At 36.0% G+C, this 71244-nt stretch overlaps 4 protein-coding genes and 1 long non-coding RNA gene across 6 annotated transcripts; 3 read left to right on the top strand and 2 right to left on the bottom strand.

Annotated features, from left to right (window-relative positions):
• The first annotated feature begins 14311 nt into the window (after nt 1–14311).
• Nucleotides 14312–26664, top strand: LOC138896947 (uncharacterized). 2 transcript variants are annotated; one of them, XR_011410579.1, is made up of 3 exons: nt 14312–14381; nt 23280–25780; nt 26344–26664. It is a non-coding gene; the product is annotated as an uncharacterized lncRNA (long non-coding RNA). The 2 variants fall into 2 exon arrangements; XR_011410578.1 differs by lacking the exon at nt 14312–14381 and adding an exon at nt 15983–21968.
• Nucleotides 26665–32071: 5407 nt separating this feature from the next.
• Nucleotides 32072–34072, top strand: LOC104099705 (reticulon-like protein B22). The gene is made up of 3 exons (XM_009606779.4): nt 32072–32207; nt 32292–32390; nt 32973–34072. Exon 3 carries the CDS (start codon nt 33220–33222, stop codon nt 33751–33753), a length of 534 nt encoding a protein of 177 aa, XP_009605074.1. The 5' UTR covers nt 32072–32207; nt 32292–32390; nt 32973–33219; the 3' UTR covers nt 33754–34072.
• Nucleotides 34073–47529: 13457 nt separating this feature from the next.
• Nucleotides 47530–47925, bottom strand: LOC138898021 (DNA polymerase II subunit B4-like). Its single transcript, XM_070184051.1, has one exon. It carries the CDS (start codon nt 47923–47925, stop codon nt 47530–47532), a length of 396 nt encoding a protein of 131 aa, XP_070040152.1.
• A 117-nt stretch (nt 47926–48042) lies between these two features.
• LOC104099709 (flocculation protein FLO11-like) lies at nt 48043–48492 on the bottom strand. Its single transcript, XM_009606783.1, has one exon. The coding sequence runs from the start codon at nt 48490–48492 to the stop codon at nt 48043–48045; it is 450 nt and encodes a 149-aa protein (XP_009605078.1).
• A 5638-nt stretch (nt 48493–54130) lies between these two features.
• Nucleotides 54131–56935, top strand: LOC104099707 (BOI-related E3 ubiquitin-protein ligase 1-like). The gene is made up of 4 exons (XM_009606781.4): nt 54131–55029; nt 55125–55240; nt 55406–55761; nt 56253–56935. The coding sequence occupies exons 1-4, from the start codon at nt 54983–54985 to the stop codon at nt 56763–56765; spliced, it is 1032 nt and encodes a 343-aa protein (XP_009605076.1). The 5' UTR covers nt 54131–54982; the 3' UTR covers nt 56766–56935.
• Nucleotides 56936–71244: the final 14309 nt, after the last annotated feature.

Here is a 71244-nt window from a genome sequence, read left to right as displayed (position 1 = left end):
TATACTATCTTTAACTAGCGAGCATTAATTTTGTGTTGTGTTTTGCGCTCGGGCTTGGCCTAAAGCAAACAATATTACAGACAGTTAAGAGTATCATTGGGTCATTTTAGCCTAACAACTGGCATCGAAGTCAAGGTTCAGCAGGACGAGCATGGTGATGGAAGGATGATGGCGCGAGGCTCGATTTCTTTACCGTTACGAGCTTGGAGACGCGCACACAAGAAGAAGTTAGTTGCGGGCTGCGGTTTCCATAAATACTCTAGATGTGGGTGGAACATAGTGAATCGTTGAGATTGACCCGTGAATCATGATAGTGGGCCACGTGAAACTTAGTTCGAGTGGGAGATTATTAGAAGTGCGAACAAAGTGATCTTACATTGGTAGATGTAAAGATTGGGAAGTTTACATATAAGGTATACAAATTTCTTAATAATGTGAGACATTTTGGGAAAACCGCGTGAAATCATGCCCAAAGCAAACAATAGCACACCATATTAAGGTCAAAATAGCATGTGCTAGTCATTTTTGGACTGGTAATTGAAAAATAGTTAGCGTTTGCAAAGACATTGAAAAATAACCCATATTTTGCTGAAACACCAAAAGTTCCAGCATAATATGCGGGATTATGAAACTTATGCGTATAAACTTCTAGCATATTATGTTGGAACTCCAGGATACTGAAAGTTCCAGCATAATATGCAGAATCATGAAGCTCCTACATATAAAACTTCCAGCATATTATGATGGAACTCTAGAACAATAAAAAATTCTAACATATTATGCTGGAAGCTCATATGTAAAAAATTCGAACTCCAGCAGCTGAAATATTTTCGTATTTTTAAAAGTATTTTTTTCAGATTTTATTTTTACATGAAAAGTGGCTAAATTTCGATTAATTTTGAAATTGTGGCTCCTTTTCAATTATCGGTTGTAAATCTAACTATTTTTGGATTTCACCCCATATTAAGCTATCGTTTGACTATAGATTCTCAATTTTGTTTTAAAAAGTCTTATTTGGGTGAAGTTTGGTTTGAAGATGAAAATCTGTTTAGACATAATTTTTCAAAATATTTTCATTTTTAAAAAAATAAAATAAAATGTGACTTATACCTATAAGTTTGAAAAACTATCAAAAATGCCCAACAATTCTGACGAAAAATTCATACAAAACAAGCGAAACAAATCTGAAGAAAATTTATATTTAAAACCAAACGGTAATATTTTGGGTCAAAAACAGCTTTTGAGCTGATTTTGGGATTTAAAAATTTACCAAAATATAAATAAAATCTATAAACAAACAGGTATTTGTCAAAAAAAATTGAAATTTTTTTGACAAAATTTATGACCAAACGGTGGCTAAGAGTATTATTTGGCGGTTTTAGCTCAACATCTTGATTGATTGATGAAGAGAAACATTCAAGTGTTTGAAACTTAGCAAAAAAGAAGAGGTAATAGAGCGATTTGGAAGTGCTGTCTCCATGATAACATAGTTAGTCACCAAAACCACCGTCCTAGCTAGCTAACAAGATATATGATATATCCATCACCATTCATCTTTTTTCTTTTTGCATAATTTGGTTGTCATTATTCATAAAATAGTAAGAAAGGAAAAAAACAAACTAAGAAAGAGATTGAAAAATGGTAGCTTCCCTCTAACAGAAATCAAATTAATGTAATATAAGAACAAGAAATTCAATGTTGCTTGCATCTGATTCCAGAAAAGTCATAAGAGAGTACTACAATTCCTTTATATATAGCACCGAATCATTTACCTTTTCTTCATGCCAAGATGCAATTGTTTGCTATGTCATATACGAGGGGACCCCTTTGCTTTCACAAAGCTCCATGTTAGGGTGGGGGTGAGGGTGGGGGGAGGTTAAACAAAAACTTGTAGTAAATGAAAGGTGGTTTCTAGTAAACCGACACTTTCATCTTTATCATCTTCTTACATCTATTACTGAACTTTATTAATTATTTGTCATGTAGTTCTAATATTATCTAAGTATAATCATATGATTTGTATAAACGAATTAAAGGAGGAAGAACTTTTAAGAAAGTAATTATAGTCACACAGAGTTAAGAGAGTGGGATAATTAATTAGTACTGGATAAAATGTACGTGTGGGGCAAGTAAATGATGGATTCTTGTTTAACTTGCATGCACGTAATTAAGTATTGATCACTGAATTATGAACGCTCTCAGTTCTATATGTTTTTAATTACGTTCTTTTCATCCTTTGGTTCTTATAATGCCGTTTAGTTTATGGAATTTGAATTAAATCCGGTAGATGTCTAGTGATTGATTTGAGTCCATATTATTGGACTCAGGGCAACATTGCTGAGAGGAGGCAAAATTAATTCATATACATAGTATAGAGATAAAATTGAATTATACATATAGTATAAGGTTAAATTTGTCCTACTTTGATTAAATTAGGATACAAAAATACTAATTAAAAATAAAATAAAAAACGCAAAATGAGGTCCATATTATTCCAAAAGAGCAATCTGTCTTCTTGATTAAAAGCCAAATTCATGAAAGAGCAAATGGGAGTATGGTTCCTTAACTAACATAAAAGGAAACAAACTCACACACAAAATGGCAGTGAACTGCATGCATTTATCTGTAACTTTCAGAAAATTAACTTTCGGTGGTTAATTTATTTAAACTTTGACACTTTCCCATGTCTTTTTGTTATGTCAATAGTCAATACATTATTTAGCCACTGTCATCTCACTGTATATCATGTCAAGGGCCCATAGCCAACACTGACTCATTACTACAATATTTTCAATTCTGGCTAGCCAGTAGCCATAAACAAAAGTACTTTTGAGTCTAGCTCGGTGCAAATAATGATGAAAAGAAGAAAATAGTTGTATGAGTTTGTTAAGGCACAGCAATGTTTTGCTGCCACCATTTATTGAGAAAATTGATAGGATATCAAACAAAGAAAAGGACAATATTGAGTGGGTTGCAAAAAGTAAGAGAAAAGAAGAGCTTCACAGACATGAATTTTTTTAACCCTTCGGGTAAATTTTGTGATGTAGATATAAAAAACTTTCGGTAAATATTTTTTCCTTTTAAGCTTTATGCAGAGATTCCTACAAAGGATTAATATGTAAAGTGTTCAAGTACGTATGCATTTACCATAATACATACTGCATACTGGAATGTGGGAATTCGAGACCTTATAAATACCATTAATAGCTTAGTTTGATTTTTGTTAATTATTGATTTATTTTCATAATTTTGCTTTCAATTAAAAGAGTACATTGCAGAGATCTTCTAGCTTGTACCTAATTGAAGATGTTTGCAAGGCATGATGCGATAGTAATTAATTGCTAGGTGTGACAATAATTTTGTCCTCCAATTTTAGAGGATTATCGATGACTTAAAATTGCATCCATAATTATTATTTCCTCTGTCCTAATTTATGTGTTACTTTTCGTTTTTCAAGCTTCAAACTTAATTTAATAGTGTTGAACATTGAACCTTTTAGATTTTCGATATAAAATTTATATTTTTGAAAACTACGTAAAAGTACTATAAATCACAATAATTAATAATTTAAAATATTTAAAAGGCATATGAAAAAAATTACGATAAAAAATAATTTATTTGACTTTCGAAATCCGAACACCGTCACATAATTTGTGACAGAAGGAACAGTAATTATTTGATAAATTGATTAGTATATGGAGGACACTGTTTTGCATTATATATATTGTGCACATGACTGCAGCTTAAAATCTGATAAGCATTTTAAAACAAAACAGAATTTGCTGTCCATGATATGTAATACTTGACTCAGAAAATAATTGATTAGGTACCTGCACTATTCCCTACCTTAAACTCTAAAAACTGTGCTTCAGACATCATGTGAACCAAAAACAATTTAGTTCATTACATTTCCTGTCTGTTAATGCTTTTCGTTATTTTGTTGTATTAAAGTGGTCAAATTAAGACCCTTTGCAGTGAAGCATGTGGCTTTAGTGCAGATCCCCTACTAATGAATGAATTGGAAAAATGAGCAAAAGGAAGTTACTCTTTTTATTTCCTTTTGTTTTATGTCCAAATTAAAGTGATGGGAATAATTAGGTAACCAAAGCACTTTTAGAGCCAATCAATATTACTAAGTATTTAAGACAGAATGAGAAGTTAAACACAGTAGGGAGTAGGGACCAAGCATCATGTGTAACTAGCTTAAACACTATTTCATGTCCCCGCAGCCCGCAGGAACTGATTACTACTCCCAGTTCTTTGCATATAGCACGGTTTATAATGCTTCTCAAATGTTAATGCGCATCTGAACTAGTCGGGCCAGTAGATTCAAGATAGAGCACCGCCCTGTCAAGGCGGAAGCTGTGGGTTCGAGCCCCGTCAGTCCCAACGGATCCAATAAATATATCAATATCCATGATCAAACCAACAAAAAAAAAAAGCACTAAAAATGTATATTCCTATGGGGCCTTTGATTATTTTTCTTACAATTATGCAGGTTTCTATTAAAAGTGCTCAAACATACATTGGGCAGCGAGAGTAGCGGTGTCTTTGGGCCAACAAATGTTGGATTCAGGTCCATGTTCTCATCTTTCTCTGAATCTAACTCATACTTCAATACATTAGCCCAAAATGAATGGACGAAAAAGAAGAGAAGAAAGAAAAGAAAAGAAAAGAAAATGAGAAACGTATATTTTTATCCCTTCTAAAAAAAAGCCGAAAAATATAATATTTATATCCTTAAAAATCATCAAGATTTGTTTAGTCGCCAGCTAGTTAATTTGCGGGATTGTTATACAAATATATGGTGATATTCAATGTTTACTTTTTCTAACCAGGTATACATAGATTATGCATTGATTATATATATATATACCGGCTATTTTTAATTTAAGAGATTAAATGAGTGGCCTTTTGGGGAGTCCATTACTCATATGGTCACTCAACTTTCCAAAATTATCTACCAAAATCATCTTTCTTTCGTTTGTAACAACAAAGTCACTTAACTATGTTTATAGTACTCAGAATGTCACTCAACCAGATTTATCAAACATTTGATAGCCAAATACCTATTTTACTCTCTAAATTATCAACTTTTAGCTTTTGCTTCTTTTCTTTTTTTTTTTTGCTTTTTTAATATTATAATTTTCTCTTTTTAATCAATATTTAGACTTAACCTATAGAACAAAATATTTTATTTAAAAAAAATAAAAAAAATATTTTTCTAGCATGTATAATGTCAAATAATAATATAATTGGGCATAATATTCAAGAATATGTAATATATATTACAAAATACCTTTACTTTAAATAATTATTCTCTATAGTACGTGCATGGAATATATATTTTAAAACTTTTATTTTCTTTCATTCTCTATTGTGTAAATAAATTTTTGAGTCTTTTTGTTAATATCAAAATTATTATTATGAATAAATTATTCTATTTAACTTTCTACTATGCTCAATATTTTATTATTCTAACATTATATATGCTTAAATACTATTTTTAAATTTTTTAATTTATAAACAAAATTTATTTATTCTAAGGTAAGTCCATAATATAAATTAAAAATAGAAAACAATTATTATAATAAAAAGCTAAGAAAAGAAGAAGATAAAAATTGATAATTTAGTGGGTAAAATAGGTATTTGGCGATCACAAATTTGAGAAATCTAATTGAGTGACCTTTTGAGTGATATTGACATAGTTAAGTGACTTTGTTGTTACAAACGAAAGAAAGATGACTTTGGTAGATAATTTCGAATAGTTGAGTGATCATCTGAGTAATGGACTCCCTTTATCTTAATTCTTCTTAATTATATTGCTTCATTTGTATGTAGAGTGATAGTGCCTTGTCTTCCTTTTCAAATAATAATTAATTATATTTTTAAATCTACTAGTTCGTAGTTTGCTTTACTCTTCTTGTGTTACATCATATTCACCCACCACCTTTGTTTGTGGAGGTCCATCTTTCTATGTAATTTTCCCTCCTTGAAACATGGCCATCATTTTCTCAGTTTCAATGGTATCATGTCAAAATAGAAAAAGAAAAACAAAACAAATCAAAAGTGCATAAACTGATCAAAACCCTATTTAACGGGCAACAACTTTTAATATTGATCACATGCTCTCCATCTGGAGCCTTTCTTGACTATGAATTTTGTATAATTAGCTTAACTAATAATTGGTTAAATAAAGACACACGTGGAAGGAACCATGAATTAGTTTTGTGGTGGCGAAAAGGCCTACATTTGCAAATAATAATTTTAATTGTAAATCTATGGTTTGTTAATAGTAGTCTAGCTATAATCCCTCTGAACAGAGAACTATTACAATAATTTTGTTTTAAAAAAGGGAGAAAATGATGTGACAAATAATTTAATAATAGAAATTATCTGGTTATATTCTTTCCTTTTAGAAAAGTTGGGGCAAGTGTATTCTGCAAAGAAGAATAATGTCTGGATATATAATTATGGAGTTTGTACAATTTTGGATGAGTGAATTGATACCTCATTAGAAAGCTGATGAGTGAATTGATAACTTTCTTTTTCTTCCTTCACATTCATTTTTGTTTGAACGTGGATTTCTCAATTTCTTCAATTTGTGTAAATCTTACTTTGGCCTTATTAATGATCATTGCTTTCATTCCAAAGGTAAAAGTGAAAAGGATATTAGTTGAAAATGCTTTGTTAATACTTGACACAACAAGGCCAAATTAATCAATATTATATTTTTTTTAGTATATAATCAATATTATACTTTCTTGAGTCGAGGATGTATTGGAAACAACCACTTTATCCTCACAAGATAGGGTTAAGGTCTGCATACAAGCAAAGCCGAACCTAATTTGTTTGGGATTGGGATATAATTATTGTTGTTCATTGAAAAGAATGCATGCTAGCTAAGCAGTAGTTGCTAAAAGAATATCAATCTATATTCACCATGTTGATTATTGTTGATTTTGTTTTTCAAATTAAATTGGCTATATTATAAAAGCTCTATGATATGTAGAAGACTCCAAGATAATTGACATGAACAGTGGTTCCACCCATTATATTAGCTTTTTGGTAGAGTTGGCTTAGGTAAAACCGTCCAATCCAATCTAAATCATAGACTTCTAAGTTCCTTTTTAAAAAAATTATGAATTATTAAGCATTTGTTTAGAATATAATTATTCTTATCACCTACTTATCACACGCTAAATAACAAAGTTTAGCCGACTCTTTAGTTAAAAAATAAATAAAAGTAAACTAACGATTTTTCAGTATTTTCTTTGTGGGAAAATAGCATCTCAATTGGCACTAAAAAAATGTTCTTGATCTTGGACTAGCTTCATCATTTGAAGTATGAAAATGACCATTCTAGAAAAAAAAAGAAAAAAAAGGAACGCATTAGCAGGGGTTAGTTAGGACTTAGGCCAACCCCCTTTAAGCATTGATAATAACAATTCAAATAAAACACAATTAGACAAAGGCATATTTATAAGTTTCAATTCAAAATTAAATGGTCCCTACTATATAATCAATATTAGGATTTTGAAGCATTCAGCAGCGGCAACTCGTGGTTTTCCACACTAATAATCAGCAAAAGTAATGGAGTAGTACTTTATTATTCTAACAGAATAGATTAATGCTTGATTAACACGTTGTTCTAATCAATTTGCTGGATTAGGCCAAGTGAAGCCGGTAAGTTGTTCATAAAGGGTGAGTAGTAGTAGTGATGTGCATTTGGATTGGATATCCGAAATCCGAACCGATCCGCTAAATTTCGAATTTCGGATATTTGGATCGGATTCGGATTTTGTTTATTAAAATTTCGGATATTCCGATCGAATTCGGATTGGTATAATTTTAACCCGATCCGATCTGAAATCCGAAATTATTAGCAAAATTTGATCACGCCCAACTATGCCTTATAAAAAGGACTAAGCGGTCATTGCAAATATAATCCGGTTTACAAGTCCGGAGTCGAATCCCACAGAGAACTAAGGCTTAGCTACAGTTGTTCAATATTGCTAAGAAACACAAATCATATTTAACTTGCTGACAATTTAGACACCTAGCTACATGCTCAACAATGTCCTTTTTCATTCGTCGCCACCAATAATGTTGCCTCAGGTCACGATATATCTTCGTAACACCTGGATGAATAGAATACCGAGAACTGTGTGCCTCCTCTAGGATCTTTTTCCTTAGTCTATCCACATTATGAACACATAGACGACCCTGGAGTCGCAGAACACCATTCACACTAACAGTAACTTCCTTGGCACCACCTCGTAGTACCGTTTCACGAAGAACCATCAAGTGTGGGTCATCATACTGGCGAGCCTTGATCTGCTCAAATAGTGAAGATTGGGCCACAACACATGCAAGAAATTGGTTGGGATCTGAAATATCCAGCCTCACAAGTCTGTTAGCCAAGGACTGAATATCTGAGGCTAATGGCCTTTCCTCTGCTAAAATGAAAGCCAAACTACCCATACACTCCGCCTTTCTGCTCAAGGCATCTGCAACCACATTTGCTTTGCCGGATGATACAAGATAGTAATATCATAATCTTTTAGTAACAGCCATCTGCGATGCCTCAAATTTACGTCCCTCTGCTTGAACAAATGCTGCAAACTGCGATGATCAGTGTAAACTTCACAAAACACCCCATAAAGATAATGCCTCCAAATCTTAAGAGTGTGAACAATCGCAGCTAACTCCAAATCATTTACCGGATAATTCCTTTCGTGGGGCTTCAACTGATATGAAGAATATGCAATAACTTGCCCTTCCTGCATCAATACACAACCTATTTTCTAGTTATAAAAAATTTAATTTTTATTTCTACTAATTAACTAACAAATATTATAAAGCAATAAAATGATCAACTAACAAGGATGAAATTGGAGACAAGCCTAAGGAGGTCTAGAGTTATGATTTCCCCAATTGTCGGAATCCTTCCCGCTACGTCTTTTGTAATTTCGCCTAAATATTCTTTACCGATCGTGAGTACTTCGGGTATCGTAATTCTCTCTCAAGCAACTACCACAATTTACTAAACGTATTCTCTCGAACTACGCTAGCTGGCACTAATCCACCGCTCACTACGATCGCACCAAGGTTTCGTTATCTCTAATCACACCTTTAAACCATCTGTATTGATCTCTCACATATGTTATGAGTAATATTGTTCAGCAACTATCTAAATGTGTACTCTCTCTCTCTCGAGTAATATACACACTAAATAGGCACAGTTAATTGATGGCCATTCAATCAACAACAATAAATACGTAAACGTAATAAGAATTCATCCTACAAAAGGTTCCATCAAAACCCTAGATAACGAATTTGTTATTTATAATAGTATGCAAAACTACAATACTAGAATTCATAACCAATAATGAAAATAGGAAGAAGGAAATGAAAAACTCGTAGAAGAATTCTCCGCCTTGCTCCTAGTGTGCTCTTGCCTCCTTTGGTCGATAATCCTCTCTAAGAACGTCCCCCCTCTTCCTCAAAAGTGAGTTTAAAGACTATTTATATGAGATAGGGTTAGTATGGGGTGAAATAATGCAAGCCCACATTGAAATAGCCTTTTTAGGATAGCTCGTTCACTCTCTCGTGCGCATGCGAGAGCAAACGAGCGAAGTTCTTCTCTTTTTCTTTTCTTTCTAGGTATCTCGTGCACTTCCATGCCTTTTTTCCATAATCCGCTATTTTTTCTCAAGCTTTTCCTCATCTAGCTCGTTCACTCTCTCGTGTGCATGCGAGAGTGAACGAGCAAAGTTCTTCTTTTGTCTTTTGGTCCCGAATCAACTTCTTTTGCTCATTTTTCGTCCAACGTGCTCCTACACATAAGAATGTACGTAATGAGCATAATTCACTACAAAAACTCATGTAACCTACCATAATCACACAAGTTATGAGATGAAAGTACACCGAAAAATATGCATTTTTGGCCGTTTATCAACACCCCACACTTAAAACTCTTGCTCGTCCTCAAGCAACTTTCAAAATTAAGCACGATGGCAAGAGACACATTTTCAAAATATACTCAAGCATCATACCAGTGACAATGGCTTATGCCAACACTTCGAACTCAATATAAGAACTACTGACATCTTTCTTCAAATGTAGACCCATGCCAAGACTATTTAAAATATTTGTACGATTTCTTCTAATATCCTAACCTCAAGAGGTGACTCCAATATATTCCTTACTATGACTCACTGCTTGTGTCAACTCAAAATGCTTGGACTTTACCAATCCTTTGTAAATCATATGCTCTCACCACAATTAAAGAGAGAAATGAGTCCACACACTCAAATATGCATTCAAGTATAATTTAAGAACTTACACATCGAAAGAATTCACTCACTCTCACAAAGAAATTCATGTGCATCCTCATGTCGTACCATAGGCTTGCCCGTAGTGTATGTATCTACTAATTTAAGCTTGCGAAGTCTATGATCAATTAGGTCTTTCCAGGTTGTAATGTTGGCTAAGGGGTGGGTAGGATATATTTGGATATAGTGACTAACTCTCCTAAGCACTTGAATACACTACATTTACTTTCAAATACATACTCTTCATGACCAATTTAAGCAATGCCACGAAATTATATAAAATTTTGCCCTTCTTCTTTAAGCACAACTATGCATTCACTAGCTCGGATAAGAGCAATAGGAGGTGTATTTTCTATTTTTTTATTTTTCTTTTTGTATTTTCTTTGATCTTTTTTTCATTTTTTTCTTCCAACACTCTCCAAACTTGGGTTGCTCGGCCAATGATCTTTCAAAACATGCATGCACCTTTTGGCCTTTCTATGGTTCTACTCAAAAGCTACCCCAACTCTGACCTTATTCTTCTAGCGACTTAAGTACTTTCGGAGATAAAGGTTCAAAAAGATCTAATTAGAACAAAAAGGGAACAAGCTATAAAGTGGGTGCCAAAGAAAAGGTTTATAGGCTCAAATAGGCTATCTAAGGATAATTTTATTTATGGTGGGATACTAGCTCAATGGACAATCAAAGAAACACCTACATCATCTTCTAGACTCACAAAGCTTACTTATTTCGCTTCGACTAACACACGGGGCAAGTTCTAGACTAACACAGGATAGCACAGAATGTAATCAAGCCTCACATCACACAATGCACATGATTCACTCCGGACGGTTCAGACCCGACACTCAAGTTAAACAACTAAGCATAGTCATCATATTAACTCAACACATGGGAAGTAATCACAAGAGTCAACAAATGAACTTAAGCGTCAAAGGAAAGTCACATATATTCTCAAGGCATATGGGCACATAGAACATGAAGAAGATAATTAATTCAAATATTACAACTCTAAGTTCCGGCATAAAACATGTCAAAAAGTATTGATACTCAAATTCTTCCATTCCATTATCGGTTCTAAAAAGAAAAGGAAAATCTTTTTGTATTTTTTTTTTAGATTTTACTCCCTCAAGAAAACTGTCAACGAAGTCCATCGTCGGAAAAAGTTCAAAACTTTTATGAAATTCTACCTAAAAACAAATTACTATGCGGTTCAAAGAGTCATCCCTTGGAAAAGAACCGTGGCCATAAGAAAAACAAAGAGGGATTATTTCTACCTAATTTTATTTTTTTTCAACACGCATACAATAATACAACTAAAATAGCACAGGAACACCCAAACAATCTCTTCACCCCCACACTTAAAATTATGCAGTGTCCCCAATGCACACCTATAAATACAAGAGGGTAAAAGAAACTCCCTCGTAGGACAAAGGTCGAAGCATTAGCAGCTCATGGGGTACTCACACTTCTCCCAGACTTGATTCTATGTACGGCCACCCCACACTTAACTCTAACCATCTCACTTGCTTTTGCTTTCTTCCAATAGCCTTGCTTCCCATGCTCCTAGAGAAATAAAAATGACACTACAAGAATAATACAATAATTAAAAATAAAAATAATAACAAAAGAAAGCAGTAAAGCTGGGTTGCCTCCCAGCAAGCGCTTGATTTAACGTCACGGCAGGACGCGAATCACTTTTTGCCTCCACCTCGAGCTTATGAATTGAATCTCAAGTTTTGCTTCAAGCTTACGATTATGCTCCTGGGGTGGTGGAACGAATCTAGTTGGCCCAAGGAAATAATGTAGTATTCTGCATGTTTTGGCCTTTAGATGAGGCGTGTAATCATGACTTTCCGGCAAGAAGAATTCTAGAGTGTAGGCACCTTCTTCCTCATTCCTTGACTCCTCAATTGGCTCGGATGACTCTATTTCTATATCATCATCCAAACACAATGTGGAAAAATACTTAGAGTGTGGGCCAATGCGCTCAACTACATGAACTTTGGGATGGTTAACATCCTTAAAACCAATGACACTAGAGTCAACTAAATATGTATCCTCAATGTCTTTGGTTGACTCTAGTATCTCTTCTACAATATCAACATCCTCAAATTCTAGTTTGATAGATTGTTGGTGTTCTACTCTGACCTCTTCCATTAGCACCTCAATTTCTGCATCTAATGTATGCTCTTTTTGGATACTATCCACAATATCAGCTTGTTGGGCATTAAATTCTTCAACTAATTGACTCACTTGTGCCTCCAGATTATAAATAGTTGCATCTTGCCTTTGGATAGTATCACATAGCCTTTGTATTTGCAGTTGTTGCTCATTAATTTGTTCCATGAAATACTTTAACATATCTTTGATCTCCTTCAGGTCAGCTTCCCTAGGTTCTTTGGCCCTGTTAACCTCACAAGAAAAAGTAGAACCACCATAATAAGGGGTTGGGAGGATAATACATACAAGCACAATCAGAAAATGGTCATCTTGACCACCACACATTCCACACATAAGATTGAGTTAGTGCACATAACTTGTAACGACCCGGCCGGTCGTTTTGAGAGAAATAGCCCTGATCCCCTGTTTATTGTTTCCCCCATACCTTTTTTTGCTTATGTGACTTGCCGGGAGGTCTTGTTTTTGGTTTCGGAGTGTCTTGAGACACTTAGTCCCTAAAAACAGAAGCTTAAGTCTTAGGATTTTGACTGTAGTAGTAACTATGTGAATACGACTCCGGAATGGAGTTCCGTCGGTTCTGTTAGCTCTGTTGGGTGATTTTGAACTTAGGAGCGTGTCCGGACTGTGAATTTGAGTTATGTAGCTGATTTAGGCTTGAATTGGCGAAAGTCGAATTTTTAGAGATTTTGACTGGTAGTGGACTTTTTGATATCGGGGTCGGATTCCGATTTCGGAAGTTGGAGTAGGTCCTTAATGTCGAATATGACTTGTGTGAAAAATTTGAGGTCAATCGGACGTGGTTTGATAGGTTTAGGCATCAGTTGTGGAAGTTCGAAACTTTAAAGTTCACTAAGTTTGAATTGGAGGGTGATTCATGTTTTTAGCATTGTTTGATGTGATTTGAGGGCTCGACTAAGTCCGTATGGTGATTGAGGACTAGTGGGTATGTTTGGTTGAGGTCCCAGGGGCCTAGGGTTGATTTCGGATGGTTAACGGAACAAATTTAGTTTTGGAAGAATAGTTGAAGCTACTGCACCTGGTGTAATCGTACCTGCACAACATTGACCGCATGTGCGAGCCCGCAGAAGTGAGCCAATGGACGCAGGTGCGGTCTGGAAGGAAGAGGCAAGAGGTCGCAGGTGCGGAGGTATAACCACATCTGTGCATCCGCAGATGCGGAAGATGGAGCGTAGAAGCGAAAGGGGCCAGGGCGTGAGGGACCGCAGAAGCGGGAGAATTCCGCAAGAGCGGGCGCGCAGGTGCGGCCCATTGCTCGCTGATGCGGACCCAGTCCCTTTAAGTCATTTCTGCACCTGCGATGGAAATTCCGCATGTGCGAGATTTCTGGACAGAATACTTCAATGCAAGAGTTCGCGATTTTTGCTCATTTTTAACATTTTGAGCTCGGGTTTGGCGATTTCTTGAGAGCATTTTTGAGGGATTTCTTGAGGTAAGTCCTTTGTGCTTATTTTTAATCAATAATCTTACTTCCCCATTTATTTTTTCACCTAGTTAGTGTGTATTTAAGGTGAAATTTGGGAGTTAAGACTAGGGATTTAGAGAGTTTGATTTATGGATTTGAAAGATCATTTGGTGTCGGATTTTAGTAAATTTGATATGGTTAGACTCATGAGTGAATGAGTGTTCATATTTTGTGACTTTTACCCGATTCCGAGACATGGGCCCGGGTCGACCTTTTAGGGCAAATTTCAAAATTTTTGTTAAAGTATTGATTTCATTAATTAGATGAGCCTATTATAGTTGTATTTATGATATGCAATTGTGTTTGGCTAGATGTGGGCCATTCAGAGTCGGATAATCGAGGAAAGGGCATTCTTACGGATTGATTGAGCTGGGTTCGAGGTAAGTGGCTTGCCTAACCTTGTGTGAGGAAAATCCCCTTAGGATTTGGTAGTGTTGTGATATGTAAGCGTCGTGTACGTGAGGTGACGAGTACATACACGGGCTATTTATTGTAAAATTCGATTTATTTTACTGAGTAGTAATCTGTTTTTCCTTTAATTTGAGTTATACCGTTTAAATGAGTGTTAATCTGTTTTCATTCTTAATTGAGCTATTCCAACATGTGTAGCTATCCTGTTTAGTCTAATATCGTATGTCTACGTGCTTTAATTGCTTATTTGAACTCCGTGAAGCATGCCTAGTTGATTTCCTATTTTTCCTTGTTCTTTATCAATATAACTATAGAAATCTTGATGTTAACTATGGTATTTATCGGTTTGAGCTGTGTGTTTACTTTGAGTCTACGAGGCGGTTCCTCGGGAGTACTCCCTGCATAATTACTTTGAGACTACGAGGTAGTTCCTCAGGAGTTCTCCCTGCACATTTACTTTTGAGACTACGAGACGGTTCCTCGGGAGTTCTCCCTGTACATTTACTTTTGAGACTACGAGGCGGTTCCTCGGGAGTTCTCCCTGCACATTTACTTTTGAGACTATGAGGCGGTTCCTCGAGAGTTCTCCCTACATATTTACTTTTGGGACTATGAGACGGTATCTCGGGAGATCTCCTGTCGAGTATTTACTTTTGGGACTACGAGGCTGTATCTCGGGAGCGCCCCTTTTGTTATCACATTGTTTGTGTGTTGTTATTTCTCTGTGAATTCCTTCTGTTAAACTCTCTATTTTACTTTATTTTATTTTATCATCTGTCTTGTTATTATATCCCGGTAGGGCCCGCACCTGACCTCGTCGCTACTCTACCGAGGTTAGGCTTGGCACTTACTAGGTACCGTTGTAGTGTACTCATGCTACTCTTCTGCACATATTTTGTGTGCAGATCGAGGTACTTCTTATTAGTTTCGCTATTAGCTAAGAGTGCTTGCTGTTGTACGGAGACTTCAAGGTACATCTGTCGCGTCCGCAGACCTGGAGTCCCCCTCTATTATCTCCTATGTGATTTACCTTCCGTACTTCTTTTGTTAGACTCTAGTGTATAGAGATACTAGTCTACTTCTGTAGCTTGTGACTTATGATGTTCCGGGTTTTGGGAAGACTGTGTATTATAGAGTATTGGTTATTGTACATGCCGCGCGGCAGTGTTATTAGTTATTCAGTTATCCACTGTTGTTAGTTGCCAAGTTTTATTTTCGTTTTTGTTATATTTCCGCAATTTGTTAGGCTTAACTAGGCATAGAGACTAGGTGTCGTCACGACGTTATACGGAGGGAGTTTGGGTCGTTACAAGTTAGTATCAGAGCTCTAGGTTCATAGGTGTCGTGAGTCACAAGCCGGCTTATTAGACTCTCGCGGCTCGGTACAGAGACGTCTGTACTTATCTTCCGGAGGCTATGGAACTGTTAGGAAAAATTATACTTCTTCGATTCCTTGTCGTGCGAAATTGTTGACTTCAAAATTCTAAATTTATGTATTCTATTCTCTCACAGATTATGAGGACACGTATATGCGGATCTGATGACCAGGCACCCGCGCCCTTTACTAGAGCTGCGAGAGGCCGGGGCCGGGGTAGAGGCCGAGGACAACCACGCGGTGCAGCCAGAGCACCCGCGCGCGTGGAGACAGAGGAGCCCCCAGTAGCTCCAGTTGGAGGCAGACACCTGAGATACCTGTTGCTGCACCAGCTCTCCAGGAGACTCTAGCCCTGTTTCTGAGCATGTTCAGCACCTTAACCCAGGCTAGATTGATTCCACTTGCTCCCGCCACATCTCAGGCCGGGGGAGGAGCACAGACTCCCGTCGCCGATACTCTAGAGTAGCGGGTTCAGGCCGACCAAGTTCCAAAGATTATACCGATGCAGCCGGTAGCTCCAGTTCAGCATGAGACTAGGACAGCCGCTTATGAGGCGGAGCAACTCAGACTTGAGAGGTACAAGAAGTACCACCCACCTACCTTCAGCGGATTGGCTACGGATGATGCTTAGGGTTTTCTGGAGGAGTGTCATCGTATTCTCCATACTATGGGTGTAGCGGAGACGAGTGGGGTTTCTTTTACCACCTTCCAGCTTAGAGGAGCAGCATATCAATGGTGGCGTGCTTGTGAGTTGAGTAGCCCAGATGAGGCAACTTTACTTATATGGACACAGTTTTGGCACATGTTTTTGAGAGAGTATGTCCCTCAGAGCCTCAGGGACTCATGGCGCGCGGAGTTTGAGCAGCTACGCCAGGGTGTTATGACTGTGTCAGAGTATATAGTCCGCTTCGGTGATTTGGCACGACATGCACCGGCCTTGGTTGCCACAATTCGAGAGAGGGTTCGACGGTTTATTGAGGGACTCCACCCTAGTATCCGGATTAGTATGGACAGGGAGTTGGAGATGGATATTTCTTATCAGCAGGTTGTTAGTATTGCCAGGAGATTGGAGGGCATGCTTGCCCGGGATAGAGAGGAGAGGGAGGCCAAGAGGTCTTGAGAGTCTGGCACTTACAGCGGTACTCATGCCCCGGCTGTAGTTCGACATGGTAGGGGTTATGTGAGTCGCCCCATTCATTCAGCTCTTCCAGCTGCCAGTGGTATTCCGGTCTCTTCTAGGCCCCAGGAGCCTTATTATGCAACGTCAGTATCTAGTGTGCCTCCTGCTCGGGATGCTCTTAGCGGCCAGTCCACCAGACTTGTCCCGAGCTAGTCACAAGAGTCACGCTCTCCGAGAGGTTGTTTTGAGTATGGCGACACTCGCTATATGGTGAGGGATTGCCCCAGATTTAGGAGGGGTGCACCTCCACAGACTTCTCAGCCACCACGTGCTCCACCGTGTCCTCAGGCTATGATTCCAGCACCAACTACCGCCCCACCTACTCAGCCAGCTCGAGGTGGAGGTCAGGGAGATCGAGGTCGCCCTAGAGGGGGAGGCCAGGCCAGATATTATGCTCTTCCGGCTCGTACAGAGGCAGTTGCTTCCGACTTGTCATTACAGTTATTGTTCCGGTCTGTCATAGAGATGCGTCGGTATTATTTGACCCAGGATCTACATATTTCTATGTGTCCTCTTATTTTGCCCCATATTTGGGCGTATCTCAGGATTCTATGAGTTCCTCTGTTTATGTGTCTACTCCTGTGGGAGATTCTTACTGTGGACCGCGTGTATCGGTCATTTTTTATTGCTCTTAGTGGTTTTGAGACCAAAGCCGATTTATTATTACTCAGCATGGTAGAATTTGATGTTATCTTGGGCATGGATTGGTTGTCACCTCATTATGTTATTCTTGATTGTCACGCTAAGACCGTGACGCTGGCTATGCCAGGTTTACCACGATTTGAGTGGAGAGGTACCTTAGAGTATACTCCCAGCAGAGTTATTTCATTTCTTAAAGCTCAACGAATGGTTGAGAAGGGGTATAACATGTATCTAGCTTATGTGAGAGATGACAGTATTGATACCCCTATAGTTGAGTCAGTCCCAGTAGTGAGGGACTTTCAAGATATATTTCCAGCTAATCTTCTAGGCATGCCGCTCGACAGAGATATTAATTTTGGCATTGATTTGTTGTCGGGCACTTAGCCCATCTTTATTCCTCCATATCGTATGAATCCTCCTGAATTGAAGGAGTTGAAGGAGCAATTATAAGAGTTGCTTGATAAGGGCTTCATTCGGCCCAATGTGTCACCTTGGGGTGCTCCTGTCTTATTTGTGAAGAAGAAGGATGGTTCTATGCGGATGTGTATTGATTATCACCAGTTGAACAAAGTCACAGTGAAGAACATGTATCCATTACCTCGTATTGATAAGTTATTTGATTAGTTACAGGGTGCCAGAGTATTTTTCCAGATTGACTTACGCTCAGGCTATCATCAGTTAAAGATTCGGGAGCCAGATATCCCGAAGACTGCTTTCAGGACTCGATATGGTCACTACGAGTTTCTTGTAATGTCATTTGGGCTGACTAATGCCCTAGCAGCTTTTATGCACTTGATGCACAATATGTTCCTACCTTATCTTGACTCACTCGTTATTGTGTTTATTGACGACATTATGGTGTACTCCCGGACTCAGGAGGATCATGAGCAGCACCCGAGGACTGCGCTTCAGACCTTGAGAGAAAAGAAGCTATATGCAAAATTTTCAAAGTGTGAGTTTTGGCTAGACTCAGTGGAATTCTTGGGTCATGTAGTATCAAGTGATAAGATCCAGGTGGATTCGAAGAAGGTGGAAGCAGTGCAGAGTTGGCCTAGACCGTCATCAGCTATGGAGATCCGGAGTTTTCTTAGTTTGGCGGGGTATTACCACCGTTTTGTATAGGGATTCTCATCCATTGCAGCACCTATAACCAGGCTGACCCAGAAGGGTGCTCCGTTCAGGTGGACGGAGGAATGTGAGAAGAGGTTTCAGAAGCTCAAGACAGCTTTGACTACAGCCCTAGTATTGGTATTGCCTACAGGTTTGGGGTCTTATACTATATATTGTGATGCGTCGCAGATTGGTCTCGGCACGGTGTTGATGCAGGACGGTAGGGTGAATGCCTACGCGTCCATACAGCTGAAGGTGCATGAGAAGAACTATCATGTCCACGACCTTGAGTTAGCAACTATTGTTCATGCCTTGAAGATTTGGCGGCACTATTTGTATGGTGTTCCCTGTGAGATTTACACCGACCATCGGAGTTTGCAGCATCTGTTCAAGCAGAAGGATCTTAATTTGCGTCAGTGGAGATGGTTGGAGTTGCTTAAGGATTATGATATCACCATTTTGTACCATCCCAGGAAGGCCAATGTGGTGGCCGATGCTTTGATCCGCCGGGCGGAGAGTTTGGGGAGTTTAGCATATCTACCAGCAGCAGAGAGGCCATTGGCATTGGATGTTTAGGCCTTAGCCAGCTAGTTTGTTAGATTGGATATATCTGAGCCGAGTCGAGTAATGTCTTGTGTGGTATCTCTGTCTTCTCTTTATGATTGTATCAGGGAACGTCAGTATGATGACCCCCATCTGCTTGACCTTAAGAACAAGGTCCAGCACGGTGATGCTAAGGAGGTCACTATTGGATATGATGGTGCATTGAGGATGCATGGCAGGCTATGTGTGCCCAATGTAGATGGTTTGCGTGAGTTGATTCTCTAGGAGGCTCACAGTTCGCAGTACTCTATTCATCTGGGTGCCGCAAAGATGTATTAGGACTTGAGACAGCATTACTGGTGGAGGAAAATGAAGAAAGACATAGTGGAATATATAGCTTGGTGTCTGAATTGCCAGCAGGTAAAGAATGAGCATCAACGGCCATGTGGAATGCTTCAGAAGTTAGAGATTCCGGAGTGAAAATGGGAGCGGATCACTATGGATTTCGTTGTTAGATTCCCACAGACTCAGCGGAGGTTTGATGCAGTCTAGGTGATTGTGGATAGGTTGACCAAGTCAGATCATTTCATTCCTGTGATGACTACCTATTCTTCCGAGCAGTTGGCTAGAATTTATATCTGCGAGATTGTCAAGCTTCATGGCGTACCAGTATCTATCATCTTTGACCGAGGTACGCAGTTTACATCACAGTTCTGGAGGGCTATACAGCAGGAGTTGGGTATCGGGTTGAGTTGAGCACAGCGTTTCACCCTCAGACGGACGGGCAATCCGAGCGCACTATTTAGAAACTGAAGGATATGCTCCGCGCTTGTGTGATAGATTTTGGGGGTGCTTGGGATCAGTTCTTGACACTTGTGGAGTTTTCCTACAACAACAGTTATCAGTCGAGCATTCAGATGGAACCGTATGAGGCTCTGTATGGTAGGCAGTGTCGGTCACTAGTGGGTTGGTTCGAGCCGGGCGAGGCTAGATTATTGGGTACAGACTTAGTTCAGGATGCCCTGGATAAGGTGAAGGTGATTCAGGAACGACTTCGCACAGCCCAGTCCAGACAGAAGAGTTATGCAGATCGAAAGGTTCGCGATGTTGCATTCATGGTTGGAGAGCGAGTCTTGCTCCGGGTTTCTCCTATAAAGGGCATTATGAGGTTCGGAAAGAAGGACAAGCTGAGCCTAAGGTTCATTGGTCCCTATGAGGTATTGCGACAAATTGGGGAGGTTGCTTATGAGGTTTCCTTACCTCCTAGTCTAGCAGGAGTTTATCCAGTATTCCATGTTTTTATGCTCCGGAATTATCACGGTGACCCGACTCATGTGTTGGATTTTAGCTCAGTCCAGTTGGACAAGGATCTATCTTATGTTGAGGAGCCAGTGGCTATTTTGGGCAGGCAAGTTCGAAAGCTGAGTTCAAAGAATATTGCTTCCGTGAAGGTGCAGTGGAGGGGTCAGCCGGTCGAGGAGGCGACTTGGGAGACCGAGCGGGATATGCACAGCCGTTATCCTCATCTTTTCACCACTTCAGGTATGTCTTTATACTCGTTCGAGGACAAACGATTGTTTTAAAAGGGAAAGGATGTAACGACCCGGCCGGTTGTTTTGAGAGTAATAGCCCCGATCCCCTGTTTACTATTTTTCCCGTACCTTTTTCTGCTTATGTGACTTGCCGGGAGGTCTTGTTTTTAGTTTCGGAGTGTCTTGGGAAACTTAGTCCCTAAAAACGGAAGCTTAAGTCTTAAGATTTTGACCGTAGTCAGAACTGCATGAAGATGACTCCGGAATGGAGTTCCATCAGTTTCGTTAGCTCCGTTGGGTGATTTTGGACTTAGGAGCGTGTCCGGACTTTGAATTTGAGGTATGTAGATGATTTAGGCTTGAATTGGCGAAAGTCAAATTTTTGGAGATTTTGACCGGTAGTGGACTTTTTGATATCGGGGTCGGATTCTAATTTCAGAAGTTGGAGTAGGTTTGTAATGTCGAATATGACTTATGTGCAAAATTTGAGGTCAATCGGACGTGGTTTGATAGGTTTAGGCATCGGTTGTGGAAGTTCGAAACTCTGAAGTTCATTAAGTTTGAATTGGAGGGTGATTCGTATTTTTAGCGTTGTTTGATGTGATTTGAGGGCTCGACTAAGTCCGTATGGTGATTTAGGACTAGTGGGTATATTTTGTTGAGGTCCCGGGAGCCTCAGGTTGATTTCGGATGGTTAACAGATCAATTTTAATTTTGGAAAAATAGCTGAAGCTACTGCACCTGGTGTAATCGCACCTGCGCAACATTGACCGCAGGTGCGAGCCCGCAGAAGCGAGCCAATGGACGCAGGTGCGGTCTGGAAGGAAGAGGCAAGAGGTCGCAGGTGCGGAGGTATAACCGCATCTGCACATCCGCAGATGCGGAAGATGGAGCGCAGAAGCGGAAGAGGCCAGGGCGTGAGGGATCGCAGAAGCGGGAGAATTCCGCAGGAGCGGGTGCACAGGTGCGGCCCATTGCTCGCAGATGCGGACCCAGTACCTTTATGTAATTTCCACACCTGCAATGAAAATTCCGCAGGTGCGACTATGGGCCGCAGGTGCGAGATTTCTGGACAGAACATTTAAATGCAAGGGTTTGCGATATTTGCTCATTTTTAACATTTTGAGCTCGGGTTTGGCGATTTCTTGAGAGCCTTTTTGAGGGATTTCTTGAGGTAAGTCCCTTGTGCTTATTTTTTATCAATAATCTTGCTTCCCCATTTATTTTTTCACCTAGTTAGTGTGTATTTAAGGTGTAATTTGGGAGTTGAGACTAGGGATTTGGAGAGTTTGATTTGAGGATTTGAAGGACCATTTGGTGTCAGATTTTAGTAAATTTGATATGGTTAGACTCGTGAGTGAATGAGTATTCATATTTTGTTACTTTTACCAGATTCTGAGACGTGGGCCCGGGTCGACTTTTTAGGGTAAATTTCAGAATTTTTGTTAAAATATTGATTTCATTAATTAGATTAACCTATTATAGTTGTATTTATGATATGCAATTGTGTTTGGCTACATTTGGGCTATTCGGAGTCGGATAATCGAGGAAAGGGCATTCTTACGGATTGATTGAGTTGGATTCGAGGTAAGTGGCTTACCTAACCTTGTGGGTGGGTGGGGGGGGGGGAATCCCCTAGGATTTGGTATTGTTGTGATATGTGAGCGTCGTGTACGTGAGGTGACGAGTATGTACACGGGCTATTTGTTGTAAAACCTGATTTATTTTACTGAGTAGTAATCTGTTTTTCCTTTAATTTGAGTTATACCGTTTATATGAGTATTAGTCTGTTTTCATTTTTAATTGAGCTATTCCAACATGTGTAGCTATCCTGTTTAGTCTAATATCGCATGTCTACGTGCTTTAATTGCTTATTTGAACTCCGTGAAGTATGCCTAGTTGATTTCCTATTTTTCCTTGTTCTTTATCAGTATAACTGTAGAAATCTTGATGTTAACTATGGTATTTATCGGTTTGAGCTATATGTTTACTTTGAGACTACGAGGCGGTTCCTCGGGAGTTCTCCCTACATATTTATTTTGAGACTACAAGGCGGTTCCTCGAGAGTTCTCCCTGCATATTTACTTTTGAGACTACGAGGTGGTTCCTCGGGAGTTCTCCTTGTACATTTACTTTTGAGACTATGAGGCGGTTCCTCGAGAGTTCTCCCTGCATATTTACTTTTGGGACTACGAGATGGTATCTCGAGAGATCCCATGTCGAGTATTTACTTTTGGGACTATGAGACTGTATCTCGGGAGCGCCCCTGTTGTTATCACATTGTTTGTGTGTTGTTGTTTCTCTGTGAATTCCTTCTGTTAAACTCTCTGTTTTACTTCATTTTATTTTGTCATCTGTCTTGTTATTATATCCCAGTAGGGCCCGCACCTGACCTCGTCGCTACTCTGCCGAGGTTAGGCTTGGCACTTACTGGGTACCGTTGTGGTGTACTCATGCTACTCTTCTGCACATGTTTTGTGTACAGATCCAGGTACTTCTTATCAGCCCCGCTATTAGCTGAGAGTGCTTGTTGTTGTACGGAGATTTCAAGGTATATCTGTCGCGTCCGCGGACCTCGGAGTCCCCCTCTATTATCTTCTATGTCATTTACCTTCCGTACTTCTTTTGTTAGACTCTAGTGTATAGAGATACTAGTCTCCTTCTGTAGCTTGTGACTTATGATGTTCCGGGTTTTGGGAAGATTGTGTATTATAGAGTATTGGTTATTGTACATGCCGAGCGGCAGTGTTATTAGTTATTCAGTTATCCACTGCTGTTAGTTGCCAAGTTTTATTTTTGTTTTTGTTATATTTCCGCAATTTGTTAGACTTACCTAGTCGTAGAGACTAGGTGTCGTCACGACGTTATACGGAGGGAGTTTGGGTCGTGACATAACTCGCTCTCGGGAATATTTTGACAATCTTGCAATGGGGGTTTTCTCCATAATATGCATAAGGAGGATCAAGAGAAGAATTGCCAACATCAAAACTCTCATAATTCCACGATGCCATGTCTCTCAAATCAATAAGTAAAATAAAAATAAAAAAATAAAATACAAAAAAATAAAAATAAAAGTTCAAACTTGAAACCTAGCAATATGTACATATACAGCTACACCGTTAGTTCTCCAGCAACGGCGCCAAAATTTGATCACGCCTAACTATGCCTTATAAAAAGGACTAAGCGGTCGTTGCAAATATAATCTGGTTTACAAGTCCGTAGTCGAATTCCACAGAGAACTAAGGTTTAGCTACAGTGGTTCAATATTGCTAAGAAACACAAGTCCAAACAATTTTTCAGTTATAAAGATTTGAATTTTATTTCTACTAATTAACTAACAAATATTATAAAACAGTAAAATTATCAACTAACAAGGATAAAATTGGAGACAAGCCTAAGGAGGTCTAGAGTTATGATTTCCCCAATTGTCAGAATCCTTCCCGCTACGTCTTTTGTAATTTTGCCTAACTATTCTCTATCGATCGTGAGTACTTCGGGTATCGTAATTCTCTTTCGAGCAACTATCACAATTTACTAGACATATTCTCTCGAACTACGCTGGCTGACACTAATTCATCGCTCACTACGATCGCACCAAGGTTTCGTTATCTCTAATCCCACCTTTAAACCCTCTGTATTGATCTCTCATATACGTTAGGAGTGATGTTGTTTAACAACTACCTAAATGCGTACTCTCTCTCGAGCAATATACACACTAAATAGGCACAGTTAATTGATGGTCATTCAATCAACAACAATAAACGCGTAGTTGAACAAGTAGAGAAATCCAACGGCTCAATTATATAAAAATGTAATAAGAATTCATCCTAAAAAGGTTCCATCAAAAACCTAGATAACGAATTAGTTATTTATAATAGTATGCAAAACTACAATACTAGAATTCATAACCAATAATGAAAATAGGAAGAACGAAGTGAAAAACTCGTAGAAGAATTATCCGCCTTGCTCCTAGTGTGTTCATGCCTTCTTTGGTCCATAATCCTCTCTAAGAACGCCCCCTCTAACGCCCCCTCCTTCTCCTCAAAAGTGAGTTTAAAGACTATTTATATGGGATAGGGTTAGCATGGGGCGAAATAATACAAGCCCACTTTGAAATAGCCTTTTTAGGATAGCTAGTTCATTCTCTCGTGCACACGCGAGAGTGAACGAGCAAATTTCTTCTCTTTTTCTTTTCCTTCTAGGTATCTCGTGCACTTCCATGCCTTTTTGCTATAATCCGCTGTTTTTTCTCAAGCTTTTCCTTAGCTAGCTCGTTTACTCTCTCGTGTGCATGCGAGAGTGAACGGGCAAAGTCCTTCTTTTGTCTTTTGGTCTCGAATCAATTTCTTTTGCTCATTTTTCATCCAACTTGCTCCTACACATAAGAATGCACGTAATGAGCATAATTCACTACAAAAACTCATGTAACCTACCGTAACCACATAAGTTATGAGATGCAAGTATACCAAAAAATATGCATTTTTGGCCGTTTATCAGCAAGTATAAATACTAACTTTAATTTTAGGGTTAGGTTAGGTATTATTTCATTTTCTCTTCTCTTCTCTTCTCTTCTCTGTGTTCCGACTCCGAGACTGCTTCTCATTTTTAGAGACTGTTGCTCACATCCTCTGTCTCTTCTCTGTGCTTCGACTTCCAACTATCGACGGCGACCGAACGACGGTAAGACTGACTCGTTCTCTCTCTCTCTATCTCTCTCTTTCTCCCCCTTTCTTAGAGCTTAAAGAAAGTATTTGTTCTCCTTTATTTCATGGAAGAAATTGATGAAATAAATTAGGGACTGCTACTAAGACTTATTTGGGTGCATGTATCGGTTTTGGGGCGTTTGGCTTTAGGGACTGCTAAGACTTTAGTTTTTGATTTGTTGTCTAAATTTATTTTGGGGCTTTCACTCTTAACTTTCTTTAACAGAAAGAGAGCCTTGCATTGTCGACATATAGCGATGGAGATTATTGTTTGCTATTGCCGGTATATTTCTTTCTGTGCTTTTATCAATATTCTGTTAACAATTGGTTGTTCTGCTTATGTGCTGTTAACATGATATACTGTTAACATGATACACATTTACTTATGCTCCCAGTTATGGTCAGTAGATAGCTAAATGCGACCAACATGTTCCTTAGCTATACAATTTGTCTTGAAATATTAAATTTCACTCATGTTATCCTAATGGGAACTGGGTATGATTACAACAGCAGAAAATGCAATGTACATTGTCTTCCTTTCTCTTCTAGATGACTAAATTTCATGTTAGGCTAGAATAAACTCAAAATAGTTTATTTTTGTGTGGTTAATGGGTATGTCTACAAAATAGTTGGAGAGTACCTTTGCTCGTAAACTGAAAAGCTAAACTGGTGATAACCTATATACTGCTCCCTCCATCATCCAGCTGCAGAAATAAACAAAAGTCAGTCAACTTTGAAAGAATAAGTTAGCCTTTCTGTTTATGTGCTGTTATGCTTTTATATTGATTGTCTTTGAAAATTTGTGTGTGATTTGTTTACTAATCCTCTCGGTTTTGACAAGTGCAGTGTTGCTGAACTTGAAAGCGAGTCAGGATTGAGTGGGATGACCATAGAAGTTGGTACTCGAAACTTTTTTGTATAATCTATTAATGAATTCTTGTTGAGGATTTCAGTTTATTAGACATCTATTTGGGATTTCAATTAATTTTATTTTTCTATGAAGATTGTATTTTGTTTATGTAATGGATTCAACCACAAGAATTGGGATTTGCAGCTTTCCTTTTCTTCTGTAGATTAGGGCTGATGTTCTTGCTGTATTGCCTCTCATCAGATTTAGTTTTGGTCGGAGATGAACTATGTTTCCTGCACAATTTACTGCTATTACCGTTTTTGGCCTTTTTCTTTGTCCATTTTTTGCTAGATTAGCAATTGATGCCCTCGTATTAACTTTTCGGCACCAAATTTGATTTGGTCAAAGATAAGCCATCCACGTTAGAGTTGGGGGATTTACAAGGAAAATCTATTTGCCATCCACCAAATCTGTTTGCCTAACTAATACCACGAATGAAAAACGCAAAAAAAGGATAAAAGAAAAAGTCCTTAATAATGCGTACAATCCGATCCGATATTTAAAATATTAACCCATCCGAACTTTAAAATCCGATCCGATATTAATTCGGATCAAATTCAGATTGCATTTTGTAGAATCAAAAATCCGAAATTTCAATCTGAAATGTGCTAAATCCGATCCGATCCGATCCTATCCATGCACCGCCCTAGTGACTAGGCAAGTGTCATTTACGGATTCACCTAAGCTCAGTAGCTTTAGCCCCGACCTTATATATGTATTAAGAAGTCCACCTAAAATCTATCCATATTTGTCATTTTTTTTTTTTTACTGTGAACACTCATTATTATTGTTTATTAATTTTAGGTCATTATAAGAAACCATAAAGCTTCCATGGGTAGTCACAACCAGAGGCGGACCTACATTATAGAATGAGGGGTCACCGGCACCCCTAAAATTAGGTAAAAATTTTATATATATATATATATATATATATATATATATATATATATATATATATATATATATATATATATATTTTTTTTTCTAAAAAAATAATAATATATCAGTAGCGACTCCCTATATACAAAATAAATTTTGGTTTAAAGCAAATATACATCCGCTATATATATATATATATATATTATTTTTTTTTTCTAAAAAAATAATAATATATCAGTAGCGACTCCCTATATACAAAATAAATTTTGGTTTAAAGCAAATATACATCCGCTACCTTTAAATCATGGGTCTGTAATTGGGCACGGCATATAATGCAAGCTGAGCAGGCACGACAGAATAATATCATGCTATAAATGGAAGAATCCTCGCACTGAAGACGTGACCTGCCGAAGGCATCATTTGACCAAAACCAAACGAAAGATAGAGAAAAATATAATTCAAAGGATGACAAATGAAAGCAGATCGACATGTGATGGGAAGTTGGGGCATGGATTGAATTGAATTACCCTTTAGATCAGCCAATAAAGTCAAGTAACCATTTAATTTATACCGAGCAGAATTGAAGAAAAAGATTGTGAAAGATTTCTAATAAAGTTAAGCATACCTCTCTCTCTATATATATGTATATTGTGTCATACGCTTTTAAGCATTTGATGGAGTAATTGTTTACTTTAAAATTAGGTGATTAGAAGCAAATGGAAATGGGTATATGTGCCAAAGGAAGCATAAATAATAGTAATGGCACCCAAAGGAGGAGTTATGAGATCAAGAATTAGGCTCAAAGGAGGCAACATGGCAAAGCAACTTGGAAGCAAAGAAAAGAAAAAAACACTGACAATAATTTTGAATTTGTATTGTTAGAAGAGTAGTGTGGTGGGTACGTAGTAGTACTAACTGCTAAGAGATAACTTTGGTAGCCCATTCTTTAATAATGTAATTGGTTGAGGTGCATGAGATCTATATGAATTGTGAGAAGAAGGTCATATTATAAAGATATTTATATAAATAGACTGTTTATTTTTCTTAATTAATCGGTATATATGAATAATATGCTGATTATATACTTAAGATGGACGACTATTTAGGTTAAATTTTTAAATCAGTTGTTTAGTTTGTATGAATTTTTGAATACGGAGTTGAAACTAAACAACCGCCACCCATATCTTTCTAATCTCATCAGTCATCCCTCATATATTTGCTGTCTTCCCGGTCAGGGCGAATGTAGTGTTGAACCAACATATTCAATTCAACTCATAACTTTCGATATAGAGTAAAAATTTATATGTAAAATTTTATTAAAATTACAAAAATAGTAGATATGAAGCATAACTTTAAAAATATATTTAATAAGTTCAATACTAAAAATCATGAAAGTTGAACGATTTAAATCTTGGATCCGCCTCTATTTCCGGCCCCCAAAAAGAAAAAAGAACAAAATAAGTCTTAGTGTATATTATATTATTTCGTTCACTTTATAGGGGGAGAAGAAGTAGAAGTCTCGTTTGATGATATTCTCTGAACAAGTTGAAGTCTAGTATAGAGGTCTTTAAATTAAACCGAAAATGAATCAAACATAGGGAGTACAAGAGAGCTAAGAAGAAAGTTAAGAAAACTTTTAGTAATAAAGTTTGAAGAAAGTCAAGAAGACTATTAGTAATAAAGTTTGAGGAGAAATCCTAGATGACTTATATCAAAAGCTAGGAATATGAGAAGGAAAGGAAAAAAAATTAAACTAGTACAACTAAGAAAGAAGGAAAATAAGATCATTAAATAAGGTGAAGTGCATTAAAGATAATTCTAGACAAGAGTTGGATAATAAGATCAAGAAGAGATAAAGAGAGGCTATATATTTTGATCACTCGTTCAACTCGAATCATGATAAATAACATTAATTCTAGATCTCCAAACATATATTATTGTTGTTGTTGTTGTTGTTGCAAGGTAAATGATTCAATTGAAAATATGGGATTAGAAAAGTTTATAGTTTAGATAGTATTCCTATAAAATCGTGGAAGTGTCTTAAATAGGTTGGAGTAAGATGACTTGCCAAGTTATTCAGTGTTATAACTAGAAATATTAGGACACCCAACAAGTGAAGAAAAAGTACATTAATTTCACTTTATATGAACAAAAGTGACATTCAAAGTTATGTGAACTGTGGTGACATTAAACTTGTGAGTCATATGCTAAAACTCTGACAAAGAGTAACAGAGCATAGACTTAAACGCACTCAATATTGACGAAATATCAACTGATTCATCACGCTGCAATCCTGTAAAATCCAAATTGTCAAGTGAAACCATTCTTAGAGTGTGGATCAAAACACATTATGATTTGATAATTTCTTCTTTTAAATCTCTTCGTGTTAAAATTAACATATATATATATATATATATATATATATATGTGTGTATTATATACAAAAATATATATATATATTTTATATAATTTTTAACTAGCGAATGCAATTATTTTTGGTCAACCGATCAATATGGTATTTTGCCCTTGCTACACGATCAAAAAGTGGCTAGTTTGTTTTCATCTTTAACCTTTTTCCAAGTCGTGGATTGAAGATCATCAAACAAAGTTTTACAATAGGTAGTGTAAATTGGCCTAATTGATAAGGACAGAGGCATAACGATATATAGAGGTTCCAAACAAGCCAACGGGTCTTCTAAAGAGAAGCAACATGACCACCATAAAATTAAAGAACAGCTCAGTAGCAAAAGAATCAAAGGAAAGAATACGAAAAAAAGTGAAAAGTGGTAACTCATTGATGGAAGATATGCTCTTTCATCGATTCCGATTTTTTTACAGCTTACACTAAAAACAACACTAATGTCTGGACACAGAGAGAGAAGTTGGTTTTCCTATAGTGTGTTCAAGTACCATTATTTCTCTTGTTCTGTCCTCCGTTAAAAAGAAAAATAAGTAAAGAATTAACAAAAATGTGAAGAATAACCCAAATAACCATCCACAAAATAATCAACGAATATATAATATGTGTATGATCACTAATGTATAATCTATGTACATCGGTGCAGAAGTAGAGTCAGGATTTGAAGTTTAAAAGTTCCGAAATTCTAGTCATTTTAAGCTACTGAGTTCCAAATTAATAATTTGTATATAATCAATGGATTTCTGTAAACAAATACATAATTTGGACCAAAACTAATGGATTCGCAAGGCTAGCTCTACCTCTGCGCCGTCCCGACGACCGGCTATTTATGTAAAAATCATTTAAATTTCAAGCTAGTTTGATTGAGAGATGATTTGAGTCTGGAAAATGAAAACTGCAAGAAGTCATCCTTTTTATAGAAAAACAAAACTTTTTTTTAATTAAAAAGGAAAAAGAAAAAGTAAAAGCTCCTTGTTGTTTCCAACACTATAGTAGTAAGGAAGTCAGTAGACAGTGATAGCATTATTTTGTACGTGAAGTTTATGGATTCTGGCGTGAACGTTATTAATACTTCTCGTTTCCCATAGGAGGAAACGATAGATAATATTAAAATCACACACATAAAGAGAAAAAATGAAAATAAAATTTTCAGAAATTGCAGAAATATCTTCTGATTCCAAACAGGAAAAACAAGAAAAAGCATTACTTTCAAGGAAGATAAAAAATAAGGGAAGCAGAGAAAAGAGAATCCTTCAGTCACTCTCATGCAGACCTAAAACAGTAGTAATCCAGCCTGGGAAACTTACAACTTTTTTATAGTTTTCTATAGTGTAGTAATAATGGCAATATATCTAGAAAAGCATATCCCTTCCTTTTTCTTTTGTTCTTTTTATTGGTTTTAAAATTATTGAGGTGTCGTTTGGATATAGATTTGATTGAAAGTTGAAAAAAAAAATTAAAGATGAGACGAAAAATAGTTTTTGAAAGTTAACATTGTATTTAGATATACATTTAACTTGAAAAGATATTGAAATTTTGTGAGTAAAAAATTTCAAAAACTAGTCTAAACAACATTTTGAAACTTGATTCATCTTCAAAAGCTATCGAAAAAAATTTTGCCACTTTTTTTTATAACCAAACAATGTTTTCAAAATATTTTTGGAAAAAAGTAAAAAAAAAACTTATAGCCAAACGGAAGCTTAGCGACTTCAAATTTAATTAAAGTTTACAAGAGCCACTCCATGAAGATTAATATTTCTTTTCTATTACTAAACTTTATGACTTTCATCTTGATTTTTGAAGTCTTAGAAATATTGTGGTCCTTTATCCTCCTGAACCTTAAGTTATTTCCATCATATTATATATTTTTCCAAACAGAGTCTAGAATTAGATATGAAAGAGCTGTTTGACAGTGCAATAAAATGAAGTTAATTCACCGTGCTAACTTGCGTGGTAAAAGAAAAATCTTTAACCTTAAGATTTCAGCAAGTATATATTGAAGGTTTTAACGAGATATAAACGTTGATTTAATTCGCTAATTAATATAATTGAGGAATAAATGAAGCGAATAATATATCCAGAGAATTAGATTTTTTTTAAGGTGCAAATTGAAAAAAAGAATTCGAAGAAGTTTGTCATGATGGTTTCTTTTTAAACGAATCAGGTGCTTCTCAATTCTCATAAACCACTTTCATCAAAGATTATACTGCCATGTGTTTTAATAATAACATAGACCAAAACTAATGAATTTAGTAAATAATTAGGACTAAAATCGTTTAGGTATATATTTAAAGGATCATAAGAGACCAATCCAGAACATAAGGGACTTCTTTTGTCAAATTCTAAAGAAAAGCACAAATTCCCTTTTCAGATTCCCAAAACCACTTCGGAAATCCCTAACCCCGACCAGCATTTCGACTGCCGCTGCGATTGCTATATTCCGGCGAACGAACTTCTCAATTCCTTTCTTCAACTACGGCGGAGACTGCTGTTCCGCCACTTGTAAGTATACTTCCTTGGAATTATTCCTTATTTTGATTTGAAAATTAACTTTTCAGTTTTTGTTTAATATTTTACGTTATCCAGTTTGGGATTCTTCTTGATATATTCCACTCTGTTCGGGGTTAGAATTCTGAATTCTCCTAAATTATCACATAGTATTGGATCAACAAACTTCAGAAACAGGTATGCAAAATTACACAGCTTTTGTAATCTGACGGTTCTTGAATTTGTAAGGATTCAAAACTATAAGATACTAATTTGATAGAGTTCGAATTTTTAGTGCATTTTGTGAACCCCATTTACCATAAAGTGAGAAAGAAAGGAGTTTTATGTTGTAAAATTTTAGCACAATAAAAATTGTCACAACCCTAGTAGCAAAAAATTAAGCAATTCAATAATGGTAATTATTATAAGTTCTTGAATTAGAGGTAAGTATAGTTATTGAAAATGCATCATTATGTGCTGTTTGGTCCTTTTGGAGTGGCTGAAAATCGAACATTTTGACTAGATATATAGGGGCACGATGACATTTTCGGTATTACTATTTAGTACTTCATTTTGGTTTGATGTTTTCGTTCATCTTTAACTGTGGCGAACACAAGAAATTCCAAGGAAAATACATTTCTTTCCCACAAGATTTAGTGATAGAAGCATGTGGTAAAGGTCCAAATGCAATTGGAAGTTTCTAAATCTAGTGTAGCATAGAATTTTGAATACACTTGTGACTACAGCCCGCTGATTTAAAATTTTGAATACATCTTACAGCTGACGGATTTTGAAGCATCAGGAAAGAATTGTCCAGGATTGACCATTCTAACAATCGTCCATATTGTCTATATGGGTGGTCAACTCTTATAAACGCATGAGGAAGCCCTCAAGCAAGAATTTTTTGAGCGTAGCAATTCCTTTCGGTTCGCTTTAGGGAAACTTGTTGGTCACGGATTAGTTTGTTCTGCGCCCCAACGGCCACAACTCAAAGGCGCAGGTTGATCTCTCTAGTTGATGTGTATCAATGGAATTGAATGCTAATGAGACTACAGCAAGGACAATAAACCCCAGGAAGACGGATGTTGGGGGTAAACCCTTCATACTCATCATCTGTGGCAGCCTCGTTTACTACCACTGCGCCTATCGGAATTCCAGTCTTGTCTCTCTTGTCTCAGACGTCTTTATTGTACTCCTTTGTTCCCTCGCCATTCTCGGCCTCCTCTTTCGCCAGATGAACATCTCAGTTCCTGTGGATCCGCTTGAGTGGCAGATCTCTCAGGATGTTGCCAACAGCGTCTTTGCCTGCCTTGCCAACACTATCGGTGCTGCTGAGTCTGTTCTCCGGGTTGCTGCTACAGGCCATGACAAACGCTTGTTCTTTAAGGTTGTGGTTACTCTTTATGTGTTATCAGCTCTGGGAAGGATAGCGTCGGGTGTTACTATTGCATATGCTGGACTCTGCTTTCTTTGCCTTTATATGCTTGCTGAGAACTTACAACTGATTAGCTTGAGACATCCTAGGAGAAGGGATTGCACGAACACAGTTCAGGACGACTAAATTTGATTTTATCTATCAAAAAGAACGAAGGAGGTGATGCTTTGTTTGCAATTCCTTGCGTTCAATTTTGCCAGGTCTGTCGCGTGTTTTGGCTAAATTAATGTGAATATTCTCTTTCGACACGACTGCCTTACGATTTCCTTACTTGTCCCTATAATATATTCCCACTTCAATGATATGACTATTTCCCCAGTTAAAAAGGATACATGATATAAGTTGTTAGCTCGTTGTTAATAATGCTAGCCAGTTTGCAAACACTTGTGATGTGTGTTGAAAGCTAAGTACTTTATTATAATATCTACAAGATTGGGATTTGCAATTTTTGTGGACATTTTGGATTTCAATGGCCAAAAAGGCAAACCACAAGAATGAAACTATAGTATGTTATGAGGACTTTTGCATATTTGATGCTTTGCAAAGAGGACAGAGGAATCATTTCACATTAGATTTGAGTTTAATAGGTGTAGATCACTCGAAGAGGAGCCTTGGCGTAACTGGTAAAGTTGTTGCCCTGTGACCAGAAGGTCACGGGTTCGAGCCGTGGAAACAGCCTCTTGCAAAAATGCAGGGTAAGGCTGCGTACAATAGACCCTTGTGGTCCGACCCTTTTCTGGACCCCCGGACCCTGTGCATAGCGGGAGCGTAATGCATCAAGTTGCCCTTTTAGGTATAGATCGCTCATTTCCAGATGTGCTCTTCATGTTCGAATCTTGATTCCAATAACATTGGTCCATACTTTTGGATTTGTAAGAGATGCGTTTCCAATCCTAGCCAATTTGGCTAGAAGAATTCTATTGGAATTGTTTGTTTGAATGACACCTATTATCATCAACAATGTCAAATCTATGTAGTTGAATCAATCTTTTTGTTTAGAGTCAAATATTTCTCTCTGAGAAGTACCAATCACTAATAAACTTTGGTGCGCAACGGCAAAATTTTACATCTAGTGAGAATAGAATAAATAACCACAAAATGATGAAGAAGAAGAATGGAGAGGGGAAAAAGAAGCCAAACACGTGATTTTCAAAAGCTGGCAGTTACCCTAATAAGTTAACAAACTGACCCATTCTTTATCATGAAAACATGACAAGATACGAAAGGGTCCATATATATATATATAGTGTCATTGCATTAAGTATATATCGTGCATTTGTCAAAAAGAAGAGAGGAGCCTTCCAAAGCAAATTCAAAATATGATATAGTAGTATTTATTCTCTTTGGCACCATTGGAAAATTAAAGACGAAGAGCTTCTCTATCTCTCCTAGGCTAAGCTTTGTTCTCATCCAAGTCAACATAGTGCCAATACACACAGAAATATTCACTCATTAATTCCATAGAAATTAATGGCCAGCCTATCTACTTGATTCTCCCCACTCTTCTTGCTTTGCATAGCTTGATGGTCCCCATGATTGAACAAAGAATTTCAAGAAAAAGATTATATGTAAACATGTACGTATTGTGACATTCCATGTGAATCTCATCTCGACAAAATGCGAAAGAAATGTTAGGTATATAATTAAGGAAGTAAACCTTAGATCTTGGTGACTCGTTTTACAGTCGTGCGAGTCTAGGCACAAAATGAAAAATATCACTAGTGGACCGAACTATTACACATAATATCAGAGTCATTTCACCAGAGAGCTGAGCTGTTGTAACTGTAAACATAATAGAAACTATATGTTATTTAATTTTGATGTGTATGTAAAACTGAAATAATCAAATTCTTAATAGATCATCATTTGATCTGATACGTAACAATATCAATTAATCAAGCAAAGTAAACGGAAGTTTTTGTTTTTATTTTATAGATACACACTCATATATATATATATATATATATATATATGTGTGTGTGTAAAGTATATATGTGAACACTAAGGACATGAAAAGTAGAGCTTTCTGGGGACAAAGTAAGAACTCTCTTGAGAGAGTCATGGGTCGTGCCTCGTGAACTTGTCTATTGGTTTCAAGTTTGAATTGAACAATTTAAAATGGGTGGTTACAACCATGAGCTCATTGTTGGCTCAGCATCATATATATATATAGTCATATTACAAATCTCTTTCTTTTCGACGTACCTCTCAAGGAGCATCTTTTCTTCTTTAATTTCCTTGAATTCCTTGCTAGAAATTAAAGTAAGATAGGAAATTGTACTCTGATGTATCATGTTCAAAATTTAGCGAAGCTAAAAATATTACTAGATAGATTATTTTTTTTCATGTGTTTTGATTGATAGAATACTCTGTATCTTTGTTGTTGGGGTAATATGTATTCCGTGAAATTAGTCCAGGTCCGATTAAGTTGTCTGACACCATGATTATTAGAAAAAGGAAGATAGGAAAATGTTGGTAATATTTTGGTAGCTACTAGTTCGTCTTAATTAAGAAACTAAAGTGACAAATGGACCGACAATCAAATATAAAGGTCGAGTGACAACTTTATGGGGTCTTTTTTATTTAATTAAAATCGTTTAATAGGAATTTATGTTAATCAGTGTCTTTCAATAGGCAAAAGGCTCTTGGATTTTGCATTTGCTTGAATTATGAGAATTATTGCAGATATTCTATTTTCTCTTCCTAAAGGTCCTCTTACTCTGATTTTTCATTTTGGATTTTTCATAATTCCTTTTATATAAAGGTTCCTCTCTGTTTTGAAGTGAATATAAATTAAACAAGAGGTAGTGGTAAATTTGGTTCTATTTATTACTCTCAACTAATAAAGTGAACTATATCTTATATGGAGACAAAAAATAATAAGAAGATTACCGGCGAAGAAGCCGTTGATTATTCTTTTAACATTGGCGGACATTGGACAAGAATATATAATTCGAACAGTATAAAATACCAAATCTCAATAAAAAGAACCAAATGAAGAAGGAACTTAAGAGTTAAGACCATAAGTCTAACTGCGCAAAAAAGTTAAATTGAAATGGGGTCCCCCTACCCACCCACCTGGCCACCCCCACCCCACCTTTTTTTTTTAACTTAAATTTTTGTAAAGGCAGTTAATAGTTACATCTGCTAGATACGTGCGTGTGATTGCGCTTGCCCCGAATCCATAGCTATGATCACAGGATTCTAAGAAATTTTTGGTGTTTGATATTTTCTTTTTAAAGTTTTGGTTATTGAGGGTGAAGAGTGAGAGGACTTGGTTGAGATTCGTGATTTCATATTGAGGAGCTTTGAAGTTTGAATCTTTGAAACAACCCACGAACAAGAGAACCCCACTCCACCCATCGGAGTATGACACGACTGAAGTACTCAGTCCGGTGTACAAAGTATTATGCATTCACGTATGGTTCAGAGAAGGGTTGCGGTCCAAGGACGTGATATAGATAGTAAAATCCACCGGAGCTGGCTCTGCCACAGGCATCTCACCCTGTTCCTCAACAATGGGATTCTCTACTGAACCCACTGTCGGCATAACTGGAATAGTCCTAGGATGTCCTCGTCCCCTATCCACGGACTGGAGCCCTCCCTGGGCCTCTAACAATTGGGGGAGTAGCTCTTCCCTGGTCTGGAACCTCGTTAGAGCGCGTTCTCACCATCTGTGGGTTGCGGCCCAAGGACGTGATATAGATAGTGAAATCCACCGGAGCTGGCTCTGCCACAGGCACCTCACCCTGTTCCTCAACAATGAGATTCTCTACTGAACCCACTGTCGGCATAACTGGAATAGTCCTGGGATGTCCTCATCCCCTATCACGGACTGGAGCCCTCCCTGGGCCTCTAACAATTGGGAGAGTAGCTCTTCCCTGGTCTGGAGCCTCGTTAGAGCGCGTTCTCACCATCTGTGAGAGAATAAGAGAAAGATATTTAGTACTACATCAATTGCACGATGGAATATGAAGAAATGTAGTTTCCTAACACCCTATAGCCTCTCGAAGATAAGTACAAACGTCTCCGTACTGATCCGCAAGACTCTATTAGGCCTGCTCATACCCTAAGACAAGTACTAATGGCTGATTCTACGGTTCGAACATGTGACCTATAGAAAACACGTAAATAATTTTACTGTTACTTTAAGGCTCGACATAATGACTGAGATCTTGAAAATTTAAGTTTGAGTCCTCAAAATAGAAAATCTTTCAACAGGGAGCGCTTTACCCATTAGTGAATTTATACGATGACAATCGAATTGATCTGAGTAGTAAACGTTAGGTACACCCCACATGTACGCACTGGTGATGTTGCTTCTATCTTACTTCATTGAAGGAGAAGGGAGTAAAGCATATGGTCTAATTTATGCAATGCTAGCTCCTTTCTTGTGACTGCCATTATTCCTGTTATATGTATATATCACCTCACAAAGGAGGACAATAATAAAGTACTTTGTATTGTTTGGTTCATATATTATTAAACACCACCACCTTCTTTCCCTGACATTTTCATTTAATTAATATCTACCACTCCTTCCTCTTTCTCCTACTCCATAATATAGTAGATCCGTATTTCTAGTTTTTCTTTTCAATTTTCATCCTTATATATATACAACAAAGCCTGACAAGTTCATTTAACACGATGCATGAGTACACACATTGTCAAACCCAATAATTTTCTCCACTTCTAATTATAATTTGTTTCTGTAATTGTTACTACTTTTTATGCAAATCAGAAAAAAGATCTTGCGGAAAAGAAAAAAGAAATACCACCTGTCTCGAAAGTAATTATTTTCTCGTCTTTTTATTTTTACATAAATAGGCAGTGATAGTATTTACTGTTTATTTTTCGATCAATATACATAAATTATACCAACATTATACGTATAATTTGTGTATACTTATCGAAAAATAAATAATAAAGCCGATCACTAGCTATTTATGTAAAAATAAAAAGACGAGAAAATAATTACTTTCGAGACAAGTGGTACTTCTTTATACCGACATTTACCTATTGTTTTTTGCTTAGAGATTGAATGAATGGCTATTTGCATTAATTATTCTTCATTTTATAATAGTCAATCTTAGCCAATTTCACTAGGGAAAGTAAGGAGATCTCTAAAACTGTAACAACTATAGAGGTATCAAGTTGTTAAGCTATGCGATGAAAGTTTGTGAGAGGTGATAGAAAGGAGGATGAGGATGAGGATGAGTGTGTCCATTTTCGAGAACCAGTTTGGTTTCATGTCGGGACGTTCGACTATTGAAGTCATTCACCTTGTGAGCAGATTGGTGGAGCACTATAAGGCGATGAAGAAGGACTTGCACATTGTGTTTATTGATCTAGAGAAAGTTTATGACAAAGTTTCGAGAGAGGTTCTATAGAGATGTCCAGAGGTTAAAGGAGTGCCTGTAGCGTATATTAGAGTGATCAAGGACAAGTATGATAGAATTAAGATACATGCAAGGATAACAGAAAGAGACTATGAACACTTTTCGGTTGAGATAGGGTTGTATCACGGATCAACACTTAGCCCACTTTTGTTTTTCGTGGCTATGGACGTATTGACGCGACACATTCAAGGGGAGGTGTCTTGGTACATGTTATTTGCAGATGACATAGTTCTAATTGATAAGACGCGATGTGGTGTTAACGAGAGGTTGGAGGTCTAGATATATATCCTTAAGCCTAAAGGTTTCAAGTTGAGAACGACCAAGATATAATACTTAGAATGTAAGTTCAACGGTATTACCCAGGAAGCGGACGAGGATGTGAGGCTTGATACGCAAGTCATTCCCAGTAGAGAGAGTTTCAAGTATCTTGGATTTCTTATTCAGAATGATGGGGAGATTGATGAGGATGTCGCGCATTGTATCGAAGCAGCATGGATGAAGTGGAGGCTCACTTCTGATGTCTTGTTTGATAAGAATGTGTAGTTGATACTTAAAGGTAAGTTCTACAAGGTAGTTGTTGGACCGACTATGTTGTATAGGGCAAAGTGCTGGCCAGACAAGAATTCCAATGTCCAACAGATGAAAGTAGCTGAAATGAGGATGTTGAGATGGATGTGTGGGCATACCAGGTTAGATAGAATTAGGAATAAAGTTATCTCGGATAAGACGGAAGTGGCCCATGTGGAGGAAAAGATGCGAGAGGCGAGACTAAGATGGGTCGAGCATGTTAAAAGGAGAAACGAAAGATGCCCGAGTTAGGAGGTGTGAGAGGTTGGTCTTGGGGGATATAAGGAAGGGTAGAGGATGGCCAAAGAAATCTTGGGGAGAGGTGATCAAGGGGACATGGCGCAACTTGAGCTAACCGAGGACATGACCCTTGATAGGAGGATGTGGAGGTTGAGAATTAGAGTAGAAGGTTAGTATGTAGTCGAGCGTTTTCATTTATCTTCCTCAGCTCAATAGTATTAGTGTTAGTATGGTATCCCTTTTAGCCTTAGTCGTGATTATCACATATCTTGTACTGTTATTACTTGCCTTTAGTACTTCTTTAGTTGTTATCACTACATATCTTGTACTGTTATTACTTGTTATCGGTATTTCTTTCATTTTCTCTTTTGTTATCTTGGATTTAGTTTTTTAAATATCTTGTATGGTTATTATTTGATATCATTGCTTCTTTCATTTTTTCTTTAGTTGATGGTCTATCGGGAAATAGTCTATCTGCCCTTCTAAGTAGGGGTAAGACTGCATATATCCTACCCTTCCTTGACCCCACTTGTGGGAATACACTGATCTTATTCTTGTTGTTGTAAAGCAAGGAGAAAAGATGAAAAGAGAAAATAAACATATCTGATTTCATCACCTGCTACAACATATAGCACATCTACAAGTAAATTAAAGCTAAAGCAAAGTCATGCTTACTATCATATATTTAGGTAATGGCTCATTTAAGCTCACCATTAACCCATGGAGCTTTCGTCAATACCAAATAATTAATTATATTATACTTGAGAATACCTTCCTTAATTTAAATCCACGAAAGATGGGATAAGATCAATTAGTTGTATTACCTTAATTATTTTGTTTTATGGTATATATAGTTTCACCACTTCTATCTATTTCGATAACAATTCAAAAACAGTATAATCTTCTTTGATTAATTATTTCTTATTTTATGGATTTGTACCAAAAAAATTTTAATAGGTCTCTCATCTATGTCAAATTAAGTTGTAACACAAAAAGAAAAAAGAAACGGAGCAGACATTGAAGATAAAATTATGAAAAAATAGCAAGATTAAGTGAGCGTTTGGAAATAAGAATTGTAGAATTCCAAAAAAAAAAAAGGTGAATTTTTTTTTTCAAGTGAAAATGGTATTTGAAAATTAGAATTGTGTTTGAACATAGAATATAATTTTGTGAGTGATCTGAGTAAAATTTTGAAAAATAATTTTTTGGAGTTTTTTAAATTTTCAAAAAATTCCAAAAATTCATATTCAAGTAAAAATTAAAAAATTTATGATCAAACACTGATTTCGGAAAAAATTAAAAAAATTCATATGTCCTAAAAGGTTATAAGTTGACCCAATTTGTAAATTAAGGTGGAGGAATATTGACATGAGATGTGCTTTTGGTTTTGAGGAAAAGCACAGGTAGTGGGTAGATTGTGGGGAATGATGGAATAGGAAAAGAGGGTGCAATGTCAAGAAAATAAATCAAATAAAAATTAGGGAAAAGAGAAAGAACTAGGATATGAAAAGCAGGACCTTGAATTTGAAATTAATGCATTTAACTCTTTAAGTTTTTAGTACTGAACTCATTATATATTTAAAATTATGGCTTCTGATTTAGTATTTGTTGAATTTCTCAAAACTAATACCTAATAATTGTATCGATCCCTTATGAGAGGAGTTGGGATAACAGTGTTTAGGTCAAAGAAAATAATGGATGGGGAATGGTTGGATTAGGATTAAAGAAATGTATTAAGTAATAAAACTTCTTGTGCCTCCAACTAATGAAAGCGCCTGGTTTCATGTCACTCTTGGGGATGATGATTTTTCAATTTTCAAATATATGGAGAAAAGAAAATATTGTTTGGAAAATGATAAGAGAATCAATCAATTCTACTTTTGATACATGTACACTTTGAAAAGGATTGATCCTTTTCCGTAATTGTTTTTAAAAAAAAAAAAAAAAATCAGCTACCACAGTAAAATAGTTATGGTCTGTAGTTGTTTCCCAAGTAACAAGTTAAAAACAAAGAAAATATACTGGAAAAATTCAATATGTTCTCTTTTGATTTTAAATTTTTTTTAGTACCCGATGACATTCTTTTAGACCATTGAAGAAGTCTAGAATACTTTATTTATTAATAGTCAAAAGAAATTAAAGACTCCAACTAACAACATTTAGGTGAAATAAGTATCATACTCTTAGACTATATGGCACTTCGAACATTAGATTCTAAAAGTTATTCATTAAAAATTAACAAATTTACTTTTAGATGAATAATTCATGAATTTGATTTTAATTAATAAATCTCTAATGCTTCTACTTTTTTTGTTTTATACTTGGCTTCCAAATTCCAAATAATTATACGCATTTTTTAATTAAACCATCAAGATGTGAAAGTCTTTTATCAAAAAACGACAGGAAAATTAAAGGCGGAGGGAATTAGTCTAAAACCTCTAAAATAATTACTAATTTACGAGGAAGATGGCATATCCACAATGCTATTTACTTGTCAAAGATGCTAAATAATCAACCTGTCTATAGACAGTGACAAAATCTTGGATATACTTTTTATTCTTTATTTTCATATTCGATTTCTAATTCTTCTACTACGTTTAACTTGCTTACACTAACGTATAAATAATCATTATATTTAGTTTTCATTAATCATCACTCGTGTTACAAACTTGTTGTCTAATAGAAACAATTTCAATAAAAGACATTTTATGTCATCTCAGATCTACTTAATTAACGCAGAAAAATATCCATTGCTACAAAGGTTATGTTCTTGCAAAATAATACTGCTAAATAGGAATTTAGTCATTACGCGTGTACATATGTTTATTTTGTGTTTTTGTGGTGTATATATACATGATAATTGATATTAAGAAATACCCCCTCCGTCTCAAATTTTTTGTTGTGATTTATAAAAATAATTGTCTCAATTATTTGTCATTTTTGAAGTTCAAGACTAAATTAATTATTTTTTTTTCCTATTCTACCCTTAATATTAATTGTTCTTGAAAACCACAAATAGTTCAATTATGATTAAATATTAAATGGAGAAAGATTACACATTAATAAGAGAAAAACAGTTAAAATAGTGATACTTAGCTTTTTAATTGCTTTCACATCTTCACAGTCAAGATTCATGATCACAAGGTTTAATTGCTTTATTAAGTCCAAAATTGTAAGCCAACACTATTTTAATTAGTAGCTTCCAGCTACACAAACAACATCAGAGGATTCTAAGGTTGTCTATAAGTAATTAAAGAGCAGCTCTTGTGGGTTGGAATTTGTGTGTAATTCATCACCAGATTTATAAGTAAATTTTCTCATTTAGCTCTTATATGATTTTTAATTTATCAGATTCTTACATGTACATTCCCGAATGTACTTTTTAATGTAATAGAAGAACATGGCCGACTTGTCTTAAAAATATATATAACTCATTTACATGTAAGATCACACGCGAGTATATTTAAACTTAATGGGTTCTAACATATATTATTTTTAGTAGTTATCTTGTTCGTCAGTGCCTGTGTAAGAACCATTATTACCATCACATATTTACTGGCATTTTCAAGAATACAAGGGTACGTAATTAAGGTGGAAGGACATAATTCTACAATATGGCAAAAAATGTTAGAAGTTTAAATCTTTTTTCTTTAATTTTTAAAGATATTTTTGGGTGGTATAGACCCATGAATTGTTAGGAAGAAGAAAAAGCAAAAAGCTGGGTTTTAAATCATGCATTATTGTACTATAGTATACAGCTAAAACCCTAAGCTGCAACCTCGATATCCCATTTACATCTTCTTTCACATTTTCCTACTAACTTTTTTTGGAGCAACTATATTTTTGTATATAAAGGGTTAAATAAGTCTCTAATGAGAAAAAATACGAAAGAATTCAATAAGAGAAGTTGAGAATGAACGGATTAATCCTGATTAGTTACATATATAACTTATTCAGATATATATTTTCGTAAGTTAAAAAAAGAAATTATATGGTCCCCCTTTCCAAAATGCAGAAACATCTTTCTCCAATTTATCTTTGTGGATTTAGTCTCTGATAAGGTGGTTGGAATCGTTTATTTTACTTTATTTATTTCATTTTGTGAGATGGAGAGTCAGTGTTACAGCATTAGGATTTAGGACCATTATTTGAAGAGCTGTAAGTGGCTAATACGCGACATATTTTTTTGAACAAATTGATTTGAAGTGACACATAAAGCATGAAATTGACCTATATATAAATGCTTAAAATTCATCAAAAACGTTGCTTACATGCAATTTATGTTTGAAAACATATACACAATATACCAGATTTAAGATTTGAAATTTATGAATTTATACAGCAATCTCAAGTTAATATTCAAAAAATATATAATATTTTATGTTATTCTAGCTCCGTCTCTAAAAAATAAATATAAAAGGGGAAGATAATGGACATATCCACTCACAAAGAAAACGAGGCTAGAGAAAAGTTTTATGAAGGAATGAGCAAATAAAGAATGGTATAGGTTGGTTTGGCCACCTCTATTGCGTGAACAATTGTTTACCACTAACAAGTATTATTATTATGCCAATAATTTCAGTAATTATCTCTAAAGTCAATCAATTCGGCCTGCATGCATTTCTGACTTAGACTCGGATTATTACGCTATGCCATCCAATTTAATAGTCAATTAATCAACTAAAGCTTTCTTTTCATTAATTATTCCCCTCGATAGATGTTAGGCTTTTTGTCCTACAAAATAATCAGGTATCGATATTTGTCTTCTATATATACTAAATAATTTACCCAATAATTTTTAAAATACATAATTATGCTAAATTTGCATTCATGGCTACATAGAAGTATTAGTGTATAGTAATACTACACATCCATCGACTTAAAGCTCGAAATATGTATGAAAATAAACAACATAAATCTGCTAACACGTATAACTATTATACTGAGTACCTACAAGCTTTTACCAGTATAGATATGTATCGAATAATTTTGTTCATCAAAACATAAATAGCTATGTTAATTTAAGTACCTTTATGGATTACTAAAGAACTTGGTTCGTTACCTTACTCCTTAAGCGTAAGAAAAAAGACACAGTAAAGTAAACACAATAATTTTTACGTGGAAAATCACCCGGCTCAAAAGGTGCAAAAATCACGACCTACCACATAAGATGCTAGCTTCAACTTCACTAAAACAATGAGCCAAATGTATAAATTACAAATCTGTAACTCAATACTCTCCGGTTCTCTTAGTATAACTATTTGACTTACAAGTTACTCTAACTTGCAAAATCAAACAGTCACTCCAACTCACTCATTGTATATGACACTTTCATTACAACTCGATTTCCTAAAACACATTTACTAAACTGACTCAAGAAGAACACCAACTCATCGACTTGAGCATAGAAAATGTAGTTCTTCAGTTGATGTGCAAAAGGATGATCTCACCATTCCAAAAAGATATTAACCTCCCTCGACTCCGAGATCTTTTAGGAGTCCTATGCGTAGTTAGCTTCTTGTTTGATAGGATTCCTACTGCTCCAAGGACTCCACAATTCTTGGGACTCTTGTTTCTCACTTATGCAAGCATATCTTCTTAGAAAACAACCCTTATCATGTTAGCAGTCCTCTTCTAACGAACTCGGACTTGCGTAACTTTGTGATTAAGTTGCTGCCTTGTAAGAACTTGTAATCATCAACCTTGAGGACCTAGTTCTTAGAGCAGTTAAGCAGCTACGTTGAGGACCTGGTTCTTAGATTATTTCCTCTAAGCAAACTTTGTTAATCATCAAAACCTCAATACTCAACAAATTCTCCCTTTTTGATGATGATAAACTTTATGCACATAAAATCAGGTAGTCATAAAACTAGGTAATTACCTTACATCACAACCACACGATGATCTAGAGCATGTACAACAGGTATACAACAAGCACATAACTAGGCTACATCAATACTAAACACTCATAACTCTATCTTTTCCCTTTTGGCATCATCGGAAAAAAAAACATGTTAGACAGACGAAGCATAGTTAATGCATGATTCATGGCCATTTAGGCTACAACACAAGCTCAAGAATAATCAAGACAAATAAACTAAGCTGATGAGACAACCATGTGTGAAGCATTAAAATAGCATAAGAGAATTCACAAAATTAAGCCCAAGGCCTTGACTAAAAATATTAGAGCAAAATAAACTGAAACATCCTGCAACATACTCAAAACTAGAAAAAAAATAACATAAAGCGACACTGGGATGATAAAACAAGTTGAAGACATGGGGTGAAGGACCAGGTTCAAAGGTGAGAGGAGGAAGGGTTTAAGGCTTTCACAAAGATGGTAATATGTTGGGCATGAGCCTCTCTCTCCCTTCTGAGATTTTCACTAAGCTGTCTCGTCTCTTTTCTCAACTCATCATTATCTTCCTTAAGCTTAGCATTCTCCTTAAGAGCCAGCTCCAACCTTTTAGAGAGCTCAGCTGCCTTGCGGCTACCAGGTAAAATAGCAGAACTTGTTAGTCCTCTAGTCTTGATCTCCTCATATCCACACTGCTTGAGTATAATAACATCTATAACATTATTGCGATTTCCAAACTTAAGCTCGGGCAAGGCAATATTGAGCTTGTCAAACGGCTCAGTTAGCATGAAGCCATAAAGCATAGCATGCTTGGGTTTGGAAGTGTCTGCAGCCATTGCCATATGCTAAATAATCCGACTAGGGAGATTTATGGCTATGCCAGTATCCAATAGGTCCATCACAACCATGTTAAGCAGGGTGGCTTCATGCCTCCTCTCAGATGTCTGTAATATGTAGGAGCTCACAAAGTGAAATAACAGCTTGTGAAAATGAGTCATGTCAGTCTTGTACACCTTATGGGGAGCATCCAACTCAAACTTCTAAGAAACTTTCCTGGTGACCACAATGCATGTGTCCATATTATTGTCTATAGCTGGCCACTTTTTCTTCAGATAGTTATCAAATCCTAAGGAGGGAATGTTCAATACAAGCCCAAGCTCTTCAGCATCAAACTCCATCTCAAACCCCCTTACTGAACTTTTGACCACCTTGCCATCAAATTGGAAGTTTGCATAAAACTCCACCATATCATCCACACACAGAGGAGAAAATACCTTTACAAAAATATGTTTCCATCCCTGTAGTTCAAGTTTTTCAACTAACTCAGCCATACCTTTCTCATCTGTGTTTGCAGGAATCTTTTCATTGAACACTTTTCGATTCTTGAATTCAGTAAGCTTGTCATCCACAACAGATATAACCCTATTTTTCATTCCTTTACTAGCCTTCTTAGATGTGGTAGCTGTCCTGGTGGGTTTAACAACCTTCCTCTTCTCTGTTGGTTTCTTTGTTTGAAGAGGAGAGTCGGACTCATCCTCTTCACCCAACTCAACTACAGGTTCAACAATAGGAGCTTGCTTTCTTACCTTCTTGGCACCTCTGGACTCCTAAATGATCTACTCATCAACATCCTTTCTTTTACTCTTTGTGAGAGGAGTCCTAGCAGGAGGGCCACTTATTTTCTTGCAGGGATAACTGATTTTGTTTCTTTCGCATGGGCTTTCTTGCTCTTCTTTCGTGCAGCAGACAGGGGTAAATCATCCTCACCGCTACTAACCTTCTCATCTCCAGTAAAAGGAGTTAACACAGTCCCAGTTTCTTTAGTCATTTTCTCTCTACTTATTTTTCTATGATAGTGTTCCCAATAGCCATAGAGCCTTCAGATTCCTCACTTGCATTCTCTTCCTCACTCTCACTTCCATTTTCTTCTTCTTCACCTTCACTCTCAAAGTCACCTTCTTCCTCACTATCTTTTTCTTTCTCTCCAGAATCTCTCACTTGTTCACCAAACTGATCTTCATTCTCACTCTTCTTTTCTTCTCCAGATTCCTCCTCTTTCTCACTCTTTTTTTCATCATTATTATGAGCCGTATCCTGAGCCTGGTGCTCTTTATGACTAGCTACCTCTCCCCCTTCTTCCTCACCTTCGTCATCACCCTCATCCTCAGTGTTGAAAGATAGACAATTAAAAGGCTCTTTATCTATTCGTTCTTTCTCATCTTCCCCCTTAATCATATGTATGATATTTGTGGTGTTCACACTTTTCTCCTAAGTTGCAGTTTCTCTTTCTAAAGTAGTTTCCTCCACTCGTGGTTTGTCACTTCTGGGTGGGACAATTTCTAAGGGTGCAACTTAAATAGCAGAAACTAGATCATCTAACTTTGATGTAGGTAATTTTACCTGATCAGTAGTCGACGTAGATTCCCCTTTAGCCACAACTTCCTTATTCATTGTGTCTTCCTTAGTAGTAGCACGAATCACCACCTTGTCACTCTTAGCTGGTTTTCTTGATGCAGCCTTGATCTTAGTGGGTTTATAGTTGAATTTTGAAGTAGACACAGGTGTATGGGAATGTGATTTTGGAGATGAAGGTCCAGTAGAGGTGGGAATAGCGGGTGCAACAAGAGCGAAGGATGATGGTGCAGGTACAGTAGAGGGTATATGTGGAGAGGGAACTGGTGTGGGTGGAGGTTCACTAGTTGATTTTTCACTTTTTTTAGGTTTGGGCTTCATGTTCTTGGGTTTTGCTTCAGTCTTGGATGAGGATTTTTCCTTAGAGGAAGTTTGGCTTGATTTAGACATGGTGATGAGAGAATAAAATTGATAAAAGAACGAGAGAAGTTTTTCTTTGATTCTTGCTTAGAGTTTGAGAGAAACAGTAAAGTGTGAGAGAAAGCGTATAAGAGGGCTTTTAAGGAGGATAGTCTTGATTTGACTAGAAGAAAGAAAGTAACCGAATTTGAGTTCTAACGATACTCTAATAATGCATATTTTTAACTATTAGACTTTTAGAAGTAATTAGACTCTAATTGCTCTAGGATTCCCCCTTAATCCCTGACTTGATAACAAATATGAGTGATGCTAACATGACTAGACAGTTTGAGTATAGTAGTAATTTCAGTTATTAAGTCCCAATGATTTAAGACAAGATAGTGCGTACCTGAACCAAAGAACCAACTCCTTACCCATTTCTGCAATAAAGCTTCAGTATAATAAGTTAGTATCATAGGACATAGTTATCAGCTAGACTTTTCTGGGCGAGTGTGTGTGCTTAAGACAATCATGAGACTGAATAAAACACATTATATTCGACCATCTACATTTAATTATAAATTTTTTTAGCCAATCATTGGTGTTCAACCTAATTAGAAGTATAAATTAGACTCAGTTCCAGTTTCTTAGTTTCAAAGTGATCCCTACTTAGAGCCTTAGAAAAATATCAGCAATTTGGTCTTCAGTTTTACAGAAATTAATTGAGATATTCCTCTTTTCAACATTGTCTCTGAGAAAGTGATGTCTAATGTCAATGTGCTTGGTTCTCTTGTATTGGCAGAAATTTTTAGCAATGTTTATGGCACTAGTGTTATCATACAAAATAGGAATACAATCAATAAAAATACTATAGTCCCTTAGTTGTTGTCTTATCCACTACAACTAAGCACAACAAGATGTTGCTTCCATATAATCTGCTTTAGCTATAGACAAAGCCACTGAGTTCTACTTCTTTATTTCCCAAGACATCAGGCAATAACCAAGAAAGTGTGTTGTTCCTGAAGTACTTTTGCTGTCAACATGAAACCCTGCATAGTCAACATCAACATAACCAACTAGATCAAAGTTGTACCCTCTAAGATACCACAAACACATATCCTCTATGATACCACATACACATATTAAGAGTCCCTTTAAGATATCTGAGTATCCTCTTTATAACCTTTAGATGAGATTCTTTGGGATTTGCCTGAATTCTTGCACACAATCCCACAATAAATATAATATAAGGCCTGCTTGCTGTGAGATACAATAGTAACCCAATCATTCCTTTATACACCTTTTATTCTACATTTTTTCCTTCTTCATCAAGGTTGAGTTTTTTTGCCACTGTTGTCTCTCTTAGAAGCATTTTTGGAATTTCTCATGAACTTCTTGAACTTAGCAAACATTGCTAGGTCAAGATCATTACTATTAGATTCATCTTCTTCGGATGCCTTAAGAATCAAGGCCTTATCCCTCCTTGGTTCTTTCTTGTGCATTTATATCTTTCTCATCTCATGGGTCTTTAAGTTTCCAACTAACTCATGAAGTGAGATCTTATTATCCAACTCCTTTGCTTCCTGAATAGATGTGACTTTTGATTCCCATGAAGCTGGAAGAATCCTTAGAACTTTGCTAACCAATTATTCTGAAGTAAATACCTTTCCAAGTGATTTCAGTTTATTTGTTATTATAGTAAACCTAGTCATCATCACCTGGATGGGTTCAGACTTCTTCATGGAGATGTGCTCATAGTTCCTTATAAGCAATTCAATCCTTGATTTCTTCACTTGGTTTGTTCGTTCATGAGCAGTTTGAAGAGCATCACAGATCTCCTTTGCATTAGAGCAAGCTGATATCCTGTTGTACTCATCAGGACCAAATCTTCAGATAAGGATCTTCTTGGCCTTTGCATTCTTTTCCATCATTCTGAAATATGCTGCTACAAATTTAGAGGGGTCTTTCGGAATAATTTCATTTTCCCCATTTTGCTTAGTGGGAGTTAGTGGACCTTGATTCACTATGATCCATAGTTCATAGTCTTCAGCCGTCAAGAAATCCTCAATTCTTGCTTTCCACCAACTATAATATTTTCTATTAAATAAGGGTGGTTTATTAGTTGACTGTCCATTGTTAATGCTAGGTTGGGCACTCATTTTACTTTCAAAATCTCTCTAGGTATTAATCGTGTGTGAGAGAACCTGCTCTAATACCAATTGTTAATTTGAGTGTCTTTATGGATTACTAAAGAACTTTGTTCTTTACCTTACTCCTTAAGCGTATGAAAAAAGACACAGTAAAATAAACACAATTATTTTTACGTGAAAAATCACCTGGCTCAAAATGTGCAAAAATCATGACCTACCACGTATGATTTTAGCTTCAACTTCACTAAAATAATAAGCCAAATATATCGATTACAAATCTGTAACTCAATAATCTCTAGTTCTCCTACTTCAACTATTTGACTTACAAGTTACTCTAACTTGCAAAACCAAATAATCACTCCAACTCACTCATTGTATATGACACTTTGATTATAACTCGATTTCTAAAATACATTTATTAAACTGACTCAAGAAGAACACCGACACTAGTAATCGACTTGAACATAGAAAATGTAGTTCTTTAGTTGATGTGCAAAAGGATGATCTCAACAGTCCAAAAAGATAGTATTGAACCTCCCTGGACTCCGAGATCTTTTAGGAGTCCTATGCATAGTCAGCTTCTCGTTTGATAGGACTCCTACAGCTCCAAGGACTCCACAATTCTTGGGCCTCTTGTCTATCACTTATGCAAACATATTTTCTTGGAAAATAACCCTTAGCATGTTTAGCAGTCCTCTTCCAACGAACTCAGACTTGAGTAACTTTGTGATAAAGTTATTACCTTGTAAGAACGTGAAATCATCAATCTTGAGTACCTGGGTTTTAGAGGATTTAAGCAGCTATGTTGAGGACGTAATTTTTAGAGCATTTTTTCTAAGTAAACTTTGTTAATCATCAAAACTTCACTATAATCTGTATTTTTATTAAAAAATTTATTATATTTATAAAAATATTTAGCTCGATATCAAATTCGTTGATCCGATTATTTACATATATTAATTTGAGATCGATGTAGCAACCAAAAACTTAAAATTTTAAATTCATTTCTTATAAAAATATTTTTTTTTTTTTGTTGATAAAAGAACAAACACAATAAACTTAAGAAATAGGAAGAAAATTGGAATAAGAAAGTGTCATGAGAAAGAGACAGAGGAAAAAACAAAATAAACAAGAGTCGGATGGGGAGAAAGGTATATAATTGTGCACATCAACTAAATGATCACCAAATGGTGCGTGAATGAGTAGAGAGGGTTGTCATAGTACACATACAAGGGAAGATGATAAGTATAAATCTGATTAAAAATTTGCCGTGCAGTGCTGTAATACTAGCCAGAGGGAGGAGAAGACTAAGTACTAAAAAGGCTCGTGGGACCAAAAACAAAGACAAATTTGCGTGATGCCATTATATGCGCTCTCTTTCACATTTTCTGGTGGCTTCTCTCTTTCTTTTTGACACCTCCATTACCATTAACTAAAGTTAAAATATCCTTCTTGGTTTTGGGAAAGATTACCAAAACCTACTCAACCTCCTCATCTTTCTTCTTTTGCCAAACAAGAAAAAAAAAGATTTACAGTCTCTCTTTTAGGTAGAACAAGTCGAAAACGTGTCTTGAGAGAGCTATAAGCATTAAAATAAATCCACTCATAAGTAAGGGCTTTCCTTTGCTCGTAGCGCCGGCTGTTCGCCTTTAGTTAAAAGTGGAAATAAAAACACATATGCAATATCAATCGTCCTATATGGTTTCGATTGTAATTTGCCAGTCAATTCAACTAACACACATGACATATATACATATTATAAATACAAAGTAAATTCCGCCAAAAAATTCAAAAGAATAAATCAAGAAGTGTAAACTCTTGATCTGATTTCAGATTACTATGGTGCTTTCTTGGTTAAATGCGTGATAGTTTTATGTGAATGTTTAAATGGTGTTGTCCTCCAAGTTTTTCTTCAAATATAATTTGATTGATGCAAGTGAGTTTTGCATTACGAGGACGTCAATATTATTGTTTATCTCATTTCTTTTTCTCCCACCTCAATATGTTAGTTTGATGGGGTCTGACAATTCGTGAGAGTCGTGTAAGTTGGGGCTTTTCCTTACTCAATACTTTCATTTATATACTTTTAAATTGTTGTTTTCATCAATGGTGCTTGGCTTAATTGATGGAAAGGACAATATGAATCGTAGAATGGGCTGGCATATGATTCAAGAATGAAAGCGCACTATATGGACTAATATATATATGACTTTTATGGTTGAAAGAAAAAGATGTTAATTTGTCTAGATGGGAGAGATTTAATTAGGATGTATGGTGGAGACCTTACGTTTTGCTCAACCATAAAAATGAAAAGATTTTCCAAATGTCACCAACTTGTTTGTTCAATATCAACGTAAATGATGCATTTCAATACGTAGGTAATTATGGGGTGTTCAGCTAATCAGCTTTGCCACATGACTATATTAAGAGGAAAATTGGCTAGTTAATTACAGTCAAGATTCCAATGCAAAATAAAAGGGAGAAAAGTAAAATTCATAGCCCCATCTTCTCTGATTCCTTGCAATTGACTACTTTATTTTACATTAAAAAGCGTTTCAGGTTCTTGAAGTTTCTATTTTCCACCTGCTCGTAGGCTAAATAATAGGAAAAATGGAAGGGATAGGTGAGTGAATTTGACAGATTCATTTGAAGTAAATTTTGGTATAACATTAACTTTGAGAGAAGAAGAAGCGAACTCGGCCAACAAACATAGCAATTAGGTCGGAAGTATGCTGATATCTTCTTTATTTTGTAAGAAAAGGAATGTGATGAATACTAGCAGTTAAGCTGTTTGAATCTTGAAAACCAAGTAAAATTCAATATTACTACATATTTTATCAAAAGCATTTTTCTTTTTTCTTTCTTTTATTACTCGAAATTCAAAAGGAAAATAAATAATTTTGATGTGTGTACATCTCATCCATCCGGTTCCACTTAACAGAGATGCCAAAAGAAAAAAAGAAAAAAAAACTTACAACTTTGGACAACCTCAACAGAGCAATATCTAATTTTCAGAATCATAATTTTCATAAGGACCCACTAGGCAAATCAATAAAAAAAAAATATAAGAAAAAAAAGGAAGAAAACTATTGCACAATGAGAATGACCTAGGCTTAACAACTAGATAGGCATCTTGCATTAGGCAATGGATCCTCTGTGACCACCTCAGAAATTAATTATTAGAACAAGAAACCAATCCCTTTCTCTATGCATACAGGGACAGGTTTGTCTCTCGCTTTAAATAGTGCTCCATTTACCAAGATTATAGACTATATAATACAATTAGTTAATTGCAAATCCCCCATTTACTTAAAGAAAGAGAAACATTAAAAAATTAGACCCGATTTTCTTTCACAAATTATTCACATTAATAGTAAATTGTCTTAGAAAAAAAGAAAAGAAAAAAAGAAGAGGGAGTCATATGAGGGATAGGTGGGCAGCATGGGCCATATACAAACAATTCCAGCGGCAGCGGTAACGGCAGAGACCTTCTGCACGCCCAACAACAATATCAACCCCAACTCCAAGACTATCCCCACATCTCCCTTATTGATTCTCCTTCTCTTTCTCTTTACTTAATATATATATACACACACAAACTTTACGTATGTGGGGTGTGTGGATAATACCAATATACAAGCGAAAAATTCAATGAATAATAAATAATAGAGGGGAGGAAGAGTTGATAAGAAACACGAGAGTTCTCCAAAGAAAGAGCCAAACCAAAGCTAAAGCCACGCAAAAGAGGAAGAGAAACAAGGGAAAGAAGAACAAAGCAAAAGGAAACCAAGAACCAGAATAAGACGGGCTACCTCATTCTCTCTCCCTCTCTTTCTTGGACTGATTCTCTATTCTCTCTCTCTCTTTCTTTCATATGCTTTCAAAAGCATTTTAGCATAGCAACGAAGCAAAGCTAAGGGAGCAAGCAAAAGAAGGCAAGTTTTGAGGAGGAAAAAAACAGAAGAAAGGAAATAAAGATAAAAAGTTTTTAGGTTGGAAAAAGGTGAGGAAGCAGGCAGAAATGGTCATGTTGGTGTCCTTGGAAATGGCTTCTCAGACGTAAAAAGATTCATTCACTCTTTTAACCTCACTCTCTCTCTCTCTCTCTCTAGGGAATCAAAAAGCTTCTTTCTTTTCCCCCTTCATTTACTTGTCCTCATTCTTTACATTTCTTTGGTATTTTGTTGAAGGGTGTCACTGAAGAATCCGCCTTTGTTTAGGGCATCTTCTTTTCTATTCATGCTGTTTATGTGTTAGCCTTATAATCACACAACCCTCACCAATCACACAACTATTTCTTCATAACCATCTTGCAACTTAGAATCCCATTTCTCTCTATATAATCTATCTAACTCTCTGTTCTGAATTCTGATCATATCCCATTTCTAGAAATGGCTGTTCAAGCTCAATACCCATCAAATGTTCTCTTTCTAAACAGGTCTGCACTCAACACCCTTCCTCTTTCTCCCTAAATCGTATCCCTTTTTCTTATCTAAGAAGTCTAATGGAATTTTCTTTGAATCTTGTTTGCAGAAATGTGCAAGAAGGAAAAGGCCAACTAGGTAATGATTATTCATTGCAACATCAACCTGGTGGTAGTGGAGGAGGATCTTTTCTTGATCAAACACAAATGCTATTCAATCCAGGAGGTAGGAAAGACTTCATACTTACATAACAACAACCACTGTGTTTCAATCCCAAACCAGTCAAAAGCTCGATACTTTACTTTGTTTTCTTCTTTATCTTCAATCCTGAATTGAGCATACAAATTTCAATCTAAATATCTAGATATGTTGTGATTTTTGCGATGATAGTTGGTGGAAATACAAGAAAGAGAGGAAGAGAACTTACAAGTACAACGGCAGCAATGAATCCATTGATGTCAATGCAATCTCAGCCTCAACCTCAACTGATTGACCTCACTCAGCTTCATACATCGCCCCCTTCGCAGCAGACACCAAATGTTGTCTCCACCGGACTCCGTTTAGCTTTCGGAGACCAACAGCAGCAGCAGCAACAACAACATCAATTACAGCACCAACATCATCACCATCACTCTCTTTCTCCTCAATCCTCTCAATCATCAGCTTTCTATTCAATATTAACAGAAGATTTAGCTACTCATATCAAACAGCAACGCGATGAGATTGATCATTTCCTCCAAATTCAGGTACTATTTGTTTTTCTTCAAAATTTTACCTTACAAAGAATAGCAACAATTACCGCTCAATCCTAATATCGGTTAGACAGTATGAATTCTGACAATACATTTCGCCCCGTACCGAAATATATTCTATAATTTATCACAAGGGCAGTCCAATACACTAAGGTTCTGTGCATGATCCTTTTATGCGTGGAGTCCAGTGCAGAATTGCAAGTGGCTGTTTTTGCACATTGAACTCGTGACATCTATACGGAGGCAACTTTTACCGGTTGCGCCGAGACTCTCTTCAAAATTCATCAGAAATTGATTAATTTTATACTGATCCTTAAACTCGTTTCTTTTTAATGCGAGTTTGAAATAAGCAATGTGAGCTAGCTAATAGACAATAGAGTTTTTTTCTTTTTCTTTTCAAAATTTACCATGCCTTTTGAATTTGTTTTCCGTAATTCTCAATTGCAGAGGACGTATTTATTTATTTAGTTTTTGATATTCAATAGGGAGAACAATTGAGGCGTACGTTAGCAGAGAAAAGGCAACGTCACTACCGTGCACTGATGGGAGCAGCAGAGGAGTCAATGGCGCGAAGGCTAAGAGAAAAAGAAGCGGAGATGGAGAAAGCAGCGCGGCGAAACGCGGAGCTAGAGGCGCGTGCAGCGCAATTGAGCGCGGAGGCACAGGCGTGGCAAGCAAGGGCGAGGGCACAGGAAGTGACGGCGGCAACGCTGCAGGCGCAGCTTCAACACGCAATGATGAACGGCGGCGGGTGTAACGAGAGAAACGACGGGAATGGCGGAGGCGAACCGGAGGATGCTGAATCGGCGTACATTGACCCGGACCGAGTCGTTGAGTCGACAGGTCCGAGTTGTAAAGCGTGTGGGAAACGAGTCGCCTCAGTGGTGCTATTGCCATGTCGCCATTTGTGTGTTTGTACAGAATGTGATGCCGTTGCTCAAGCTTGCCCGTTGTGTTTCTCCATTAGAAGCTCAAGCGTTGAGGTCTTTCTTTGTTAGAAGCCCAATTGGAAGCCCAAGAACCGGCCTACTTAATTTTCAGCCCAAGCCCAAGTCCTGAACTACCTTTTCAATTAATGTTCTAATGGTTAAAAGGAGTTATTACAATTAAAAAAGGTAAACAACAAAAATAATATTTCATTTAATAAGTATATAATTTCTTACTTCGATATTTTCTTCTTTTCTTGGAGTTTGGTTTTGCAGCAAATTAAGGACTCAAAATTTTTCATTGCCTTTTATTTTGGAGAGGTTAACACAGTTTGAGATGAGGCCTTGCCTTTGCCGTTCTCTCTTTTTTATTTTTTTTCCTTTTTCTCTTCTTTTAGAAAATTAATTCATTTGTAAATCCGCTTATTTACCCGTCCTTTTGACTTATTTTCCACATGACCATCTAGAGCCTAATTAAAAGTTCGGCTTGAATTTATTTTTCTAACCTAATTAAGAGATTTATTCAGTACCATGTTAAAATGAGAATTATTACACCAGAAATTAGCACGGCGTGACCCCTAAAGTTGATGGTGGTCTTGGTGGAATGCCGCCATTTTAGATGGTCTTAGAAAAGTGTCTGCCTTTTTTACTTCAAAACTATAGTTTTTGTTTTATTTTTAAAGCTTGAAATTCTTGTTTGATGGTGAAAAATTAAAATTAATGATTGATTTATTGTTAAAATCCTTTGAATGTTGATAATTTGTGTTTAACCTTTTAAGTTCAGACAGATTTTGGCGATTTAATTTAAAAATCTCTAAACTCCATTATTGGACCTATAAAGTATTGAAAAAGACAAACTTGATCTTTTTGATTTAGTGTTATTAGACTAAAGTAGTGATTAGGGATTGTTTGTATTAGTAGTTGGAAGCTTTGTTTCAAGTTTGGGATCATTTGGAACTTGTTTGTTGTTTGATCGAAATTAAAGTTCTAAATTCGAATAACACTTTGTTAAAATTACCTAAAAAAATATGTCAATCCGATAGACTACAGTGAACAACTTAACATATAGGTAAATAAAATATAGCATCAACTCTACCGATCTAGTTAGAAAAATTTTCGAAGAGCAAAAGTATGACAATCTGGTAGACTTTTATGAACAACTTAACAGATAGATAATAATAATAGTATCAACTCTATCTTATTGATGGAGAAATTCTAAAGAGCAAAAAGTATGACAATTCTGTACACATTGATGAACAATTTAATATCTGAACCTGGATTGAAAGTTTGGTTGGAACTTATTTTGTTAGCCCAGTTGTATTTAAACATTAATATCCTCCTTGAACTCTAAGATATAGATTCTCCTCTATTTTTGTCAAAGTTTTGGCGCATAATTAATTAGCAACTTACGTGGTACAATTGTTTATCAGTATCCTATTCTCTTGCAACATTAATGTTTCATCCCAACTTTCATTACTATAATATAAGTAATTAAATCTCCCTTCTAATAAACTTCTGTCACGTAATAATTACAGTCAAACATTTCTATAACAATATTTCGATATAGCAATACTTCTCTATAAAAGTTAAGTTTTTTCTGAACCAATTTTTATTTTATGTTATAATATATGTTCTCTATAATAGCATTTCGCCATAACATCTAAAAATATTCGGAGCAAACAAGACTGTTATAGTGAGATTTGACTTTATATTTATTTACTGCTCTAATGTTTAGAACCTCATTTTGTCACGAATTTAACAAGAGTACGAATTTCCCTTCTGTCATGAATTTCACAAGAGTACATTCATATACTCTTTTTCAGTCTCCATGTTTTTGTACTGCTGTGTTTAAAGGCTAGGATATTTTGACATACGCTCCCTGTTGGTACAAAATAATTGCACGGACAACTTGGGTTGTTTTAATTAGATGTAGCATTTGAAGCATTTTCGCTTGATGTCAAGTCTCTAGTACCGTCGCGAGCCGCATTCTTGTCACACATACTGTCTTGGAATTTCTCCGAAGGAGGTTCTGCGGTGCACTATGCGACCGCAGAACTGTTCTGCGGTGCATGATGCGATTGGCATAGTCAGAAATTTTGTCAAAGAGAGTTCAAACTTTAAAGAAATCAATAAAAAAAGATCGATGAATGGGTGCACCAATTTTTTTAAATCTACTATGCTAGATTTAGCTAAATAAAAATACTTGTAATAAAACTATAATTTTATAAATTAAAACTAACATAAAAAAGAAAATAACAGAAAATTTACTGATAATAGTAAGCATAAAACCAAAGGAAAAAAAGAGTCTGAGAGGGTTTATAGTATGTAGAAAACTTTTGAAAATTTTTTTTGTAGAATTTGACTTTTAAATTATAAAATTTATTTTAGAAATAACTTTAAATTTTAAAACTACTTTTAAGATTAGTTGTTTGTTTTTACATATATGATGGTCTCCTTTTAGTTTTGATAAATAAAATGAGCAAGTATTTAATTAGACAGGAATTTGAACCCATAAACAATACGTCATTTTGAACTTTCTAGACCACTAGATTGTCTCACTCAACTATATTATATATGTTCAAAATAATATATAACTATATAATGTAATATTTGATCTATATACATGATATCATTTTCTAGCAAACGGTGTTCGCTTGACCACCCTCGGGATAGTGTGGCTATGCCGCGTAGAAGGAAATTTTAGTAGTACATTTGGTTGGCTTTGTAAATATGAACATTTAAGAGGCTCTAAAACTGTTAAGTTTCCTAATTATTAACTTTAATTAGTTAGTAAATAAAACAAGAGGAAATAGCAAAAAAAGTTCTGTAGTCTTTGCTGATTGTTCAAACTCTTTCTTCACAAGTATCTTCCAAAAGTAAATGACAGAAGCTCTTAGTTTGACAACTTTATTGTCAATTTAAATAACATAAAGTCATTACAATCTTAATGATTTTTTCTTTGGTTGGTTCACATGATGTCTTAAACCCACGTTAGAGATTAAATTAGGATGTGAAAGCAGAAGAATTTGATAAGAACACGTTCCTGATCAATTGTTTCCCAACTTATATTGTTTATTAAATGCCTATTATAAAACGTAACCAGGTGCGCAGGAAAAAAAGGAACTAAATTAAGAATCTGTGTTTGTTTTTTTCTTCTCAGAGAGCAAACTTAAAATCACAATAATGCAAATTCAAATTTGCATGTTGGACTAACTTCCCCTTTTCTATGGATTTAAATTCAAGTTTCTTTGGGACGTATTCACGCGTTTGACACAGTAACACGTTGGCTTTGTTATATTTATCTCTTACTTTTTTTATAAATTTCTTTGAAGGTTCTGATAGCTACCTTACAAAATTTACTAGGGGGTAAATATTATTCAATTCTACTGTTTGCACCACCTTCAACTTGTCCGTTTCTTTATCTTACCAATTTACCATATGGGATATCCTATCAATTTTCGCAATAAATAATGGCAGCTACACACTGCTGAACTTTGACAAACTCATACAACCATTTTCTTCTTTCCACAATAATTTGTTCAAAGAGGACTCAATGTACTAACCAGAAAGGAAAATAATTGTACTAGTAATGAATCATTGTATGGTATGGACCCTTGAAATAATGTGCAGTGGGATATGTAGCTAATAATGTTTTGACATAACAAAGAGATCTGAGGAAGTGTCAAATCTTGAAATAAAATTGAACTGAAATTAACACAGGCAGTACAGTAACATGATGTACCTAGTTTATATCAATCTTCTTGTGTGTTTTTGTTCTTTTTTTATGTTATGTTAGGTAAGTAACCACATTTCCATTTCCCTATTTGATGACAATTTGACTTTAGTCAAGAAGATAGATGATAATCTTTTTTACCAACACTAAAGTTGAGAACTTAAATTTCGTGCGCTAACAATTAAACTCCTAAGATCACTAAACTCCGATATGTCAATCTCCTATTTTTGCTATCTCGTCTCATGAACAATTTCAATATATATGGCACAAGCACTTCCATATGTCGAGGCTAGAATGGCATCGCGTGTTTCACGTTTTACCGTAGTACCTGATTATATTGAGTTTTGATTGATGAATGAGAAGGAAAATAAAATAATATCATACTCGTCTTCGGCCTCATGTCCTTTGATCCCTTCGCCTGTCCACTGAGGGTGGGAGGAGCTAGCATTCCTATTCCATTCGTTTCAATTTAAATGATTTAGTTTGACTTGACATAAAGTTTAAGAATAAAGAAAACTTTTAAAATATGTGGTTAATTCTAAAATCTTAAGGGACAAAAGTTTTGTGGGGCCATGATATTTGTGTGACTATAAAAGCTTCTCATTAAGGATAAAATGAGTAAAATAAAAGGTTTAAATATAAATTATTTCCAAATATAGAAATATAACATTATTTTTGGAATGGACTAATAAAGAAAATGTGTCATTTAAATTGAAACGGAAGAAGTACTACTTTTGGACAAATGGAGGAGCAAACAGCAACATATATTTAATATAATACTAAGATAATAAGATTAGTCAAAACCAAATCAAGTTTAAGTACAAAAATATTTTGACAAGTTAGTCTAGAAAAAAATTAGCAGATGATATCTTGAATATGGAACTGCAAAAAGCATCTGGTGTGTTAAAAGGGCATGTTGTGGACTTAGAGGGTTGGTCATAGGGTTCACGTAAACTAATAATTTTTGCTCAAATTCTGTATATATATTAAAAAATTAACTGATTTTCTATAAATATTTGACAGTAAACCTTATTACTGTTGTAACATTTGTAGGAACTCATAAACTTTAAATTTTAGATTCCCTCCGTCTCCTATTGTTTAACCAAAGAGACTGCCTTTCTGGCTGTTCAAGTATATGTTTGAGAACGAGAACCCCAAGAACTTGACTTTTGAAATTCAAAATAGCAATAGAGTCAAATGCTTCAATTCCCAGTCGATACTTCATACTTGTTGCATTTGGTCCGTTGACCATTAAAAGAGATGAAATAAATGATTTTCTGATGCGTTTACTTAGAAATCTACAGTCCTCTTACAACATCTTAATATAAGCATTATTTGAGATAGTTTTGTAATGACGTAAATTACAAGTCCCATTACACAAAGCTGCTCCTAGGCAAATGGTAATATATAGCATAATATATCTGTAATAAGTAGGGGTGAAAGCTAGATAATGCCATTTGTAAGGGTAATTTTTTGTATGAAATTGCAATCCATATAATTGTTAGATGGGGCAGGTTTTTAATCCCCTTTTTCCAAGATTATATAGTAATGGACCTCAAAGCACGTACATATTTTTGTTTTTTCTCACAACCAAAACCACATTTCAAATCAATCTTCCACCTTATAGATTACAAGTGGGATAAACTAAATCTTGTTCCTTTATTACTTTATAAACTAGTTATTCTCATGCATGATCTTATGATCCAATCTTCTCATGGATTTAATGAGAGTAGGGGACAAACACATGGGTCGGATCGGATATGGGCGGATTGAAAACGAGTAATACAAAAATTAATAAAATATCCGATCAATCCATATTTAATACGGATAGGAAATGAGTTAATCGATGAATTGAGGAACTTCCAATTGTGTCTTTTCAAATGTAAAAGTTAAACTCATTGGTTATCCATTAAATTATATATTTTTTATGTGGACAATATAAAAGTCTTTCATATTTGACCCATTTTAAAAAGATCATTATCCGACCCATTTATTTAATGGATAATATAAACGAATAATTATTTTTTAATCTATTTTGCCACTAGTAAATGGGAGGTACACGTTATGCTTTAACGGAATAATTACTTTGAAAAGAACTAAACAGGCAATTAGCAACTTAAATAATGAACCATTACCTAAATGCATAACACTAAGCATATGACTTTTGCTTCTGCTTTAATTCTAGATCTGCTATGTGTTGTGGCATGTAAATGAGATCACATCCTTCCAACCTAATTTTTTCCCTTTTCGTTTTCTCCCCTTACCTTTTATTATGACTTTGGCTAAGACGATAAATCATGTTTTGTCCTGAGAAAGAGAGGCATGATAATTAGGCTCGTATATAAGAAAAGAGGTTAAGAAAGTATGTATACTCTTGGTGTGTAAAAAATATTTATAAAATAATATAACGTAAGTAATCATACGTAACTCTACTTAATTAATTAAATGAAAATGTCAGGGGAAAAAAGTGGGGGTGTTTAATAATATATGAACCAAACAATGCAAAGTACTTTATTTTGTCCTCCTTTTGTGAGGTGATATATACATATAACAGGAATAATGGCAGTCACAAGAAAGGAGCTAGCGTTGCATAAATAAGACCATATATAGTATATGTTTACTCCCTTCTCCTTCATTGAGGTAAGGCTGGAGAGGAGGGTCGGGTGGGTGGGTTTGGGAGGGGGGGGGGTCATTAGTATTTTGCTTTAAAGATTCAATGCTCCCCTATATGAACCTAAAACCTCAACCCCACCCTCACCACCAATAAGGAATTATTAATTAAAAAAAATCTCAAAACTGAAAATTTTCTTAAAATTATTCGTTATATATGATCACGGCTTTAGAGTCATTTTGAGGGCAGTTGGTAGGTTTGCTTTTGTTCTTCTCAATATTTTCTATGAAATATACGTTTCAAGAGCCATAACATATCGTTATAATTTTTCTGTTGGTCCATTTTATTGTGATTTGGCATCTTATGTTGTTAGATTCATATATTTTTGTCCGCCAATGTAAATAGAATAATCAAAGGCTTCTCCACTGATAAAAATAAGCATAAAGAACAGAATTCCCCTTAAATCCAGGCGTTTGCTGGTTTATTGTTATGAATTGTCCTTCTCCTTTAGCCTTTTTGTATTATAGGCCAATGCAATGAAATTTGACATGAATGAATATTAATCAAAGTTTTAATTATAATACTATAACTTAGGTTATCAATAAACCTTCTTATTGGCTTGTCGGTGCATTTTCCAGTTTAGTTACTTAATTAAGTTGAGCTAGTAGCTACCAACAATGAGATCATGGTTGTAACCACCCATTTTTAAATGTTCAACTCAACTTGAAACCAATAAAGTTCACGAGACACGACCCATGACTCTCTCCATAGAGTTCTTACTTTGTCCACACTTATTTCATCCCAAGAAAACTCTACTTTTCATGACAGAGTTTACAAATATATATACCAATGAAAAAACGAGAAAAAAGAAGTATTAAATGTAAATTGGTCTATGTTCATTTGGATATAAATAACTCAACATTCCATCAGGCGCATCATTCAATCTTTTGGAGTATGAGGACTAACATATTAATTTTTATACTCGTTTTGATCCACTTTAATTGATTTTTTGGCATTTGTTTTGTATGATTTTTTCAAATATCAAGAACGAATTATCTTTTTTTTCTAAAGTTACTATTGGAGTAAAGAATCTAGAAGTATTTGTTGTATTTTCAGTGAACAAATTAAGGTTAATATGATCAATTATATTGTTAATTAATGCTAAAAGATGAATTTCTTAATATGTGTGATCGAAACAACCAAAAAATCAATTTAAGTAGATCGGAGAGTATATATATAATATCTAGTTTGGCGGAAATGCCACAGATTTACATACACCGTAAAAACAACATAAATCTGCCCCTAAATATACTTACACATTTTTTACATAATACATGTATGAGTGTACTGTATCCTTATTGTTTCGTTTACTTAAATAGATTTGGGAGATTTTGAATTACTTAACATAACTCATACATGTATTATGCAAAACATGTGTAAGTATATAATCCATGAATTTTATTACTTTCTATATAATAGTTAATAACACGAGTAATATTATGTGAAGGAGTTTGTAGACTATGGTTTGCTGTCAAACTTCCAAAATTCGAGCCTAAATTTTTTTTTTTAATTTTAAACCCCTTAAAAAATTCGAGCTTAAATTATTAACCATATGAACCATCTCGTGAGAATAGACAACAGTAATGATGAAAAGAATTAGATTGGAGAAAAAAAACAATTTACACATGATTTTCAAAGGCTGGCAGTTACCTAACAAAATTAAGGGAAAAGGGCCAAATATACCCCTTTATTTTCATATATTATTTATATTTAACCTCTGTTATACTATCAGGCTAAATTACCCCTACTGTTATACTATCGGGCCAAATTTACTTATACAATCAGTAAACTTTTAAAAATACCCCTTGTTAAATAATCCAAAATCTATCAAATTCCTTTTATTTACTTTTATTTATATAAATCTCCCAAATACATGTTTCTTCTTTTTGACAAATGCATGATATTTACTAATTAATGCAATAGCACTGTATTTGGTCCCCTTCGTATCTTGTCATTTTTTTCACGATTAAAAAAGCGGTAAGCTTATTAATTCTAGGGAAAATGGCCAAATATACTCTTCTATTTTCATATATTGTCTACATCTAACTTTCATTATATTATCAGACCAAATTTACCTCTACCGTTATACTATCGGGCCAAATTTACTCATACAATCAGCAAACTTTTAAAAATACTTATTTAAATCACTTGTTGTTCTTCTTGCTCCATTATTTTTAAAAATTACTATTGATGTGAATGTTAAACTTACTTGATTATATAAATTATTCATAATTATTTTAAATTACAGATGCACCCATTTCTCTTCTTATAATAAATAAAATTGATTTAATCATATACACACCGTAGAATTTAGTGGGTCTATTTATTATAATATGCAGCTGATCATCATGTATGTACATGTATTTTCAAATATATTTTGTCATTGCCTGGTTAGTATAGAGTTCGATCGACTAACTTAAGAGTGCACAATATGTAGGTATTTAATTAAAATAAAATTGAATTAGACAATGTAAAGTCTGCGAGGAACTTCAACTTCAATTTCAATCACTAATACTTGCAAAGTCTCCATACATTTGGTGCAACGAATTCATTAAAATTGGAATGTTGGAAATACTTTTAGAATTTAGAAAAGCTACCTAATTTAGATTTTTTAATTTACAATACTTTATTTATTCGATTGTATTATTTAATATTTTTTTCTCTTATTTTTTTTCCTCTAATTCAAAAAGCAAGTAAATGCCAATTATTTCAAAAATAGTGGATCAAGAAGAACAAGAAGTGATTTAAATAAAAGTAATTTGAGAGATTTTGGATTACTTAACAGATCAAGGGGCATTTTTAAAAGTTTGCTGATTGTAGGGGTAAATTTTGCCCAATAGTATAACAGTAGAAGTAATTTAGCCCGATAGTATAACAAAAGTTAAATATAGACAATATACAAAAATAAAGGGGTATATTTAGCCCTTTTCCCTTAATTCTGTTAGGTAACTGCCAGCCTTTGAAAATCATGTGTAAATTGTTTTTTTCTCCAATCTAATTCTTTTCATCATTACTGTTGTCTATTCTCACGAGATGGTTCATATGGTTAATAATTTAGGCTCGAATTTTTGAAGTTTGACAGCAAACCATAGTCTGCAAACTCCTTCACATAATATTACTCGTGCTATTAATTATTATATAGAAAGTAATAAAATTCTATATTTGTCACACCCCTTTTATACCCCAAAAAGATATATGTGTTATTAATTGTGGGTTAAAGAGTTTTTCCAATTAAAGTGATAAATTTGAGTAGGGATTATTTTATTTACAGAGTCGCCATTGGAATTGATTTTTGGGTGTTTCAAGTCACCTTTTATTTGAATCCCTAGTCAAAGGAAGGTTTGACTCTATTATTATTGGTTTGCAAAAATAAAGTCCGGGTAAGGAATTCTGTTAACCGGGGAGAAGATGCTCCGAGTCCCGTGGTTCTAGCACGGTCGCTTTATTGACTACAACTTGGCTTGAATTAATTTTGGATAACATGTGTTTAATTGGTTCTCACGTTTTTAACTATGTCCGCTTTTATTATTTGATTGAATTTATAAAACAAATGATTGGGATAATATTATGTTGTCATAACCACGCTACGCAAGCGAGTGTGTGATGGAATAACAAAATTTATTAACTTATCATAATTGCGCCTCGCAAGCGAATCCGAAATCATGACAATCAATTATTTGTAGTACTTTTGAGAAATTACTACATTTGTGATTAAGAAAATTAGTTTTAGGAAATTATTAAATACCACTATCACGCTACGCAAGTGAATCCGCAATTAGAATAAGAGATTAATTAAATTAGGAAATAATTAAGCTATAAAAATTATAGAATTAATTTACTAAATATTAAACACCACGCTATGCAAGCGAGTCTGTGAGTAAAAAAATGAAAGTGCGCCTACTAGTTGCCTAACAATATTGTTAATTATTTTTCCTAAACTAATTTTGAGATTATTGTGAGACAATAAGTTATGGAGAATAAAATTGGGTCAACTTCTAATCTCAAATCCATATAATTTATTAGATCACCTCACGATCAAATCAACGAATTCAACAATGACCTACTTACTCTTATAGTTCAATCAAACCAAATAGCCCAAAGAAATCCATTATATGTCGAGCATACCAAAGTAACATAATTTTGGCCTAATCTACTAATCAAACTTAGCAGCGCCCAAATAGACTAGAAAAGAAAATTTCATGAACTATCAAATTATCATGCAAAACACACAAGCACTCCAACCTGTTTTCTTTATCTCAGTGCAACAGTAACATCCACATTCATGAGAATCTCCAAGTAAACAAAATAATCCACAAAATATAACAATGAAATACTAGCTCAAACAATCAATAAACAAGTAGTAAAAGACTAACAAATTAACTAATGCATGATGTCGAGCTAAAATGGTAAAGAAAAAAAAGATAGAATGGACCTTTTGCAGCCAAAATTCCTTCTGAACCTTTATTCAAAAATAAGCATTTGATTACAACCCGAAACAAAATCTAACAACGAACTCGAACCAAAAACGAAAATCTGCTTGCGCCTTCGACTGGAGCTCAACCAAGCAAACTTCATGTTCATTATAAACAAACCACGATCCGATCGAGACCGGCGCCAGTGCCGGAAACCTTGAACCCAACTCAAAAACTCCACTGAACGGGGTGGCCTTACACAGTTAAAACGAACCTCTATTCGTTGGCAAACATGGTGCGACGACGACTATTTTTGGGGTGGTTTGGTGCTGCGTTTCAGCTAGTTTTATGTGGCTGTTTCAGCGTTTGTAGCTGCTGTTTCGGGTTGTTTTTGGAGCAGCTGTTTCATGGCTATTTGCAGCTAGTTTTAAGGCTGTTACGTGGCTAATTTTGCTGGATTTGAGGATAGTTTATGAGCTGGTTTAACTATGCTTTTGGTGGTGAACAAGGTGCTTTTGATAACTGTTTTTGTTGCCTCTTTAGAGTGATTTCAGCTGTAGGTTTTGAGTGATTTTGGACCTCGTTCTTTAGCTGAAATTTGCTGCCAAAAAGGGTCCTCGTTTGTTTGCCTTTGTGGCTGATTTTTGGGTATGGGGTTTGTGAGTGTGGGACAAGCATGAGGGACAAAGCATGGGGGACAAGTATGGGGGACAAGGAAAAGTGGAGTAGGGACAAAGTATGGGGAGATGTGAGCGGGAAAGATGGAATAAGAAGTGAGGTATTTATGAGATGAGTGAGAAACAATTCAAACATGGTAAAAAATTAAGTGCTCACAGCATGCCCCTCTTTACTTGGAAACATGAAGAGTTTTCAGGCAAAGAAAAGATGAGCGATATCACTAATCTTTGGCCATACCATTATTCAAGAGGGAAGAAAATAAAAGATAGGGTGCAACCGAGTCCTGGTTTAGACAACCTACATATCCCAGGTATATGTGAATTACGCCGCGTGTAGTTCAAGGAAAAGGATGGAATGCTGAGTTGGAGAGTCAAGTGAGGTTCCGTCGAGGCTCCGGTCTGTAGTCCAGTTATTACATCAAATATCAAAAAGAAACTAAACAAACCTATCCGCTATGAGTTACAAGATTCCTATCTATAAGTCTTCTGAAACTTGATCTTGAATCTTGACCGGTTCCTCACGCAAACTCTGATTTGAACCTTGATGCTTGCTAGTTGTGGGTGCTAATTCATTCTTCTATGGCTTCTTCTAATCAAAACGGGAAATGTAAGGCTCGTAACTTTAGTTATGTCTTGAGCAATCCATATCCTTTCCATTTGCTTCTGCATTTGGATTCACTTCTTTTCCTTTTCTTTTCTTTATTCTGGATTGAGAAATCTTCTTTTGGTCATCTCAAACCATGTGCCTCAAGGTAAAACCTACTCAGACACCAAAACAAACAAACGAACAAAATTTTCTGCCCCAGTTTTCACAAGGAAAATTTCGTGAGTTATTGTAACAAAATTCTAAACTACTTCTTTATTGAAAGCAATAAAAGATCGGGAATGGTATACCCTGAAAAGATCATGTTGAGAAAATGTGGCCAGGGAATGGTATACCCTATATTGGCAATGATATCAGAGAGTGGTGTACCCTATATTTAAGATCAAACCAACTAGGGAATGGTGTACCATATGTTGGAGAACAGTGCTAGGGATTGGTGTACCCTATACTGGTAAGGAAATGTTACCAGGGGTTGGCGCCCTGTATTATTGAAAAGGAAATGTAACCAGGGGTACGTGCCTTGTATTACTGGAAAGGAAATGTAACCAGGGGTTGGCGCCCTGTATTACTGAAAAGGAAATGTAACCAGGGGTTGGCGCCCTATATTACTGAAATGAAAATGAATCCCCAAGGAAAAAAGGTTCTACCTGGGTTAAAGTTCGAAAAGCGAGCCTGAGCGAAGAGTACTTATACCCAGAATATGAGTTGGATCCCCCTAGGCGAAAAGTTTCTACCCGGGTTAAACTACGTAAAACAACCTGAGCGAAGATTACTTCTACCCGGAAACTATGAGCTGGATCCCCCTAGGCGAAAAGTTTACACCTGGGTTAAGTTACATAAAACAGCCTAGGCGAAGGGTACTTTTACCCGAAACTATGAGCTGGATCCCCCTAGGTGACAAGGTTGTACATGGGTTAAGTTACGTAAACATCCAGAGCGAAAAGTATTTCTACCCGGAATTATGAGCTTGATCTCCCTAGGCTTAAAGGTTCTACCTGGGTTAAGCGACGTAAAACAGCCTGAGCGAATAGTACTTCTACCCGGAATTATGAGCTGGATCCCCCTAGGCGAAAAGGTTCTACCTGGGTTAAGCTACGAAAACCAGCCTGGGCGAAGAGTACTTCTACCCGGAACTATGAGCTAGATCCCCCTAGGCGAAAAGGTTCTACCTGGGTTAAGCTATGAAAAACAACCTAGGTGAAGAGTACTTCTACCCGGAACTATGAGCTGGATCCCCCTAGGCGAAAAGGTTCTACCTGGGTTAAGCTATGTAAAAAAACCTGAGCGAAGAGTACTTCTACCCGGAACTATAAGCTGGATCCCCCTAGGCAATAAGGTTCTACCTGGGTTAAGCTACAAAAAACAGCTTGGGCGAAGAGTACTTCTACCCGGAACTGTGGGCTGGATCCCCCTAGGCAAAAAGGTTCTACCTGGGTTAATCTATGTAAAATATCTCGAGCGAAGAGTACTTCTACCCGGAAACTATGAGCTGGATCCCCCTAGGCGAAAAGGTTACACCTGGGTTAAGCTACGTAAAATAACCTGGGCGAAGAGTACTTCTACCCGAAACTATGAGCTGGATCCCCCTAGGCGACAAGGTTTTACATGGGTTAAGCTACGTAAACATCTTTAGCGAAAAGTATTTCTACCCTGAAACTATGAGCTGGATCCCCCTAGGCAAAAAGGTTCTACCTTGGTTAAGCTATATAAAACAAGCCTGGGCGAAGAGTACTTCTAACCAGAAATATGAGCTGGATTCTCCTAGGCGAAAAGGTTCTACCTGTGTTGAGCTACGAAAAACAAGCCTGGGCGAAGAGTACTTCTACCCGGAACTATGAGCTGGATCCCCCTAGGTGAAAAGGTTCTACCTGGGTTAAGCTACGAAAAACAGCCTGGGCAAAGAGTACTTCTACCCGGAACTATGAGCTAGATCCCCGTAGGCGAAAAAGTTCTACCTAGGTTAAGCTACGGAAACCAAGCCTGGGCGAAGAGTACTTCAACCCGAAACTATGAGCTGGATCCCCCTTGGCGAAAAGGTTCTACTTGGGTTAAGCTACGTAAAACAACCTTGGTGAAGAATACTTCTACCCTGAAGTATGAGCTGGATCCCCCTAGGCGAAAAAGTTCTACCTGGGTTAAGCTACGTAAAACAACCTAGGCGAAGAATACTTCTACCCGGAACTATGAGCTGGATCCCCCTAGGCGAAAAGGTTCTACTTGGGTTAAGCTACGAAAAATAAGCCTGGGCAAAGAGTACTTCTACCCGGAACTATGAGCTGGATCCCCCTAGGCGAAAAGGTTCTACCTGGGTTAAGCTATGTAAAATAAACCTGGGCAAAGAGTAATTCTACCCGAAACTATGAGCTGGATCCCCCTAGGAGAAAAGGTTCTACCTGGGTTAAGCTACGTAAAACAAGCCTGGGCGAAGAGTACTTCTACCCGAAAATATGAGCT

This window comes from Nicotiana tomentosiformis, chromosome 8, assembly GCF_000390325.3.
Source record: "Nicotiana tomentosiformis chromosome 8, ASM39032v3, whole genome shotgun sequence".
Lineage (NCBI taxonomy): Eukaryota > Viridiplantae > Streptophyta > Magnoliopsida > Solanales > Solanaceae > Nicotiana > Nicotiana tomentosiformis.
This window is presented reverse-complemented; position numbering and strand designations above follow the sequence as displayed.

Excerpts from the sequence above, each read along its gene's own strand:
- LOC138898021 (XM_070184051.1), bottom strand. The coding sequence starts at position 47,925 with ATGATTAAGGGGGAAGATGAGAAAGAACGAATAGATAAAGAGCCTTTT.
- LOC104099709 (XM_009606783.1), bottom strand. The coding sequence starts at position 48,492 with ATGTCTAAATCAAGCCAAACTTCCTCTAAGGAAAAATCCTCATCCAAG.
- LOC104099705 (XM_009606779.4), top strand. The coding sequence starts at position 33,220 with ATGGAATTGAATGCTAATGAGACTACAGCAAGGACAATAAACCCCAGG.
- LOC104099707 (XM_009606781.4), top strand. The coding sequence starts at position 54,983 with ATGGCTGTTCAAGCTCAATACCCATCAAATGTTCTCTTTCTAAACAG. Across the intron at positions 55,030-55,124 it reads AATGTTCTCTTTCTAAACAG|AAATGTGCAAGAAGGAAAAG; the intron begins GTCTGCACTCAA and ends TCTTGTTTGCAG. Across the intron at positions 55,762-56,252 it reads ATCATTTCCTCCAAATTCAG|GGAGAACAATTGAGGCGTAC; the intron begins GTACTATTTGTT and ends GATATTCAATAG.